The sequence below is a fragment of the Saimiri boliviensis genome, chromosome 20, assembly GCF_048565385.1.
Source record: "Saimiri boliviensis isolate mSaiBol1 chromosome 20, mSaiBol1.pri, whole genome shotgun sequence".
Taxonomy (NCBI): Eukaryota; Metazoa; Chordata; class Mammalia; order Primates; family Cebidae; genus Saimiri; species Saimiri boliviensis.
The window spans coordinates 3,699,355-3,771,443 of NC_133468.1; the positions used below are offsets into that span (position 1 = coordinate 3,699,355).

Genomic DNA, 72,089 nt, shown 5'->3' on the forward strand with positions numbered 1-72,089 from the left:
GAGGGGTGGCCTGGAGGAGCAGCGGGAGGAGGAACAGAGATGGGAGCCAGCCCTGGCCGCGGAGGTGCCACCATCCCTGCACACACAGGCACAGCCCTCGCTTCCTCCAGGCTCCTCCTCCAACACCCGGCCTGAGCCACCCACTGGGGACACGGACATCCCTCTCCCCATTCTGTGCTGGGAAACGAAGGCCCAGCACTCGCCTCTCACACTCACGGTGGAACAGTGACTAGGACCCAAGTCTCCTCACACCCCTAAAATGACATGAGCTGAGGTTACAGGGAAGGAGGTCTGAGAATGTTCTCAGAGTTCCCGAGGATGGTGGTGACCCTGTGCCCACAAGAGAAATCAGATGACCCCACACCTGCCTCAAAAGGGACCTGGGGCTCAGACGCTGATGGAGACGCCTCTGGACGAAGCTGTTGCTCAGCACCCCTGGGTGCAGATGGAACAGTGAAGTCAGCCACATGGCAGGATGGCCACCCAGGAGACACAGCCACTTCTCAGAAGCCCTGGGTGGAGACATACAGTCAAGTCAGCCACATGGCAGGACAGTCACCCAGGAGACACAGCCGCTTCTCAGAAGCCCTGGGTGGAGACATGACAGTGAAGTCAGCCACATACCAGGATGGCCGCCCTGGGGACAATGGGCAGAGGCCTGAAAGAGATGCCGCTCCAATGAGATGCAGCTGGCCAGCAAGCCCAGGAAAAGATGTGCCCGCACTGTCACCAGGGAAAGGCAAGCCGGAGCCACAGTGAGATGGCCCTGTGCACCCACTGGGTGGCCAGAGTTAGACACGCACCAGAGAATAACACGGGGAGGTGAGGACGTGATAAACACTGACCCCTGTGTGCTGCTGCTGAGAATAAAACATGATTCAGCCACTGTGGAAAACAGTGTGGCAGCTCCTCAAGAAACCAAACAATTACCCAGCAATTTCACACCTGGGGCCTAGGTACATACCCAAGAGAACTGAAAGCAGAGACTCAGATATTTGTAACAGGAATGTCCCCGACAGCACTTTTCATAACTGCCAAAGGGTGGAAGGCACCCACATGTCCGTCCCAAGATGAACGGGTGATAGAACACTATTCACCCCTCACAGGAGGGGGGCCTGGCGCACGCCACAGCCCGGAGGAACCCAGAAGACCTTCTGCTGAGTGACAGAAGCCAGACAAAGGTCCAAATGAAACTTCCAGAAGATGCCAAGCCAGAGACAGAACGCAGGCTGGGGTTAGCAGGGGCCATGGAGGCAGGCAGGGAGCAACTGCTTAAGGGGTACAGGGTTTCCTTTTGGGGTTGCGGAAACGTCCTGGAATCACACAGAGGTGACGCCTGTGCTAAATGCCACCAAACCACCCACATAAAAATGGTAAATTTTGGCCAGCGCAGTGGCTCACACCGGTAATCCCAGCCTTCAGCCTGGGCAATGAGACCCTGTTTCCAAAAAAAAAAAAGGTTATGAATTATATGCCACCTGTGTCCCCTCCCTGTCCCCAGCTGCTGGGCCCACCACCAGCCTTTGCTGTGCCAGCAGGATAAGGGCGGAAGCGCCGGTGGGCAGAAGCATGGGCAGCCGCGGGCGGGAGCGTGAGCAGGCGCAGCCCCGAGTGCCCAGCCCCGGGTCCTCTGTACTCCGAGCCTCCCTCTCAGTGAGAAGGGCCGTGTGACCAGATCCTGAGGAACCCAGGCAAAGTGACAGCGGCCCCTCCCAGGCCTCAGAGCTCTTTAAGCCTCAGGCTCCTCGAGGCTCTGTGCCCTCCTGCGCACATGGCCGGATACAAGGGCTGGAGGTGCGGCCACCAATCCCAGAGCCTGGGGGACATGCCAGGCTGTGCCACAAGCAGGACATGAGTGGACAGACAGCATTAGCTCCTGAGACTGAGGGCGTCCTGTCACCACGTACAGTCTCACCTGCCCTCACGGGCACCGGTGGTCAGTGGCTGGAGGAGCAAAGAAGATTAGAGTCCTTCCTGGGTCACAACCCTTCACAGGTCGGTGGGGCGCCCTGTGTGTGACCTGCCAGAGGAGTCTCCTGCAGAGACAACCTGCGCCTGCCCACTGGTGCTCGGTCCCACAGCCAGGCGGGCCCTCGCCATGGCAAAGCAACATCCCACGCCACCAAGCGCCTGTGAGCCCTGTTTCCCCAGGTGAGGAGAGCCAGGCCCAGAGCCCCGCCTCAGCTCAGTGTGGGCTGGAAGGGAGCCCAGGCTTCCTGGGGTGCAGCAGATGCCCCACAGGCCATGATGGACGAGCAGGAGGGGTGCAGACCAGGAAGACACCCCTGGCCCACCCAGGACCAGCCCCTGGCTGCCAGGTCTGTGCTGGCCTCAGTGGCAGTTACGGTGTGAGAAAGAAACCCAGGGAGCCCCGCCCGCCCCAGCTCATGCTGCACCCCCGGCTCGCCACCCTCAGGTCCCGGCACCAGGAGTGCACACTTCGCCCAGCGTCCCCTAGATCATTGCTTAAATTCTAGCAAATGACATTTTTTCTTTTTCTCTTTCAGGAATACAAGGGTGAGAATTTTCTAGAATCACAGAGACACAAGAGGGAACTGGAAGCGACTGGGATGGCCCCTGTCCTGCCTCCCCTGCCTGCTGCCCGGGGCCACACTGCTCCTCAGGTTCTTCCTTGGGACATTGGGCTTCTGCAGGACACAGACGTCAGCAGCCCAGGGCACCGAGGAGCCCAGGGCCAGGACCGGAAGCCCCGCTGCCAGCACCTGAATCTGGGAAGCGGCTCCGGTGCCCCAGGACCTGGGCCTGCAGGGCCCCCGACATCTCCCCCGAGCCGGCCCCAGCCCCTCTTGTATTGCTGATACCCGGGAGGAAAGCTTGTACCCACTGGCCCATCAGGTGAGTGCACACCTGTCCAGGTGCACAGGTGAACTTCCATGTGCTGACTGGGCTGCTGTAATTTGTGAAGCCACCCAGGAGACAAAAGCCAACAGAGATGTCTGCTCAGGACTCACCGCCGGTCCCCCCAGGACCCAGGTGCGCCTGAGCTGCCACCCTCCAGGCCCTGCCTGCCCCGTCTCCCTGCCCGGGCTCTCTAGGGGGCAGGAGCCAAGCAGCATGGCGCTGCGGGAATAAAGACACCTCGCTGCCTGCTCTCATCCAACCCCCGCTTTGCCTGGGCTCTCAGAGGGGACAGCTCAGGATCCACAGAATTCACAGCCTCTAGGCTTGGCGGCAGAGGGGAGTGGATCCCGGAGGCCCCCACGATCACACAACGGGGCATCCGCTGATGCCCAGAGCTCCATGGAGGCCCAGGATCATCTGCTCAGAGCCATCCACAGGCCTGGGCCTGACTCTAGAGCTCCAGGAGGGAGGCCAAGGCTGGGAGAAAAGGCAGGACCCCAGGGGCTGCCAAGTGTCCTCGAGCCTGGGTCAGGAGAGGGCCCGTCCTCCAAGGTCCCCTGGGGGAAGTGGAGCCTGCCTCTGGGGGCACAGCGTCACCCCCTTCAGCCCCAAGCCCGAGCCTCACTGCCACTTTGATGCAGGAGCCAGGCGGGGGAGACCTGGAACCTTCTCAGCCCTCCCAGCCCCTAGGGACACAGTGCCTGTGTCATGGCCCTCAGGGCCCCCCCACCGCAAGCTTGACCTCTCTGAGTCACACTGACCTGCAGCCTCCCAAGAGGCCCCATGGAGCATGGAAGATGGCCCTGGCAGGCCCAGGCGCAGACGGGCAGGGAGAGGCAGCCCTGCTGCTGTGGTCCCCTGCAGCTGGGACCGGGACACGCTCCCTGTCTGGCAGCCACCGCCTAGTCCCCCACACATTGCCACACACACGTGTGGAAGAAATCATGACTCGGGGTCTTGACTGGGGCCTCTTCCTGCCGTGCGACAGCTCCTGAGGTCCCTGCGGCGGTCTCCCTACGGCACCCCCAGCCCTAGAGCAGCAGGCAGGAGCTGAGGCTCCCCCTGGAGCGCTCCCGGGCTGCCCATGGCTGCTGTTCAGGATTCTCTGAAGTCACTCACAGGGAAACCGCTGTGGAAAGAACAGGAAGTGGGGTGCACAGAGAGGGCGCAGCTGGGGTGAGCAGCACAGCACCAGCCCAGAAAGCGGCCTTAACTGCTTTCCTCGTCCAGAAGAAGCCATCCACAATCAAAACGCAGCCACCTCCAGAGGCCAGAGGGAACTGACGGCCTGCGCTGCGCTCTACTCGGCCTTACTCTGGCTTCCTTCTCCCAGGTGGTGCCGGAGGACCCTGTCCTGAAGAAGAAAACACAGATGCACCCCTGCCCCCATGCCCGGCCCCTGCCCAGTAGGCCCTGTCCTCAATGCCACTGCACCCCCAACCCGACACCCAGCCCCCACCCTGCAGCCCCTGTCCCCAGCACACTGCACCCCTGCCCCGACACTCAGCCCCCCCATCCTGTACCCAATCCTCAGCACAGCTGCACCCCTGTGCCCTAACACCCAGCACCTCACCCGGCACCCCCTGTCCCCAGCACAGCTGCACCCCTGCCCCGATACTCAGCCCCCCATCCTGCACCCAGTCCTCAGCACAGCTGCACCCCTGTACCCTAATACCCAGCCCCTGCCTTGCATACCTGGTCCTCAGCACAGCTGCACCCCCACCCCCTGATGCCCAGCCAATTCCCTGCACATCCTATCCTCACACAGCTGCACCCCTGCCCCCTGATAGCCAAACCCCACCCTGTACCCCCTGGACTCAGCAGAGCAGCATCCCTGCCTTTTAATGCCCAGGATCCCTGCCCTGTACCGCCTCTGTCCTCAGCACTGTAGCAACCCTGCCCCCAACACCCAGCCCCCAGCACTGCTCCTTCTGTTAGCACAGCGGCTCCCCTGCCCCCTGACAACCAGACCCCCACCTTGGACCCCCTGTCCTGAGCATAGCAATAACTCTGCCCTCTGACACCCAACCCCCAACCCTGCTCCCCATTCTCACCATAGCCGAACCCCTGCTCCCTGACAATCAGGCCCCCACCTTGGACCCCCCGCCCCCCGCACAGCAGCACCCCTGACACCCAGCCCCCAAACCTGTACTCCCTATTCTCAGCACAGCAGCCCCCCTTGTAGGAGTTAAAGAAAGAGGAAGGAAACACAAAAGGTGCGTCGCCAGTCAGCACAGGGTTATTTTAGAGAAAACAAACCCAGAGGGCGTCTGGCTGAGTTAGGTCAGAGCCCACTCTCCTACAGATTAAAAGTTTTGGTAATTAAAAGATTACATGCTCAAGCCTGTAATCCCAGCACTTTGGGAGGCCGAGGCGGGTGGATCACGAGGTCGAGAGATCGAGACCATCCTGGTCAACATGGTGAAACCCCGTCTCTACTAAAAATCCAAAAAAAATTAGCTGGGCGTGGTGGCGCGTGCCTGTAATCCCAGCTACTCAGGAGGCTGAGGCAGGAGAATTGCCTGAACCCAGGAGGCGGAGGTTGCAGTGAGCCGAGATCGCGCCATTGCACTCCAGCCTGGGTAACAAGAGCGAAACTCTGTCTCAAAAAAAAAAAAAAAAAAAAAAAAAAAAAAGTTTTGGGGCTGGGGGCGTTGACTCACTCACACCTGTAGTCCCAGCACTTTGGGAGGCCGAGGTGGGTGGATCTCAAGGTCAGGTGATTGACACCATCCTGGCTAACAGAGTGAGTCTTTACTAAAAAGACAAAAATTAGCTGGGCAGAGTGGCGCGTGCCTGTAGTCCCGGCTACTCAGGAGGCTGAGGCAGGAGAATCACTTGAACACGGGAGGCGGAGGTTACAGTGAGCTAAGATCACGCCACTGAACTCCAGCCTGGAGACAGAGCCAGACTCCGTCTCCAAAACAAAACAAACAAACAAAAAAGTTGTTAAGAATTCAGGGTGGGAGAGTTTATCAGCGGCTTGCACTGCTTCTGCGTCTCTGTTGTGCTTACCTGGGAGGCAGATCGGGTGTCTGTTCCCACGCAGCTCTCTGCAGCTGCAGGCATGCCCTCAAGTCTGCTTTTAGCTGCCCTATCTTAGCGCACCTGAAGGAAAGGAACTGTGCTTATTAAGGCGCACCGTTTTACAGGGGTCCATTGTATAAGGGTGAAGTTTGGCAGTTACCCCAGAGACTTTCCCCCTACCTCCCTCTGCCCAAGCTGTCTCCTCTGTGTTTTACTGTCTGCTCCTTCTGGCTGCATGTAGTTAGAAGAGAAGTGATTTCCTTGAAATGTGTGAGGCTAGAAAGGGAGCTGGAATTTACAGTGGCGGTGTTTGCCTGAGATGGCGGTGCTCCTGCTCTGTCACCCCGACTTTTGATGCCCAGGACCCCCTGCCCCGCATCACCTCTGTCCTCTGCACTGCAGCAACCCTGCCCCGACACTCGGTGCCACACACTGCACCCCATCCTCAGTGCAGCAGTACCCCTGGCCCCTGACACCCAGCCCTAAAATATGCACCCGTAAGTGTTGGCCCTGAGCCCTCCCATGGCCCCAAAGCTACATCTTCAGATGCCCTGCCAGACAGCGGCACAGGATTCCCAGGCTGCAGGCTGGGTCTCGGCATGCTGTAGCCGCCCCTCCAAGTCTTCATAGACATACCCTCCACACTGCCTTTATGGTCAAGGGCAAATGAGATCCTATAGGCACACAAAATTATATCTGACAGTTCCCAGGAATGACTGACACACCTGTGGACTGCTTAGAAGACCATGCGACCTTTATACATTAACAGAAAGACTTGCTTTTATTTATTTATTTGAGACAGACACTTACTCTGTTTCCCAGGCTGGAGTGCAGTGACGCAATCTTGGCTCACTGCAAACTCTGCCTCCCAGATGCAGGCAATTCTTCTGCCTCAGCCTCCCAAATAGCTGGGACTACAGGTGCCCACCACCACACCCGGCTTATTTTTGTATTTTTAGTAGAGTTGGGATTTCACCATGTTGGTCAGGCTGGTCTCGAACTCCTGACCTCAAGCGATCTGCCCGCCTCAGCCTCCTAAAGTGCTGGGGTGACAGGCATGAGCCACCATATCCAGCAACACTTGCTTTCCTAATGCCGTTTCAAATTGGTTGCATTACTCCTTCCTGAGTCAAGCTTTAATTTGATATTTAACCATAATAATTCTAGAGTCTTTTTTTTTCCCTCAATAAATGCTGCCCTCATATAAAGCTGTTTTATTTTACTTTTATTTTTTATTTTTGAGATGGAGTCTGTCTGTCGCCCAGGCTGGAGTGCAATGGCACGACCTTGGCTCACTGCAATCTCTGCCTCCCAGGTTTAAGTGATTCTCCTGCTTCAGCCTCCCAGGTAGCTGAGACTACAGGTGTGTGCCATCACACTGGCTCATTTTTGTACTTTTAATAGAGACGGAGTTTCACCATGTTGGCCAGGTGAAACTCCTGACCTTAGGTGATCCCCCCACCTCAGCTTCCCAAAGGGCTGGGATTACAGGCCTGAGCCACTGCACCTGATCTCTATTTTTATTTTATTTTATTTTATTTTATTGAGATGGAGTCTCACTTTGTTGCCCAGGCTGGAGTGCAGTGGTGCAATCTCGGCTCACTGCAACCTCTGCCTCCCAGGTTCAAGAGATTCTCCTGCCTCAGCCTCCTGAGTAGCTGGGATTACAGGCACTTGCCACCATGCCTGGCTATTTATTATTATTATTTTTAATGGACTCTTCCTCTGTCACCAGGCTGGAGTGCAGTGACGTGATCTTAGTTCGCTGCAACCTCTGCCTCCTGGATTCAAGCTATTCTTCTGCCTCAGCCTCCTGAATAACTGGGACTACGGGCGCGGAGCCACCATGCCCAGCTAATTTTTGTCCCCTGGGGAGAATTAGAATTTTGTGGCTGAGCCAGGACAAAGAAGGCAAGTGTGGGCCCTGGCAGGCCAGTCTCATGTTTGGCCATGAGCCCCACACAGCACACAGGTGTGTGCTGTCACCTGTGCAGGTGGGAAGTCCAGACTATTTGGGTCTGGGGCCCCCTGACGTTCTGTGCCACCTAAGCACTGTACACTGGTCACTTGGGCCTTATGGCCTCAGCTCCTCCAGCTGACTGGATTGAGGCTGGTAACAGAGCAGAGCGGCATCAGGCAATCACACACTCCTACCCTTGCCCAGGCTCGCCCTGCTGCTACCGCGACGTGTTTCGACCCCTGCCAGCCGGTGCCCCGCTCCTGCCTGCGTCCTGCACCTGCTGCACCCTGCTCCCACCCCTACTCCACCCACGCCCCACTCCTACCCGTGCCCTGCCCCTAGCTAAGCCCAGGCCTTGCCCGGCTCCCACCCGCCGCCTTGTGCTGCCTCTTCCCGCTCCTCTGGAGCAGCCTGCACTGCCTGGCCCGACGGTGATCCGTGATCCGAGCAGAGCGCGCAGCTCCGGAGTCCCTGCCCCGAGGTGACGCACCCACGTCTGCCACACCCGGATGACAGCGGGCGGCCAGGCTTAGCACCGCACCCCGTCACCGAGACCTGCCGGCCAGAGCCACTGTCCCTCCAGCCGTGGCCCCAGCACGCACTGGGGATGGCAAAAGCGACATCCGGTGCTGCCGCAGCCGCAGCTGCTAGGTAAAGGTAAGTGTTGCTGGCTGCGGGTTCCCGGACAGGCCAGCGCAAAGGTGGCCTGGAGTGCCAAGCGATGGAACCGAGGCTTTGAGAAGCGCCTTTCTGCTTGCGCTGGGCAGCCGGCTGCATTCACTGGCCACCTGGCCTCAGCTGGGAGCGCACTGGCAGGCAGTGGGCGTGCAGGGCAGGTCTCCAGCGCCAAAGCGGCAACCTGAAGCAAACAGGATAGCCCTTTCCGGGCAGGCGTGGATGAAGAGCCAGGGATCCCAGAAAGCCCAAGCTGGCGCGGGACTTGCTGTTTATTTATTTATTTATTTTTAATTTTTTTTTTTTTAATTGCATTTTAGGTTTTGCCGGAGACGGCGGAGTCCTGGTTTCCTTTTTGAGCTCTACGTCCCTTATTTCTCTTCCAGCTCTGCAGCTTTGGATGGCAGAGGAGTCTGAGGCTCTTAGTGTGGACTTTGCAGCTGCCTGTTTCATGAACAATAGGCTTCATTTAAAGCAGATATAACAGACAGAATTTCCAGCAAACTAAGTTGAAAAAGCAAGAAATCAGCTAACATTAGCAAGCACAAAATGGCTATATAAAGGTGCTTTTTTGACAATTTGTTAACTGAGAGTAATGTCTTCTTGTTTATTTTTAAATGTTCATTAATTTCTAGAGAGAGTTAAAACAGTTCATTTTTATTGGCAATATACATTTTTTCTTTCCTGTATTGCTTCTGAGTTATTTGTTTATTTGTATATTGATATAGTCATTTTTTTTTTTTTTTTTTTTTGAGACGGAGTTTCGCTCTTGTTGCCCAGGCTGGAGTGCAATGGCGCGATCTCGGCTCACCGCAACCTCCGCCTCCTGGGTTCAGGCAATTCTCCTGCCTCAGCCTCCTGAGTAGCTGGGATTACAGGCACACGCCACCATGCCCAGCTACTTTTTTTTTGTATTTTTAGTGGAGACGGGGTTTCACCATGTTGACCAGGATGGCAGGTGGATCACAAGGTCGAGAGATATAGTCATTTTTTATTAGCATTTAAGAGCTCTGTAGATTAGGGATACGAATTCCTATTCATACCTGTTGCAATAGTCTTTTTTTTTTTTTTTTTTTTTTTTTTTTTGGCAATAGTCTTGCTCTGTCATCCAGGCTGAAGTGCAGTGGCACCATCTCGGCTCACCGCAACCTCCGCCTCCTTGGTTCAAGCAATTCTCCTGCTTCAATCTCCCTAATAGCTGGGGCTACAGATGCATGCCATCATGCCCCACTAATTTTGTATTTTTAGTAGACATGGGGTTTCGCTATGTGGGCCAGGCTGGTCTGGAACTTCTGAGCTCAAGCAATCCACCGGGCTTGGCCTCCCAAAGTGCTGGGACTACAGGCATGAGCACCGAGCCCAGCCACATGTTGCAACTATTTTTGACAGTTGGCTATTTGTCTTTTAGCCTTTCTCAATGAAGGTTTCCTGAGAGAATTAGCACGAATTCCCTACACCTGTTGTATGTAAGGAATTAACTTCTGTCTTAAACATCTAGAATGGTACCTGTTTTGTAGAACTGGTAGATGTCTTAGAAATTAATCACTCAAAAGGCCGGGCGCGGTGACTCAAGCCTGTAATCCCAGCACTTTGGGAGGCCGAGGCGGGTGGATCACGAGGTCAAGAGATCGAGACCATCCTGGTCAACATGGTGAAACCCCGTCTCTACTAAAAATACAAAAAATTAGCTGGGCATGGTGGCACGTGCCTGTAATCCCAGCTACTCAGGAGGCTGAGGCAGGAGAATTGCCTGAACCCAGGAGGCGGAGGTTGTGGTGAGCCGAGATTGCGCCATTGCACTCCAGCCTGGGTAACAAGAGCGAAACTCCGTCTCAAAAAAAAAAAAAAAAAAAGAAAAAAAGAAATTAGTCACTCAGTTCATTTTCTGTGTTGTTCGGTTCAGATGAGGACACCCAGGTGGGAAACCTGTTTTTAGTGGTTTCATCTATCCCACTTTATTATTTTATTTTCTTTATTATTTGGATCAAAATGTTATGCTTTGAATCACCTGAAATTTATTTTGCTATGTGCAGCAAAATAGTCATGGAATTTCCTTCAATCAGCTAAATAGTTATTCCAGTGTCATTTACTTAATAGTCAGATGTCACCTCACTGATTCATAAAATCATAATTTTTCATATACTGAGTTCTCATGTGTATGTATATATGGGACAGCCGAGGACTCCTCATTCCTTTTCATCAATCAGTTTCTCCTTTCCAGTTCCAGCACCACTGTGTTTTAATGATTGAAATGTAAGAATTATAGATATCTTTTAAATGTCTAATTTTCTTATCCAAACACAAAATGTGTCTTGTTGTTTCTTCCAGACTTCTCTTATGTCCTTCAGGAATTTAAAAAAAAAAAAAAAAGATATTTTTGAGATGGAATCTTACTGTGTTGTCCAGGCTTGAGGGCAGTGGCAAGGTCAAGGCTCACTGCAACCTCCACCTCCCAGTTGTCTCAGCCTCTAGAGTAGCTGGGTGCATGCCACCATACCTGGCTAATTTTTGTATATATATATATTTTTAGTAGAGATGGGTTTCACCATGTTGGCCAGGCTGATCTTGAACTCCTGACCTCAGGTGATCCACCCCCCTCAGTCTCCCAAAGTGCTAAGATTGCAGGCATGAGCCACCGTGCCTGGCCAAAAAAAAAAACAAAAAAACAAAAAAAACAAAAACCACATGTTAATAGGCATTTTATAAATTGCAAAAGTCATATACAATCTCTGTAAAAAGTCAACTCAGGAAAAAACAATCATACATACACACACCTGGATTAATCACAAAAACCTCATGTTGAGAAGAATTTTTCTTTTCTTTTTTTTTTGAGACAGGGTCTCACTCTGGTACAACCTTGGCTTACCGCAAACTCTGCCTCCCAGGCTCAAGCAATTCTTCTACCTCAGCCTCCTGAGTAGCTGGGATACAGGCGTGCGCCACCACATCCAGCTAATTTTTGTATTTTTAATAGAGACAGGTTTTCACCATGTTGGCCAGGCTGGTCGAAAATTCCTGAACTCAAATGATCCACCTGCCTCAGTCTCCCAAAGTGCTGGGATTACAGGTGTGAACCACGGTGCCTGGCCAGAATTTTTCTTTAAAAAGCAACTTCAATATATCATACCCTTTATACAAGGTGTTTAAATGTGCAAAATAAACATTATTTAAAGGTTTAAAAATGATTATATGTTAACTTTTGCATGGTTTTGTTAGAGTGCTGTTTTGAGGTGGGCAGGCCTATGCAAACCCACTCTAAAGTCCGAGGAAGCTGAGAGGCCAAAGAAAGAGGCTGACAAATCCAGTTTCTTAGAAAGAAACATTAAACAGGGCCTGACAGCAGAAGCCACATCTGTGCCCCGAGCTGTGGCCAGGCAAGACGGTGCCTGCTCCTCAAGACTCAGGAGTTCTATAGTGGAGGGGAGGGGTTCCCGTGTTTCAGAGGGAATGGGTAGGACTTTGCCCTAAGTGCATATTTACAGTAAGTACCCACTTACCTACTCTTGCACAAGGAACCAGCTCGGAGGCATTCCCAGAACGGGGTTAATCCAAAGTTCACTTGGTGGCTTAGCATCCGAAAGAGAACGTCTAGCCCCTCATCTGAGATAGAATTCCTTTAGCCTCCACCAATGCATGCGTAGGAAGTAAACTCACAAGGCACGCGCACAAACGACAGCACGTTTTAGCAGTGGAGAGCACAACGTGACACAGGAGCTGAGCCCAGGGGCACTCAGGGCTATCTGGGTGGCTTCATGTTTTTACACTAGCCTATGCTAATAGCTTTTTCCTTTTTAAAATTAAAAATGGGATCCTGCCGGGCGACGTGACTCATGCCTGTAATCCCAACACTTTGGGAGGCTGAAGCAGGCAGATCGCGAGGTCAGATGATGGAGACCATCCTGGCCAACATGGTGAAACCCCGTCTCTACTAAAAATACAAAAATTAGCCGGACGGGGTGGCGCTTGCCTGTGATCCCAGCTACTCGGGAGGCTGAGGCAGGAGAACTGCTTGAACCCGGGAGGTGGAGGTTGCAGTGGGCCAAGATTGAGCCACTGCACTCCAGCCTGGCCACAGCCTGAGACTCCGTCTCAAAAAATAAATAATAAATAAAAATGGGATCCGGCTATATATATTAACTCCTTAATGTCTTTTTAAAATAACAACCTATGGACATCTTGCAAGTGGATCACACAGATATTTCTGTTTTTGTTGCTAAGTGGCTGTTCCATGCGCTGCTCAGCCATTCCTCTGTCAATCGAGTCAGAGTTTGTTTGCTGTTTTGTTTTGTGCCTCTGCAGTTGTATTGGTAAAGGACTGTGTTTTTTTTTTTTTTTTTTTTCTTTTCTTTTCTTTTTTTTTTTTTTTGAGACAGAGTTTCACTCTTGTTACCCAGGCTGGAGTGCAATCCTGAGATCTTGGCTCACCACAACCTCCGCCTCCTGGGTTCAAGCAATTCTCCTGCCTCAGCCTCCTGAGTAGCTGGGATGACAGGCAAGCGCCACCATGCCCAGCTAATTTTTTGTATTTTTAGTAGAGACGGGGTTTCACCATGTTGACCAGGATGGTCTCGATCTCTCGACCTCGTGATCCACCCACCTCGGCCTCCCAAAGTGCTGGGATTACAGGCTTGAGCCACCGCTTTTCTGTCGAACTCCTCAGATAGCACAACTGGAATTCTGATTCTTACAGAATCCTGCAGATACTTATCAGGCACCTACCTAGTGCCAAGCAAGGAGCCAGAAGCTGGAGATTTGTCTTGGATGCGAGAAGTCCCTGCTGGACACTGGAACATGGCAGGGCAGGATCACGTGAGCCCAGGCCAGGCTTCTAGAGGAGATCCTCTGCCTCTCTCCCGCGTCGGAGACTTGGCTCCACTCCGTGGAGGTCCGCTTCTGAGCACACCTGCAGACACCGTGTTTTGTGCATTGCAGGGTGTTGGAGGGGAAGAGAATGTGAAGGCTGGACTTGGGCCTTCTTTGTATGATTGCAGTTTGCCTATGGAACAGAGAGTTGCTTGGCTGGCAGTGACTGTCCCAAGATTATCTATGGAGTTCCCTCACTGTCTGTACTTGCCCGTCGTTCTCTCTCTCTCTCTTTTTTTGTTTTTGGATCCTGTATACTAGATATACAGGAAATTTTCCTTTTTTTTTTTTTTGAGATGAAGCCTCACTCTGTTGCCCAAGCTGGAGTGCAGTGGCATGATCTCAGCTCACTCCACCTCTCAGATTCAAGCAATTCTCCTGCCTCAGCCCCCTGAGTGACTGGGACTACAGGCATGTGCCACTATGCCCAGCTACATTTTTTTTTTTTTTTTTTTTTTTTTTTTTTTTTTGAGACAGAGTTTCACTCTTATTGCTCAGGCTGGAGTGCGATGATGTGATCTCGGCTCACTGCAACCTCTGCCTCCCGGGTTCAAGCAATTCTCCTGCCTCAGCCTCCCAAGTACCTGGGATCACAGGTGTGTGCCACTATGCCTGGCTAATTTTGTATTTTTAGTAGAGACAGGGTTTCACCATGTTGCCCAGGCTGGTCTCCAACTCCCAACCTCAGTTGATCTGCCTGCCTTGGCCTCCCAAAGTGCTGGAATTAGAGGCGTGAACCACTTTGCCCAGATGGTTATTCACCTTATTTCTTAATAATGGTTTAAAAATGTTCACTTTGATAGGAGGAGTCCCTTGACTCTTCTGCCTTTCCCATCCTCATTAAGCTAATATTTTTATTGGCATCTGTAAGACGCATGAGGGGAAGCTGACCCAGCAAATTTGATAAGGCTTCTTGGACTGTTCCCCGACTTTGCAGCAGTAAGTTTATGTGGGAAATCCCACTAAAGGGGTGACCTTATTAACCACATTTACCATGACCTGGCTATGGGCATTTTCAGTGCGTGAATGTCCTGATTATCACAAAGCCAGTCCCATGTGTCCTGCATACAAAACATATCAGTTGCTTCATCTGGCCATTGACAGTGGGAGACAGGACCGTCCTTCTCAGAGTAAACAGATCCAGAGTAAACAGTAGCCTTCATCCAGTCCAGTCCTGTATTATGTCCAGTACCATGGAATCTGTCCATTGAAATGGATGCTTAACATTAAAGGTCCAATTAAAGTATTTCCAGAACTTAAAAAAGAAAACAAATATTTTTTCTTGCAGTTAAGTTCTATAGTAGAAAAAAAGACAAATACAGTTAAATTTTAATGTATATAATGAAATAATGTGTCTATAGTATTATTTCAAACATACCATTGTCTAATAAAATGTTAATAATTGTGTAAGAGATTTTAGCTATGCTTGCACCTAGTCTCAGATTATTAAAATAAGCACTTTTTAGGTTTAATAAATAACATTAAGGAATGTCTGTAAGAACTTATTTTCAGAATTAATATAAATGATTTATATCACTTCCATGCTCATAAAATTAAGAAACTCAAATGTCAATTCTAATTAAATATCAAAAATTACTCATAGAAATGCCATAATTTGGAAACTGGGAAGTTACTGGATTTTATAACAAAAAAAGTATAAGCTCCTCTTTAAAAATCAAAATAAAATATACTATACTTATTCCAGGGTATACTTAAAGAGCAATAAACTGAAGCAATATAATAGCAAATAAATTAGGAAGTCAAAACAAGACTAATCTGGACATTATATGGAATTATGTGTCTATTATTTTAGCTCATTCAGAATACAGTGGTGCAGGCATTTTCTAGAAGCTGTATATAATACAACAATACGTTTCTGTTATTTTTCTGGACTAAATGGGATTTGCTAGTAGATGAACAATATTGACTTACTTTATATGATGGCTCAAATATAATTTAATATTTTATATTTTAAAGTATAATTTTATATATAATTTTAACTTTACTATGTCTGAACACAGTGTACAAAATCTGCATGGGTAAAAATGATGCAGCTTAATTTTAAGTAGTGAAGCAAAGCTAACTGTATTCTGCTCAGAACAAAGTTGTTTTTCTTTAAATACGTTAAACATAAAGGAAATATTAGTAGGACTTGGTGAACAACAGTTGATAGTGATACTTGAAACCATCCAATCACCTACCCATATACTATATTACAGTATATGCCATTTATCATTAGGAAATGTCATCAAAGTGCTACACTGTGTAAAATAAAACATGCTGCCTGATTTTTTTAGGGCCCTTAATCTTTATGGAAGAATTTCAACCTAAACCAAAGTTTAGAAAATGAATTCTGTTGAAACTTGAAAAATTGTGAAACATTTAGATCTCCCTAACCAGGAAGCAGGGATAGACACTTAGTTACCAACCGGCTTCCTACGGGCCAGGGCTGACAGGAAAGGCAAAGCCCTTTCTATATAATGGAGCTGATTTTACAACTCAGATTGTTACCCATCTTTCAGTAAGCTGGGAAGAAAGGCAAGGAAATATTCCTTTCTTTTTTAATGTTAAAAAAGATTAAAATGGTATGTATTTACCATGTAGGACGTGATGCTTTGAAGTACACATACATTGTGGAGTGACTACATCTAGCTAATTAGCATATGTGCTACTGCACGTTTGCATCATTTTTGTGGTTGAAACACTTAACATCTCTTAGCGTTTCTCCAAAGTACAACATGTTATTAAGTATAATTCACCGTGTAAGGTAGATCCACTGAACTTATTCCTTCTATCCACCTGAAATTTTATATCCTTTGATTAACGCATATGCAGCCCTCCCCTATCTCAACCACCCCAGCCTCGGGTCACCATGATTCTACTCTCTGTTTCTTTAAGTTCCGTCATTTTAGCTTCCACATGTAAGTGAGAATTGCGGTATTTGATTTTGTGCACCTGGCTTATTTCACTTATTATAACGTCCTGCAGGTTCATCCACGATGACAGGATTTCCTTCATTTTATGGCTGGATGGTTCTCCATTGTGTATATTTGCCACATTTTTTTTAATAAACAAAAGAGGTTTAATTGAATCACAGTTCTTCATGGCTGGGAAGGCCTCAGGAAACTTATAATCATGGTGGGAGGTGAAGGGGAAGCAAGGTACATCTTACATGGCAGCAGGTGAGAGAGAGCGCACTGGGACGGAGGGGAACTGCCAAACACTTTTAAAAACCGCGAGATCTTATTCAAACTCACTGTCATGAGAACAGCATGGGGGAAACCATAATCCAGTCACCTCCCACCAAGTCCTTCCCTTAACATGTGGGGATTGCAATTCAAGGTGATATTTGGATGGGAACACAGAGTCTCACCATATCAACCCAGGGTTCATATGGGAATTATGTTTTTTGGGTTTTTGAGAAACATTCATATGATTTTCCATAATGGCTGTACTAATTTACATTCCTACCAACAGTATGCTAGTGTTCTTTTTTTTTTATATCCTCGCCAACTATTTACCACATTTTTAATCCATTCATCTGTGGATGGGCACTTAGCTTGATTCCATATCTTGCTATTGTGAATAATGCTGAAATGAATATGGGAGTGAAAAATACTGATTTCACTTATTTCGGATATAGATCCAGTAAGAAAATTGCTGGATCACATGGTAGTTCTATGTTTAATTGTCTGAGGAACCTCCGTACTGTATTCCATGATGGCAGTACACATTACGTTCCCAAAACGCACAAGGGTCCCCTTTACTCCACATCCTCACCAACACGTATCTTTTGTGTTTTTGATAACAGCCATTCTAACAGGTGTGAGGAGATACCTTGTGGTTTTGATTTGCATTCTCCTGATTAGTGATGTTGAGCATTTTTCCAGACATCCGTTGGTTATTTGCATGTTGTCTTTTGAGGAATGTCTATTCAAGTCCTTGCCCATTTTCTTTTTTTTTTTTTCCTTTTTTTATGAGGCAGAGTCTCACTCTGTTGCCAGGCTGGTGTACAGTGGCGCAATCTCGGCTCACTGTAACCTCCACCTTAAGCAATTCTCCTGCCTCAGCCTCCCGAGTAGCTGGGACTGCAGGTGCACGCCACCATGCCCAGCTAATTTTTATATATTTAGTAGGGATGGGGTTTTGCCATGTTGGCCAGGCTGATCTCGATCTCTTGACCTCATGATCCACCCACCTTGGCCTCCCAAAGTGCTGTGATTGTAAGTGTGAGGCACTGTGTCTAGCCTCAAATTTCTTTGTTTCTTGCTAGTGAGTTGTTTGAATTCTCTGTGTATTTTGGATAGTAGCCCTTTGTCAGATGTGTGGTTTGCGAATATTTCCTCCCATTCTGTAGGTTGTGTCTCCACTCTGTTCACTGTATCCTTTGCTGTGCAGAAGCTTCTCAGTTTGCTGTAATATCGTTTGTTTATTTTTGCTTTTGTTTTCTGTGCTTTTGGGGTAAAATTCAAAATGTCATTGCCCAGATCAATGTCATGGAGCTTGAGCTCAGGAGTTTGAGACCAGCCTGGGCAACACAGACCACGTCTCTACACACACCCAAAATTTTAAAGCCATCTGTGGTGGCATATGCCTGTAGTTCTAGCTACTCAGGAGGCTGAGGCAGGAGGATCACTTGAGGCAGGGAGGTGGAGGCTGCAATAAGCCATGATCATGCCACTGTACTCCAGACTGGGTGACAGAGACTGTCTCAAGGGAAAAAAAACATGTCACCTGCAAATGGACAATTCAATGTTTTTCTTTCCAATTTGGATGCCTTTTGTTTCTGTTGCCTGATTGTTCTAAGACCTCCAGTACTATACTGAATAGAAGTGGTGAGAGTGGGCATCTTTGTCTTGTTCTGGATCTTTATTTGCTGGTTATGATGCTAGCTGTGGCTCTGTCATATGCGGCCTTTAATGTGTAGTTGCACATTCTTTACATACCTAATTAGTTGCCAGTTTTTTATTATTAAAAGATGTTGAATTTGTCAAATGCTTTTTTCTGCATATATTTGAAGGCTCACAGAGTCATGTGGTTTGATCTCTGTCCCTACCCAAACCTCACGTTCAATTGTAATCCCCAGTGCTGGAGGTGGGGCCTCCTGGAAGGTGATTGGGTCATGGGGGCAGTTTCTCATGGTTTAATGCCATCATGGCAATAGCAAGATATCGTGAGATCATGTTTAAAAGTGTGAGCACCTCCCCTCCCTCCTGCTCCAGCCATGTGAAGTGCCAGTTTTCCCTTCGCTGTCCACCGTCACTGAAGCTGAGCGGATGCTGCCATGCTTACTGTACACCCTACGGAACCATAAGCCAGTTAAACCTCCTTATTTTCTTTCTTTCTTTTTTGTTTTTGAGACAGAGTCTCACTCTGTCACCCAGGCTGGAGCGCAGTGGCATCCTGGGAGTTCACTGCAACCTCTGTCTCCTGGGTCCAAGCAATTCTCCTGCCTCGGCCTCCTGAGTGGTGGGATTACAGGTGCCTACCACCATGCCTTCCTGATTTTTAAAATTGTTTGGTAGAGGTGGGGTATTCCCATGTTGGTCAGGCTGGTCTCAAACGCCTGATCTCAGGTGATCTGCCCACCTCAGCCTCCCAAAGTGCTGGGATTACAGGCGTGAGTCACCATGCCCAGCCTAAACCTCTTTTCTTTGTAAATTAACGAGTCACAAGCATTTTTTTTTTTTTTTTGGTTGCTTCGAAATTTATTTGAGAACAACAGAAGATAAACGTATCAAAAGAACACACAGGTGGGTGGGTGGGGGCACGGCCAGCGGCGGCGGCAGGGGTGGGCATCCGGACTAAGGCGTTTACGTGGCTGCAGACTGGCCGGATTTCGCAGCTTCTGGGCCCCCGAGCTGGGCCCGCGACTCGAAGGTGACGGGGATGCTGACCTCGTGGGGCTGCGTGGCCGGCTTGGGCGTGGGGGCCTCCACGGTCAGTGTGCCCTCAGGGGACAGGGAGGAGGAGACCTGGGTGGGGTCCACGCCGGGGGGCAGCGCGTATTTCCGGGTGAAGCGCCGGGAGGTGAACCCGTGCTCATCCTGCCGCTCCTCGTGCTTGCCGGTGATCTCCGCCGCGCCGTCCTTGGTCTAGACCGTCAGCTCCTGGGGGCGAAGTGGTTGACGTCCGGGGACACGCGCCAGCGGCCCGCCGTGTGCCGGATCTCCGAGCCCCCGCTGCTGAGCGCGCGGCTGTAGGCGGGCGCGGCCACCGCGGGGCCCCGGACGGCGGCGGGGGCAGGGGGCGCACGGAGCCCGGCCAGCTGCTGGTGCCGAACCGCTGCGACCACTCCTCCGGCAGCCGGGGCGTCCCGAAGGCCCGGTGGAAGAGCCGGCTGTGCGGGGACCAGTCGCGGAAGGGGTCCCAGCTGGGGCTCCGCAGGAGCGAGAAGGGGACGCGGCGCTCGGTCATGCTGGCCGGCTCTGCTCGGGACGTCTGCTCGGAGAAGTGCCGGCATTTCTTTATAACAATGCAAGAATGAACTAGTACCAAAAATTGGTACTGGGAGTGGGACATTGCTATGAAGATACTTTAAATATGGAAGCAGCTTTGGGACTGGGTAGTGGTCAGAGGCTGTAACAGTTTGGAAGGCTCAGGAGACAGGAAGATGAGGAAACAATTCAAACTTCCTAGATGTTCCTTAAACTGTGATAGGTAAGTCATGTGGACAATCAAGCCGGGCTGATAGATAGGCATGTGAACTAAACATGCAGACAGTCACGTGGACAATGAAGTCCAGGCTGAGCAGGTTTCATATGGAAATAAAAACCTTATTGGGAACCGCACTAAAGGTCACTCTTGTATGCGTCAGCAAAGAGACTGGTGGCATTGTGCTCCTGCTCTAAGAATCGGTGGAACTTTGAACTTGAGACAGTTTAGGGTATCTTGTGGAAGAAATTTCTAAGCAGCATAGCATTCAAAACTTGACCTAGTTGCTTCTAAAAATCTATGCTCATATGCCTGAGTAAAGAAATGGCCTGAAACTGGAACTGATATTTAAAAGAGAAGCAGAGCTTAAACATTTGAAAATTTTGCAGCCTGGCCATGCAGTAGGTAAGAAAAATCCGTTTTCAGGGGAGGTATTACAAGCAGGTTGCCGAAATTTGCCCCAGTAAAGAGGAGTCAATTGCTAATAGACAAGACAATGGGAAAAAGGCCTCAGAAGCGTTTCAGAGCCCACTGTGAGAGTCCCTCTCATCATGGGCCTGGAGGCCTGGGAAGACGGAAAGGCTTTATGGGCCAGGCTCAGGGCCCTGCTGCTCTGTGCAGCCTCAAGACAGGATGCCCTGCATTTTGGCCACTCCAGCTCCAGCCATGGCTAACAGTGGTGAAGGTATAACTTGGGCTGCTGCTTGTGAAGGTGCCAACTGTAAGCCCTGGCAACTCCCACCTGGTGTTAAGCCCGCAGGTGCACAAGGAGGCTTAGGAACCTCCACGTAGATTTCAGAAAATGTCTACAAAATCCAGAGAACCGGTAACTGGGATGGTGTGGAGGGGAGAAGGGGGGTTTGAGCCTCCATATAGAGTCCCCACTAGGGCACTGCTGTGAGAGGAGAGCTACCATCCTCCAGACCCCAGAATGGTAGAGCCACCTGATACCAGAAAGGAGTCCAAATCCAGAGCCCAAGAGAGGGTTCTTGGATCTCGTGCAAGGAAGAATTTGAAGCAAGTCCACAGTGCAAAATGGATGCAACTTTATTAAAGGGGTGCAAGAATAGCGACCCCATAGACAGGGTGGGGCATTTCCAAAAGTAAGAGGAGACAAGCATCCATCCTAGGTACAAAGCATATTTAAAGCTAGAAATGCTTTTGTTCTCAAGGTACCAGGAGATTCTGGGTCTGTCAAGGCCAGAGTCTGTTTAGGAAACATCATTAATCTGTTCCCTGAATGTTGACATCTGGAGGCTAGGAATGCTTGACCTCCTGGGAATGCAGCCCAACAGGACCCAGCTTCATTTTTCTTGGCCCATATTCGAAACAGAGTCACTCTGGTTTGAATGCTTCTAACCTATCCCCCCCACCCTTTTACAAGAGGACCCTTAATTCTAAGGGTTGCAGAAGGATGAAGGTCCGTCTTCTGTAACTTCTTCATGCTGAACAGGGGCGATGATATTTCCACGTATCTATTAGGGTCTCTTGTATTCAGGGTAGAGAGGAGTCAGTCAGAAAGCGTTGGTACATTAAGCGTCATTTGTACCTCTGTGTTCCAGCAAAAGGTGAAACCTGGAAGATTAAGAGGTGTCCAATTTAAGAAAGTATTGAGTAAGCTTACCCTGTGTTTCTACACAAAGAGTACAACCACAATATATTCAACAACAGCAAAGCAAAATAAGAAAGATGATCCCAGGTAAGCTAACAGGAAGGCTTTCCGAACACTGGGCAGTTGTTGGAGCCAAGCCACCATGGAGGTGCCTGCCAGTGCGGCGATGGCAGAGACAGGAGTGCCTCCAGCTTTCTCAGCTTGGGTAATGCTGTGTCAGTAGTCTGGAGCATGCAACATTTGGTTTTGATCAAAGCACAAGTTTCCCCTTGAGCTGCTGTTAAAATGGCTTTGCCATACAGTTTGTTAAGGCCACCTGCCTAATCTGAGAGGCGTCCTCAGGAGGGTAAGGGCATGGTGCGTGCTATTCAAAGCTGCAGCCGTGTGTGTGGCCAAGGCTTCAACACTGATTGTGGCTGCCTGTGAAGAAAGTATAGCCATCTGGTAGAAGCAGATGGCTTCTAGAGTGAGCCCTTACAGTTTCCCAGTTAGATGAAGACAGTCCAATTTGGTGAGGATACATCCCAGAGGATAAAGATGACCCCACGTACACCTTCCAGTCCACTTATAAGATACATATGACCAGCTGAGTTCCACAAGGCTCTAACAACCTTGAAAAAGAAGAGACACTGTTTTTCTGTGAATTACATTGCCATCTCATCCACATTTTGTTCTTCTTTTAGAAGGGTCTTACTCGAATTTTGGGAAAATCAGCAGCTAATAAATTATTTAAGCTGTGTGTCCATGCCTCCTCTGCCTTGTATTAAAAGAGAAAGCTGAGACCCTTTGCTACTGGCATCTCTGGCAAAGCCTTCCACAGGTACAATGACTGGAAAAGACTTAACCTGAAAGAAACATTACTCACAGTTTTCATTTTTTTTTTTTTTTTGAGATGGAGTTTTGCTCTTGTTACCCAGGCTGGAGTGCAATGGCGCGATCTCGGCTCACCGCAACCTCTGCCTCCTGGGTTCAGGCAATTCTCCTGCCTCAAGCCTCCTGAGTAGCTGGGACTACAGGCACGCGCCACCATGCCCAGCTAATTTTTTGTATTTTTAGTAGAGACAGGGTTTCACCACGTTGACCAGGATGGTCTCGATCTCTTGACCTCGTGATCCACCCGCCTCGGCCTCTCAAAGTGCTGGGATTACAGGCGTGAGCCACCGCGCCCGGCCCACAGTTTTCATTTTTATTTATTTACTTTTTACCAAGTAAAAAACTATGGTCATTATTTTAAAGTAGTAGCACTACCAAGTGGTAATGGGAGAGGCTGGGCTTCCGTAGAGTCAGATAACCAGTTAAACGCCCTCAGAGGTTAAGAACTAACTAGCTGCTGCTTGAGGGAAGGGGAACTATTCCTGCCACAGGCTTCTGAGAGCTGTTCCTTCCAGAGGTCCTTTTAAAGATGAATTTGTCTAATACGGGGAGTCTCAAAAGCCCAATTTTACAGTAAATACTAAATCCCATTTCCTAGGGTCTGCTCCTTTGAGGTGCTCCATCTGGTATGGTCAGGAAGTGTGACTCCTAAGGCTGGTGCCTCAAATTCACTTCTGTGGGTTTTGCTAACTCATGGGGTGACCGATTGAAAAATGTAGCTCACCGAGAGGCTGAATGGGCTGCATGTTTTCTGCACAGCTCTCTGCAAATCTTTCTCTTGGCTGGCTTTTGAAAATACCAAGTGGCCATGAGTTTGAGGTGATAAAACTCCCTCTTCAGCAGGCCCCGTGCTGTGGTCGTGTGTCAGGTGCTCTTTGCAGCTGGTGAAGGCAGAATCAGGATTGGAATATATGTTAAACAAAGGCCGAATCTAGACACGTGCACATCTAGAAGGCTTTCCCAGTTCTTTACAATGGAGCTTCATCAGTGTCTGTTACAACAAAATTGTCCTCCAAACATTAATCTGGGATCTTCTCCAGTACCTGTACAGAGTGGACTGTTCGTCTGTCCGACACTTACTGTGTTCCACCAGGAAGGACACCTTCCAAAGCAAGAAGCTGTTGGACAAAATCAACAGACTGTCTGGGCGTGATCCACGTGGCAGAGGTTTACTTCCCGAAGAACGGACTTCACCTTTTATCACCACTTCACGCTGAGGTCCAAATGGCTGCACAGACATTTTTTAGATCCTAATAGAGAAAGAAAGTCTGAGTTGAAGATTCTAAATTCAATTCTTTTGTCAACTATTTCCTGTATTTCCTTTGTCCAAAAGACTAAGCTAGGGAATACAATGGTATCCCACCCTTAGAGCTTATGCTCCAGAGAAGAACGTAGGGAAGGAGAGAGACGATCACAATACCATCTGCACAGCGGGCGTGAGCAGCCCCGGTGCTACAGCATGCTGCTCATGAGAAACCTGGGAAGAGGAGAGCAAAGCTTCCCAGAAGGAGCCAGCCCAGGGAAGTTGAGGACCAGCAGTCCAGGCACAGGTTTTCACTCACGCTGGGGCAGGCAGGACTCTTGCCTCCTTCTGTTAGGTCCTAATAGCAGCCTGAGCACACAAGAGAGTTCTGTAACCCAGGCAGGAGGATTAGCCACGTGTGACTCAGAGGAGAGTGCCCTTTAAGCAAGGGTCACACAAGCAAGACTGATACTCTTGACAGGGGAACTCTGGCTGTCAAGTTGATATTCACTTAGGACTTGGAAGCCCAGAATTCATGGGCCCATAGAAGACATGAAGGAATATAGTTCAGCAGCTGACAAAATCCACTAGTAGCTTCTGGAAGAATAAGAAAAGTGAATGAAAACCCAGGCATGGTGGTTCGTGCCTGTAATCCCAGCACTTTGGTAGGCCAAGGCGGGTGGATTACGAGGTCAGGAGTTTGAGACCAGCCTGGCCAATACGTAAAACACCGCGTCTCTACTAAAAATACGGAAATTAGCTGGGTGTCGTGGCGCGCGCCTTTAGTCTCAGCTACTTGGGAGGCTGAGGCAGAAGAATTTTTGAACCCAGGAGGTGGAGGTTACCGTGAGCCGAGATCATGCCACTGCACTCAGCCTGGGCAGCGGAGTGAGACTCTGTCTCAAAAAAAAGAAAGAAAATGAAAAATGAATGAGAAAAATCAATATTGTTGTTTCATTATTTACTTTTGTCAGAATATACTTAAAAATAATGATTTCTTAATATATACTCAGCTGGTTTCAAAGGAGATTATCAGTCACAAAAAGAAGAAAATCTGAAGCTAAATTAGAGTTTACACTGATTCACAGCATCTATTCGCGAAAGTAAGATGTGGACTTCGTCATTCAAATTGTGGATCTTGAAGCACATCCCAGCGAGTGGCTGTTTTGAGAGATGAGTAAAACCTTGTCATAATAAACGTATTTATGTTACCCTTCCTCCCAAACTTTGGATCCTTTGGAGAAAAAGAAAACTATAACCTCATGTTCCTCTCCAGGTTTCACAGATAGATTCTCTAGATCCACTGAGAGGGACGTCCTCATCCCGGAACCTAAACAGTCACGGAATCATAATGAAATGCTGACTTACAACATGCAGCTCTCGCTCAGCGACTCCTGCCTTTGGTTCCTTCCTCGTTTACTAGGAGAGGTGACTTTTCGTGTCTCCTAGTCCCTCACAGTCTCAACTCATCCTGTTCCCTTGGAAAGCGCCTCTTTTCCGTCTTTTTCTTCCATAACAAACCTGACCTCCCACAAACTGCACCCCCAATTTCATGTCACTAACACCCTCTCATGCACCTTCACGTCACAGAAAGAGGTCAAAGTGTGTGGGTCACTCTTTTTCAACTCCAACCGCAGGCTGACACGCACATTTTTCAGAAATCAATTCAGCACTTGGTTTTCCTATTCAAGACATTGGGCTCTACACTGAGAGCACCACAGCACACATACACTTCAGGCTAGAGAAACAGCCAGCTTTTCAAACTCTCAGCAATGCCACCAGCTGCTCCTCAGGGCACCCTGAAGGGACAGGCAGCACCAGGGCCCTGAGAAGGCAGGGAACTCTCACAGTCTCAGGAAAGATGAGTTGATGGTGCTCTGACAGAAGTTCATAAAATCCATATGTTGATTATCTAAACTTCGATGTTCCCAGCATTTCTCGGAGGTAAGGGCAGCTTTATGGATGAGGCCACGATGGCCACCAAATGCATCATCCAGAAGCTGGAGCGAGACAGACTTTCAACAATCTGTCACCATTAAAGTGACATCAGTCTGAATACAAGACACTGACGGCAGAGGACAGGACTGAGGCGACCTGTAAGTGCCTGGGAGCACGAATTTTAACTCTTTCTGCGCGTTCTTGGATATCAACACTTCTCAGAACTGGCGTAGGCTTTGGGCCGTCAACTTCTATGTCAACTCTTGCCACGAAGTCTCCTCCTGAGTCTTGAACCTCTAAAATTAAAAAAGGCCATTCCTTCTGCCAATTTTTTTCTAGAAGAAAAAAAAAAAAGGTTATTCTTTTAGTTCAGAGACCAGAGCATCAGCACTCCATCACAATGCCCTTGGGGCCACACAAAAATGTAGGCAAGAAGATTTTTTAAAGACTTAAAAGAGGACTGGAAATGAGTGCAGAAGCAGAAAAAGCAAGAGCACAGTCAGCTGGTAAGTGAGATGAGATCAGTGTAGAGAAAGTATCCCCATAGGCCCTCGGAGGTACTTGCTGTGGTCATGACCCAAAACAGTAAGCCCTCTACCTCACTGTCAGACCATTAGATACTTGACAGATGACTGGGAGTGTTCACACTCACTGACAGAGGAAATCAGTCTCAAATTTGTCGTGTATTCAGATATAGAGAAAAGCAATTTCCAGAAAATATTAACATGATATCTAAAGAGCCAAGCGGCTTCTGGAAAAGAACTGAAATTTTCAGAAATTCTGGACCTTATGAGAAAAAAAATTAATATGTACTAGTATTGTTTCCAATACGAATGAAAGAAAAGCAGTTTGGAAAACCTTATCTTTTTTTTTGTTGTTTTTTAATGGAAAGCCCACGCTATCCTACCTGTCTCTCATAAATGGCAGGTATCACGTGGTTGACCACAAAGCAGCCTGCCAGCCAAGGGACCACTCAGTGCAGGGAGCAGCTCCCACAGGAGCTCAGCCGGGTTCCTTGGAAAACGTCAGACTCTGCCAGACCACGGTGTTCTGTTCAGAAAGAGAAGACTCAGTTTCAGTAAAGCCAATAGCAGTAAGAATGTGAACTGTGTTAACAAATCTTTAACAAAAGCATTTCTGTTCATAGAAATGACATATTCTGGGAAGAGTATTTTTCACTGTACATTTGTATTCACAACACTGAGAATCAGCTTGACTGGTACAGTGGTGTATGTCTGGTTCATTGATTTTTTTTGGCAGGGACTTTCCAGCCTTCACAACTTCAGTCACCAAAATCAAGAATGTCTTTCTGTTCTGTTTCTACCTAATTACAAAAAAGGAAGTGATTTATGAAAAGCAATATATTAATAAATAGCATTACTTATGTTCACATTACTGCCATTTCTAGCCACAAATTAAGAGTCAGGATTCAGGAGTTTAAGAGCAACCTGGCCAACCTGGTGAAACACAGTCTCTAATAAAAATATAAAAATTAGGTGGGCCTGGTGGTGTGTGCCTGTAACCCCAGCTACTCAGGAGGCTGATGCAGGAGAATCACTTAAACCCAGGAGGCGGAGGTTGCAGTGAGCTGAGGTCACAGCATTGCACTCCAGCCTGGGCAACAGAATGAAGACTCCATCTCAAAAAAAAAAAAAAAAAAGGCAGGATTAAGGAGAACTTTTCAATTGCTTTTCTACAAAGATAAATGTTAAATTCTTTTTGTGAGGTCATCTCTATACCTAAATAGGCCAGAGAATTAAGCTGCTGCAGCCTGGAAGAGACTAATCTTCAGATGAAGTGACAATCACATAAATTATACAGACCTCCTTTCTATTGTCAGGAAGTTTTAACAATAAGTTCTGCTATTAGAATAACGACTTCTCCATTCCCTTCAAAAAGTCACTAATATCTTGGCATTTTCAGATTTTATTTTAAAATGTTAAAAATTATATAAAGTTCACAACAAGTGTCTATGATCATGATGAACTGAGTTCCTTCATCAGAGGCGACCAATATAACTGAGACCGCTGAGGCCCCCCCGTGTGGAAATACTTGAAGCTATGGGAGCCCCACTGGACATCACCATCCGTGCAGGTCCCTGACATGACATGGCGCCGTGCTTGCGTGCAGCCGAGGCACATCCTCCTTCATACTTCGAATCACTCCTAGATTACTCATAATACCAAACAGGGTATAAATGCTACGTAAATAGTTGTACATTATCAGGTAGAGAATAAGAACAAGGAAGAAATGCCTGCACACGTTCAGTACAAACGCAGCCGTCTTTTTTATGGGAGGGGCGTGGATATTTTTGATCCAAGCTTGGTAGAGCGTGAGGATGCAGGACGCACAGATACAGAGGGCTGCAGAGATTCCACACACACACACATTTTCCTTTGCCCTATTCAACCATAAAATGAAGGGAACTCAAAGGCCGCCTGGCAGGAAGGAGCTGACTTGCATGGCGGCCAGAAGAGTCTGGGGTCCAGATTCACCCTCAAGGTGGTAAAGCTTTAATGCCTTCCAGAGAACAACTGATGTGACTTCAAGTTTGTTGTGGACGGGTCGAGGCTAAAATAAAATCTGAATTCTACACAAAGTCCAGAAATTCAAAGAAGTGCCCTTTCTAGAAATAAAAAGAAAACTGAAAAAAGTCTGACGGCATGTCTGTGAGGGTAACAACGAGCCTGTCCAGAGGTGGGTGGCATCGAAGACTGTTAATAGGAGCGGAAAGCCTGGGCCTAGGTCCCAGCAGGCGTGAGAGCCCCAGGCTGAAAATCACCGAGGCTTTCAGTGCCTCCAACATTTCTGCAAAAGGCTCTCTAGGGACATTTCCAAAGACAAGGACACATGGGATTCCTAGAGCAAAAAAGCCTCAGTCAATGTGCGCTTGCATGAAACAATTTTAAATATATATTTTAAAAAATGGAAACCACTCAAAGAAAGTCAGGACGAATCAACAAAAGTAACTGGTGGAAACATTAGTATCTCAAGAAACAGAAATCTGAAATAAACCACACAATGAGTTGGTTTTAAATACAGACCATGAAGTCTATAAACAGAGGAAAAGGCAAAATATTCATGAAGCAATGGTGAGCACCAAGAAGTATCAATAGCTTGATCAATCTCTAAAACCTTTTTAATGTTGGGGTTTCAAAAAATGTTTACAACTAAAATATCGGTCAAAGGTAATATGGAAGGAAAAGATGAGCATTTAAATGAAGAAAGCGACTGTGTTGCTTGAGAATCGAACAGAGCTCCTGATTCACTTTAGATTTGGGTAAGCAATATGCGACGAGTGGAAATGGAAACACAGGCGGGTGCAGTGGTTCAGGCCCGAAATCCCAGCATTTTGGGAGGCCGAGGCAGGTGGATCACCTGAGGTCAGGAGTTCGAGACCAGCCTGGCCAACATGGCAAAACCCAGTCTCTACTAAAAACACAAAAATTAGCCAGGCGTGGTGGTGAGTACTTGTAATGCCAGCTATTCAGGGGGCTGAGGCAGAAGAATCACTTGAAACCGGGAGGCAGAAGTTGCAGCGAGCCGAGATCGCACCACTTCACTCCAGCCTGGGTGACAGACTAAGACTCAAAAAAAAAAAGTAATAAAATAAATAAAAAATAATTCTTTTTCTCTCTTTTGTCTTAGAGTCAATTTTGTCTGGTGTTAATATTGTGCATCATGTTTCTTTTGCTTTCTTTCTTTTTTTGGGGGGAGGGATGGAGCCTTACTCTGTCACCCAGGCTGGAGTGCAGTGGCACAATCCCAACTCTCTGCAACCTCTACCTCCTGGGTTCAAGTGATTCTCGTGCCACCAAACCTGACTAATTTTTTATATTTTTAGTAGGGACGGGGTTTCACCATATTGGCAAGGCTGATCTTCAGCTCCTGACCTAGTGATCTGCTCACCTCAGCCTCCCAAAGTGCTGGGATTGCAGGCATGAGCCACCGCACTCAACCCTATTTTATGAGTTTTAAACTTTTTTAGGGTCAGAGTCTTGTTCCGTCACCATTCCTGGAGTGCAGCAGCACAATCATAGCTCACTCCAGCCTGGACCTCCTGGGCCACCACAACTGGCTGATTTTCCAAAACTTTTTTAGAGACAGAGTCTCACTGGGTTGCCCAGGCTGATCTAAAGCTCCTGGCCTGAATGAAGTGGTCCTCCCTACCAGGCCTCCCTAAGTGCTGGAATTACAGGCGTGAGCCGCCAAGTCTGGCTAAGAATTCTTAAAACGAACCATTGCACATAGAAGACAAAACAATCCTAAGCCTAAACACATGTAACAATATAGCTGCGTAATACCCAAGAAAAAAGTGATAGGATGTATAATTCCCCTTGTAAGAGAAATTTCAGATCTACAACCATCTCTCAGAAGCTGAAAGGTTAAGCAAAGAAAAATATGAGGAATGATTTCGAAGATTTGAACTACAGAGAAATAAACCAGAGCCGAGTACACGTAAGAGCGCTGCACCTGAGAGACAGTCCTTCTGAGCTCACAGGAGACGCCGACATCAGCTGAACACACCCTAGGCTACGGAATCAACCCACCTGCCTCCATCCCACACTCTGGCCGTGAAGGGGGACGTGGGTGCTGGGGAGAAAGCGGCCAAGTATGACAAAGACTCATTTACAAGTTCTCACCTTCATAACAGGACTCCCCACAGTAACAGAGTGACACTAAATGCTGGCTAGACCGGATTTAACCTTTTAACACCACTTCACACTGAGGTCCAAATGGCACAAATATTTTCCAGATCCTAACAGAGAAAGAAATCCCAATGGAAGGTCCTTGTATCTAATTATTTTGGCAAGTATTTTCTACATATTTCCTTTGTGCAAAAGACTGAGCCAGGTGCTGAGGATATGAAAGATATTCCCACCTTTAGAGCTTATGCTCCAAAGAATATAGACAAGGAGAGAGACGATCACAATGCCACGTGCACAGGGGGTGTGAGCAGCCATGGTGCTACCGGAACGCGGTTTATAGGAAGTCTGGGAAGAATGGAGGAAAGTGTCCCAGAAGGAGCCAGCCCAGGGAAGCTGAGGACAAGCAGTCCAGGCAGAGGCACTCACACTGGTGCGGGCAGGACTCGTCTTCTTCTGTACGGTCCTACGAGCAGACTGAGCACACAAGAGAGTTCTATAACCCAGGCGCGGGGAGAAGCCACGTGTGTCTCAGAGCAGACTGTGCTTCAAGCGAGGGTAATACAAGCAAACTCAACACCTTGGCAAGGGAGCTCTGGCTGTAAGTTGATATTCATTTATGGTTTGAGGGCCCAGAATTCACGGGGCTGGAGAAGAAATGAAGAAATATATCTTAACAGCTGACAAAGTCAACTAGTAGTTTCTGGGAGAAAAAGAAAAGGTGAATGAGAAACATCAATACACGGTGCGGTGGGAACAAAGAGCCAGGCTCATCACTGAGGTCCCGCAGCCCCACGCCACCCCGCCTGTGACGGCAACTCTGGCCACCCGTCCCTTGTCACTCTCAGTGGGGATCTTCTCTTCTGCTCCCAACTTCCAAAGACATCACTGCTCCATTCACAGACTCCTGGATACCCCTAAAAAGTCTTCCCAGCCCACCTTTCACCTCAACCCTTTCCTTCAATCACCGGCTTTTCATCCAAGCTGAGGATCTGAAAGTAGAGGGGAAAAGCCAGGACAGGGGAGGTGGGGAGGGCAATCTGATTTTACCAGGTAAACAAGGGCCACTAAGAGGCACGGGCGAGGACTAAACCTCTCCACCAATGCTGGTTTGCAAGTAGCGGTCACGAAACTGGGACACTGAAAACCAGCAGCTGCTGACCCTGTTCCCTGCCCCACTCCCTGCCGTTCGGATGGTCGTCGTAACCAGGAAAGATGTGGAGTCTGGAATCACAGCAGCTGCAGTTGAGCATGTGGGAGACTCTTGCCTTCAGAGCTCATGTTAAAACTGCATTTCCAGGTATTTCAAAAGCTTATGTAAGGCAACTGTCAGATAAATGAGTAAAAAGGACTCCCCTTACCAAGTGAAGGCAGAGCCCCAAGATTGACTTGTTTCTCTCCTTCTTTCTTTTGATAAATGACAATAAGTTACATTCAGTCCCATTTTACAAAATTAACAGTAGAGGGACCAGGATCTCTGAGCTTTCAGTGATTGTAATAATAGGGCTACAAACAAATGTTTATGATTTTATAAATAAACAACAATGACATATAAATAATGACACAAAAAGTAAAATATTCAGATTTCAGTGTACATTGGAACATGTACTACGACAAAATGAGGAGAAGCTCCATGGCGGTGCCGGTGTGAGGTGGAAAGGGGCAGGGAGAGCCGGGCCCCGAGAAAGGAGAAATCACGCGCTGACGCCGAGTGCAACTGTTACATCAAAGGAGGGCACCCGGGAAGGCTGCCTTCTCCCCACGGGCGTGGAGCTGAGGACCCCGAGGCCAGCTGCACTGAGCACAGGAAGGCGGGTCTGGGAAGCTGTCCCAACACAACAGCCATGGGGAAGCGTCCCCTCCTCAGGCACTCGGACACTCCCTGGGTGAGAATAAGGCACAAAGATGCAAGTGACAGCAGACCTGACCAGAGCTCAATCGGTTCAATGACAACGAGTCTATGAGACGGCCTGTGTGTTGCTCAGAGCTACAGCTCAAAGTGCTCCAGAGGCAGGAGTCCTTGTCCCTGCCTGAGCCTCAGCAGAGGCCTACCGACAATTTTTTCCTGCCTCCATCCAGCCCGGGAAAAACAAGTAAGATTACATCGAACTCACCATTATAGCTACTGAATTCTTCGGTGTCACTGCCAGTCATGTCTTCCTGTTTTCTCTCACAAATCCTAAGCCACTGCTTAACCTAAAAGAAAACCACAGAGGCTCTAACTTTCCAGATGTGGAGCCTATCCGACTCCAATACTACCACCCGTCTCTGCCCCGTCCTCACGCAGTTGCTCCGGAGGGCAGAGAAGACAGCACCCCAGTAGCATGTGTGCCATGTCAGGAAAAGCACCACTCCCAGCTATGGGGGTGCGGTGACCACCAGCAAGAGAGCAGCTGCCCCACAGCTGCGCCCGAGGGGGCTGCCTCTCCACCGCGACAGCCACCCGGAGACTCACAGGGGGAAGCGCTCGCTCGCTCTGGGATTCAACTCTAAACGCGACGTCTCCTAGGTGAAATCATCACAAACCTGCAACAACAGAGCAAAAGAGAGGTAAGGAAGACAAAGCCACAGGCAGCCTGTCACCTGCACGGATGCTTGGGGTGTTCTAAGCCATCTTCAAGAACGCTTGCACAAAAATATGTTGTGGTGCTCTCAGCTGAAGACAAAGCACAAAGCTTACAAGAAGTGAAGGCCAACCAGGAACTCCATGAAACAAACTAGCTTTGTGGGGTCATTTGAAAAAAATCCAACTATTAAATAACAACAACAACAGAGCAAAAGCATCTCACCCCATCCTGATGTCACTCTTGAATCCCGTGGTGCATTTCCGCAGTTTGAACCAACAGACTGCACAGGAAAGGGTTTCGCTGCGCTCAGCGGGTTCCCATATAAGGCATTAGAATCTGGGTTGCAGATGGAAGAGGAACCCGTCCATCCGGAGCCAGTATTTGGTCCCAGATTCCCAGCCACAGAGTTCTGCACATGTTCCCCCAGGACAGCTGGACGGGGACAGCCTCCTGAGAAGCCACAGACTGTGGCACTGCCAGCCTGGCACTGAGACAAGGCGACACTTTCAGCTGAAGGGAGTGTTCTTAAATTCCTCTGAGTGAAGGAAGCTGTGCCGGGAGGGGTCACATCAAGAGTGCAGGCACCGCAGCGGGCACGTTCCGCATCTCAGCTGCAGAGCCGTGAATGGTGCCGCTGGGAACAGGTCCTGGTCTCCGAGCTCACTACTTGAGCTGACAGAGCTGTAAAGATGATTCCTTGATCTTCATCCACCGTCCCCCGGTAGGACACAGGGAGGTGTGAGTGGCTGGTCCCGTCTGATGACTCAGACCTGACTTGCTCAGGAGAGCCAGCCTGACTGGGTCCACTTCCTTGAGGCTGGAGGTCAAGTCCACCTCACTGGGTTCCAACAGATGTCCACTTTTGGAGGAGGGATCTTCACATGATCGAAGGTTGGGCTCTCCATCTTTAGGCTGGCTACTCAGAGAAGCGGTTTCAGTCATTATTTCATAACAGAGTTGTTTGGATCATAGATGGCAATGTTCCTTTTCCTGTGTTCTGAAATCAAATCTTTTCTCTCAGTTTCTCCACAGCCTGTTCCTCTGATGGGGCTGGGCTGGCTGGAACAATTGTGCTCGTCTCACTGGTGATATCACTCTGACTGTGACAACATTTTAAAGAATAATCAAGATAAACGGAATATCACAAATTCAAGTCATGCTGGTATAAACTCAGATAATGTAATAAAGAAATCTACATGGGTTATCTTTCTGAAATAGATGTGGTCTACACAAAAGAGTTATCTTGCAACTGGGCAAGCAGGCTATTAGAAAGTTTACATTTGTTTCTTTGTAAAAATATAATATGAGGAAAATAAACAGGACATATACACCAGTTGTATCTGAAATTTACATAGATAAAGGATGAGAGGCAAGTAAGTTTTTGAAAATTTAAGAAACTTGTGTAAACTTTATAATGAAAATCTAAATACATTAGTCATGGGGGGAGTGGGGATCAGAGGGGCAGCCGGCTTGCGGCTTGCGGGGCCCACCCCCACAATCTGTCCCTGCTGCTGCCTGTGCTTGAGGAGTCAAAGACGTTGGCTCTTACGGGCACGCATCCCTCTCCTGTGTCTAAACGTGTGTGGCTCTATTAATGCTTGACTTATCGCTGTAATTCCACACCACTGGACATTTGGGAGAAGCTTAGTACAAGCAGTGGATAGAATAATGTCTCCTCTGGCTCCTTCTAAGCCTGTCCGCATTAAGGCTGGGCTTGGCATGAGCACCATGGCTCCTTCCAGTTATGGAGGAGCCCAGGCCCTGGGGGTGGCAGCACAGCATCTTCACAGGCTGAAGCTCCAAACGCCGTGACCTGCCGCTCTGCAGACCGAAGCCAGGCTATACTTTCCCCGTCAGAGGCTATGCTGATCAGCAAGCTCACTGCTTCCTTTAAATGCTCTTATTCCTTCAGATTTCATTTCTCTTTTTTGTCACTTTACTTCCATCATTTCTATCCCGCTTCTTAGTCTTTACTCCCAAACAGGTTGGTATTTATAATGACTCATTTATCAGAACATTTCTTTTTTTTTTTTTTTTTTTGAGACGGAGTTTCGCTCTTGTTACCCAGGCTGGAGTGCAATGGCACGATCTCGGCTCACCGCAACCTCCGCCTCCTGGATTCAGGCAATTCTCCTGCCTCAGCTTCTTGAGTAGCTGGGATTACAGGCACGCCCCACCATGCCCAACCGATTTTTTGTATTTTTAGTAGAGACGGTGTTTCACCACATTGACCAGGATGGTCTCGATCTGTTGACCTTGTGATCCACCCACCTCGGCCTCCCAAAGTGCTGGGATTACAGGCGTGAGCCACCGCGCCCGGCCCTATCCGAACATTTCTTTTGCTCAGGACAGAATTTTTTTTTTTTTTTGAGACGGAGTTTCGCTCTTGTTACCCAGGCTGGAGTGCAATGGCGCGATCTTGGCTCACCGCAACCTCCGCCTCCTGGGTTCAGGCAATTCTCCTGCCTCAGCCTCCGGAGTAGCTGGGATTACAGGCACGCGCCACCATGCTCAGCTAATTTTTTGCACCATTAGTAGAGACGGGGTTTCACCATGTTGACCAGGATGGTCTCGATCTCTTGACCTCGTGATCCACCTGCCTCGGCCTCCCAAAGTGCTGGGATTACAGGCTTGAGCCACCGCGCCCGGCCCCAGGACAGAATTTTTAAAGTGGACAAGCAAAGCCTAACGTCCCTTCCAGCCCTGCAATACTATGCAGTCTACACGGAAGTAGAAGAGTGCTCTTCTCACTCATTGGCTTTGCTTCAAGAAATGGGCCGGCTTCTGCAATGATGAAGACCAGCTCACTCAAACCTTGGTTCCCATGAAAATAACTGAAGAGCTTTCAGAATACAATGATAGTCCCAAAGGGATCTGATGTGACTGACCAACATACACAAGGCAACCTCAGAAACACCATTAGGAACAATGAAAATGGTACAATCAATGTGCTCATCCATATACGTACAGCCAGATCTCAAGTTTCAGTCATCTCTTCACATTTTGTTTGCACGTAAAAGATGTGTAACAGGCAAGGTCCATGACCCCTCTGCCCTCCTCATTTTCATAAGCCACATTCCGTGTGAGATTCATTTCTAAAAAACAAAATTCCAAAACTATCCATTGACACATACAACGACTCAAATGATAAGACATTCTCACATAATTGTTTTATCTTAGTTATCAACAGTACTGAAGTCTGCTCAATATTTGTTGGAAAAAGAAAAATCCATTTCCCCGAATAAAACCTCTCTTTGATGGCAGAGAAGCCAACCGTGCTCATAAAAACAAGTCAATAATTGAGAATGAGAAAGAAAGAAAAAGAATGCTAAGACACAGAAAGGTACATTTCTGCTAGAACTCTGATGAAAGATACTATTTCTGAGGAATTCTCCTTACACTAGTATGTTTGAAATTTTGTTTGAACTATGGAACACATATTTTAACCTAAAAGATTGACACAGGCCACATGAATATATATCCTATTCAAAATGTACAAATACTTCTTTTTTTTAATAGTTATAATGACAGTTTATTATAAAGGATACAAGTGACCCGCCAGATGAAGATACGCAGAGCAGCAAGGTGTGGAGGGGTGCTGGGTACAGAGCTTTCGTGCCCTCGCAAACTGGCCTTTCTAGCATTTCAATACATTCACCAAGCAGGAAGCTCTCCAAGCCTTATTGCTGAGAGATTTTATTTACGTTTCATTTTATAGGTATAATTGGTTAAATCAGTGGTCATGTAATTGGGCTCAATTCTAACTGCCTTCATCTCCCCAGAGATTGAGAGGGCAAAAGTTCCTACCCTCTAATTACATGATTGGTTTTTCTGGCAAACCTCCTTTATCCTGAAGCCATCCAGCCAGTCTTCCAGCCCCACATCCATGAACCGTCTTGCTGGCATAAATTCAGGTGTGGTCCAAAAGGGGTTGTATGAACAACAAAAGACACTCTCATTCAGGAAATGCCTAGGGTTTGTGAAGCTCAGTGCCAGGAACTCGAGACAAAACCCAAATGTACTTTTAAATTATACCACAAACTTGGAATGTGAGAATGGTTAGTACCCATTGGAAGTGGTTGGTACCTATCTAAAAGCCTCAGTCCAAAGTGAGAGGTGAAGAATATTATTTTAACATCCTATTACAGAGTGAAGGTGCAGCAGAACTACTGCAACGTCACACGAGTTCAGATAGGACAAACATGGTCTTTAAATTGGGGTGTGATTAGTTTTAAATGTTCTTAGATTTTTTTTCACCAAGTTAGGTCATTGTAAGTGAAAGAAAATGATGGAGATCAAAGAAATTGTCAAAAAATTGCCTCCCTGATAATTAGTGACACAGTTTTAATATTTGTTATAAACACCCCGTAGCGACTGCCTTTAGTGAACCAATTTAGATGAGATTCCCTGCGTTATCGAAGCCATGAGAACAATGGCATATAATGAGAAGGATATTTTCCTATTTTGAAAGGTTTGTGCTTAGAATCTATGTGCTTATAAATCTTAACAGAGGTTTGGAAAGGAATGATTTATCAGTTAAAAGGAATACTTGAGTCATCAGCGCTTCTGGTGGGGGAAAGGAAGTGACCAGAGAACCACTTAATAAAAGTGAAAAAACTAATACTGTTCCTCTGAGACACATTTTTACTAAAATTATATTTTCTTTTCATTTGAAGATCAGAATCAAAGGCAAATTTAACTACAGTGAAAATAGCTGTTTTTAATAATTGAGTCTATCAAATATGATGTTATGCATGTAGATAACATAATACGGTTTCTTTAAAGTAATATAAACCTAACCATATTCACATAGTTACAGATGAGCAAAGGTGTTTTAGCATCTAGTGACACATTTAGGTAGAAGGTACCTATTCTTTAACTGTATTACTTTAATTATGATCTAAATAAAAACGTTTCCTTTATTCTGTTTTTCAAGCCCACTTACCGTCTTTTTTCAATGGACTCAGGACATTCACATGCTCTGTTTTCATAAGTTGGTGATGAAAGCGTATTAGGTGAAATTAATTCTGTGGTCACTAATGGGATTCAGAGATGCTGTGTCCACAGTTTCTCAAAGGGACACTGTAGGAGTCTCAGTTTGTAAACATCCATCCGTGTAAAAAACTGTCTCTGCATCTGATGCCACATGCTCATGCTGATGAGGAGACTGTGCCTCCTCATACAGGGTCAGTCAGGTCAAAACCACTTTTGTGGGCATTTGCATCATGAAAATTACAGAGATGAGTGTCACACTAGCAGCCTGAGGGTCTTCACTGGAACATCTTCTCTTTCATTTTCCTTTAAAAAAAAAATCAGTAACAGATTCAATAGTAAATTTTATGTTTCATAACTCATTGTAACATTTATGGGAAAACTCAGTTGATATAAAAGGTTTCTTATATGAAGAAACAATATACAGTACTTACCGCATTCCAGACTACCTGCGAACCAAAGATAAGCAGTTGACCAAAACCAAAAGCTGTGATGTGGTCAGGAGAAATACACAAATCAACAGATTCAGATACTCCTGGGCCCCAGACACCAACAGATTCAGAGATCAAAAGTGGGTCCTGTGTATCCATTACACGAGAGAATGATAGAAATGTCAGCTTAACTTTTGTCATTACCAATCCATGTCTCCACAAGGGTGGCCAGCCCATTAGTGTGACCAGCTTCCTAAAATTAATATGGATAGCAGCCCCTGAAAACACAGATATCAGCACCTTTTAATAGGAGTAAAATAGTGGATACTACAAATGCCCCTGAAAAGTCCAGTAAAATTTGTATCAGACACAGCAAATTTAGCCAGTGCCTTAACCTTATGGTCCCTGTCACATTTTTCAAAGTGGCACATCTTATTCTCTCCTAAAATTGTAACTGCTGAAAAGGGGCTCAGATGTCTTCAATACTGCTTGTGGACATTGGGCTGCCACCATGGTGTCGAGGACAATAAAACCCCAAAACAGCAGTTTCTTCTGCTGTAAGATGAGCAGCAAGGAGAGTAACCTGATGAGGCCCCGCTTTCTAAAGTTACAACACCAAATTTTTGAATAAAATATGCTGAAAGACTTAGATGGGAGGCTACTTGAGGTGGCTCACACCGGTAATCCCAGCACTTTGGGAGGCTGAGGCAGGCGGATCATGAGGTCAGGCGATCGAGACCAGCCTGGCCAACATGGTGAAACCCCGTCTCTACTAAAAACACAAAAATTAGCTGGGCATGGTGGTGTGTGCCTGTAATCCCAGCTACTCAGGAGGCTGAGGCAGGAGAATTGCCTGAACCCAGGAGGCGGAGGTTGCGGTGAGCCGAGATCGCTCCATTGCACTCCAGCCTGGGTAACAAGAGCAAAACTCCATCTCAAAAAAAAAAAAAAAAAAATTGCAAACCTTGGAGGAAAGTAAGGATCTGACTTCCTGAGTTGCCACATTTTAACTTTAAAATGTCCAGTTTCCAACCAAAACCAATCCAAGGCATGCAAAGTAACCAGAAAGCACAACCTGTCAAAAAGAACTAAGTAAGTGAATACAAAATGTGCCTGAGGGCGGGGCGCGGTGGCCCTGCCTACAGTCCCAGCACTTTGGAGGCCCTGCCCAGCGGATCACAAGGCCAGGAGATCAAGACCATCCTGCTAACATGGTGAAACCCCATCTCTACTAAAAATATAAAAAATTAGCTGGGCGTGGTGGGATGTGCCTGTTGTCCCAGCTACTCAGGAGGCTGAGGCAGGAGAATCGCTTGAACCTGGGAGGCAGAGGTTGCAGTGAGCCGAGATCACGCCACTGCACTCTCCAGCCTGGTGACAGAGTGAGACTCTGCCTCAAAAAAAAAAAAAAAAAAAAAAAAAAGCCTGAGGATGCCCAAACATGAGACTCACTAGACAAAACTCTGTAAAATGTGCAAAGAGCTAAAGGAAGAAACGGACAAAGATGGGAAAACGATCCTCGTCCAAAATGAGAATGTCAATGAAGAGGTAATAGTTAAAAGGAATCCCAAAGAAATTCTGCAACTGAAAAGTAGAATAACTGAAATCAAAATTTGCTAGAGAGATTTAAAAGCAAATTTGACTACATAGAGAAAAAAACTAGCAAATTTGAAGACAGAACACTTGAAATGATCGAATGTCCAGAAGAGAAAGAAAATGGCTAAAGAAAAATCAACAGATCCTAAGGGACCCGTGGGACACCATGAAGTGGACCAACGACAGTTTGTGAGAATCATGGAAGAACAGACAAACAATGAATATTTCAAGAAATAATGAAAATTTCCCCAATTTTATTTAAAACATTAATATAAATATCCAAGCTGGGCACAGTGGCTCATGACTATAATCTCTGCACATTGAGAGGCTGATATAGGAGGTTTGCTTGAGGCCAAGGAATTTGAGATCAGCCTGAGTAACATAGAAAGACCCTGTCTAGACACACACACACACACACACACACACACACACACAAACACACAAACTAAAATTAAAAATTAGTGGCCAGGAGCGGTGGCTCACACCTGTAATCCCAGCACTTTGGGAGGCTGAGGCAGGCAGATCACCTGAGGTCAAGTGTTCTATACCAGCCTGGCCAACATGGTGAAACCCAGTCTCTATTGAAAATGCAAAAATTAGCTGGGCATGGTAGTGTGCACCTGTAATCCCAGCTACTCAGGAGGCTGAGTCAGATGAATCACTTGAACCAGGGAAGGGGAGGCTGCAGTGAGCCGAGATTGCTCCACTGCACTCCAGCCTGGGCAACAAGAGTGAAACTCCATCTCAAAAAAAAAAAAAAAAAAAAAAAATTCTTGAAGCTGCTGAATAGGCAACTTCTAGATAAGTCATGCATTTCTGTCCACAATAAAGTACTATACTGTAGAATACAATTATTACAATAGGAGTCAGATATAGTCTAATATTAATAAAAAGTAACTCAGGACATGACCTAAGACTGGCAAGATGGTTATATTTTGGATAAGGAACAGAAGGGAAAAAATGTAGAAAGTAAATGAGACAGATAACATGGGCCAGATGATACGGTACCTTAAGAAGTATTAATTTGAAACATAGGAAGATAGAGAATATTACACACAAAGAAAGCCACTGTAACAAGATTAATCTGGTGGTTTCAGGCTTGACAGAAGTGAGATACTGTAGATGGGGCAATGAATCAGATGCAGTCATTAGCACCTTGAACTCGAATTGGTGTAAAAGAAATAAACAGGAAAGAAGAAATCTAAGATCCAGGCTTGGTGCTGGACGGCCAGGACTCAGGTCTCTGAACCTCATCTCCCCTAAGACGACAATCTCATCTCTTGCTGCTTTAGTACACTCGCAAAATTTTTGTGAGGATGGAATGACTGTTTCCATAGCACACACACCCCTCCAAATAGTACCATTCCACAATCCTGAGTCATACGTTATTTACAAAGGGCATAATGAATAGGTAAGGGTCAGAAATGACAGCCACGTTTCAAACACAGAAAAAATGAGGTCCTACTAACAAACAGAAAAAAATAGAAACAACGAAAAACAAAGATGCTTGAGTGAGGTAAAAGGTCTGTTTGCTTTTTCTTTAATGACTTGACATTGAGCAAAACAACTTTCCACATGAATAACCTAAATGCAAGTCATTAAATATTCAAAGGCAAGAAAATGTATACAATTATATGAAAGATACTTACAAACATACAGAAGCACTATTGGTAGTAATTTTTATACATTTCTATATTTTTCAGATGTCACCAGTAATTGCTTCTATGGAAAAAAAACCCTGATATACAAACACAAAAGACTCCTTATTCCCTTTCATAGGACATCTAAGGAAAACACATAACGTACTCTGCTAAGATCTGGAAATACCCTTCACATTTTTCTGCCATTTCTTTCTCAATTCTCCAAGTACTAGAGGAAAATGGCATGATCTGTGTGCCTCCAGTACCTACAGAATTATCTGGAAATACAGTTAATGGAGCAGTATCTAATCTCGGCAATCTAATAACTGTATCTTGCTCATCAAATTATTATTTTATGTAAACCTAATACTTAGCATTTGCATGACAAATTTCACAATTTGCATAGAGAAAAAATGAGCAACAGTAAGTGACAATAATAAACATAAGAAGCTGCTACCAAATGAGAGCGTTCACATCTCATTTCCGATGTCTGGGTAGAATACAATCATTCATAATATTTAACCCAAGAAGTACATACTATGGGTTTTCTAATAACACCAATTTACTCAGGTATTATTAAAAGTTCTTTTGAAAAGCTTTAGACTTAAGGGACTGGAAAAGTTAATAGACACTAAATCATATCAAAGAAATAATTTTTTAAAGGTAAAGTCAAACTTAGAATTTAAGAACAAAAGAAACATTTCAGCACTTACTAGTCCCAGGGAGACGAATAACCTGGCCCCCATTTGAGTGAGAACCGCTTCCTCAGGCTCTCCGAGTTGTTTCAGAAGAGTGTGAGCCACAGAAAGCCGAGGGCTGTTGGCTTCTGATCGAAACTTAGTTGAAACTGTGGTTTTCATTTGCCTGTTGAAAGAGTATCTTGGCTGTATTAATCTTTCAAGTTAAAATCAAACATTTTGAAGAGGAAAATGGAGGGAACGGTCAATGTCTGCTTCAGTGAAAAACGCAGGCAAAGTCGAAGGAATCAGAGGAATCACCACTGCTACCGTGAATGTCATCAGTGCTCCCCAGGGGCTTCAGCGATGGCACTGAAAGCAGCTCTGAAGGGTCTTCAGGGAACAGGATGTTCACAGGGCCTAGACGTCTCATCCCACAGACGCCTGACCGATGACAAAGGGGAAAGGCCACCTTCACAAGGAGACGCCTCGCCGGCTCCACCTTAGCCAAAGTCACCAAATAGAGCATCACAAATCACAAGACAGACGGACTCGAACGTGTCCTGGTGTGAGGTCATGAGACACACATCACGCTGCCAGTGTGCAAACTGAATCCACTCATGAGAAAACAGTTTAATCTGTATTCTTGCAAAAACACTTAATCTAATCTAGTCACCCGGGGAGCAATCAGATGTATCTAGATTATGAGTCACTCTTAAAAAAACACAAAAAGCCTGGATTTTACAAAAGGATTCATGTCATGAAAGGAAGACTCCAAATTAAAAGAGCATGCAGAGCTATGACAACCCAAGGCAGGGCTGATCTTTAGACGGTGGCTCTAAAACAATAAAAACGAAGGACACTGGGGAGAGAACTGGGCCAATTTGAATGCGGATGTGCATTAATTCATTGTATCGAAGTTAGAGAGTAGAATTGGGATTATGTAGAAAACTGTCCTTACTCACAAGCAATAGATGCTGAAGCGTTGAGTAAAATGTCATGTTTCTGCAACGTACTTTCAAATGATTCAGGGAAGAATGTCTGAAGACAGAAAAAATGCAAAGATGGCAAACACCAGCAACCGGTTAACCTGGGTGAAGAATACGTGGTTCTCCATTGAGTTAGCCTTTTAATTTTCCGTAGGTGAGGGAGAGTTAGGAAGAAGGAAGGCGCTCCTCATCAATTCTTACCTGGCAACAATGGAGTCCAGAGAAAACCAGAGGCTTAAATTTCATGTGAATATCCAATGACAACAATAGTAATTTTGTAATGTCAAATTTTGGAAAAGCCATGAAGACTGGAACATTGCTGACTAGGAGCACTTGCAGGTGACTTCCTATCCTTTTCTGGAGGCTCCAGTCCTTCTAGATCTTCATAGGTTTAGTTTCATCATTCTCGGAATTGTCAGTTGTTCAAAGTAAGCCTTCAAAGGATCACCATCAAACATTTCATCATCAATATCATGTATTGATAAAATTTAGGAAAAAATAGTCACATTTTAAAGTTGTGACTAAAACATGAATAATTTGTAATAAAAAAGTTGGAGACATAAATGAGTCAATGAACTATAAGATTTTGCTGTTATATTTGACATGAAAAACTTGTCAGTTATAACTCAATATGAAAAAAATATTTCTCTCCCTTTGAGAGAACAGTAAAAATTGATCCTGGCATGTTGTCAAAAGTTACGATGCAACTGGGCAGAGTGGATCACATCTGTATTCCCAGTGCTTTGAAAGGCCGAGGAGAGTGGGTCACCTGAGGTCAGGAGTTTGAGACCAGCCTGGCCAACATGGAGAAACCCCGTCTCTACGAAAAATACAAAAATTAGCCAAGCATGGTAGCAAATGCCTATAATCCCAGCTACTCGGGAGAATTGTTTGAATCCAGGATGCGGAAGTGGCAGTGAGCAGAGATCGTGCTACTGCACTCCAGACATGGCAAACAGAGTCAAATTCTGTTAAAAAAAAAAAAAGTTAGGATGCAATACATGTGGCATCACAGATAAATGGGAAGAGAGTAGGAGGCTCTTTAAAAAATGATATATAAATATATACATAAATTTATATTTTTTATTTGTTTATATTTATATATTTTTAATATGTACTTTTAATTTTTATATATATTTTATTTTTATATATTTTTAAAAAATATATGAAAATATTTTTTAAATGATTTTTTGAAAATAAAATATATATTTTATTTATATATTTTACATATATAAATATATAAAAATATATGTAAAATATATCATATATAAATATATTTCACTTATAAAATCTGTAATATATGATATATTTTACATATATCATGTATATGTAAAATATATCATATATAAACATTTTATATATAAAATATATTTTTTATTTTCATATATACTTTATTTTTAAATATTTTTTAAAAATATATGCAAATATTTTTAAAATATTTTTTAAAATAAAATGTACATTATATTTATATATTTTACATATATATTCATATATATGTAAAATATATATGTATATATAAAATATATACATAAAATATACGTGTATATATAAAATATATACATAAAATATACGTGTATATATAAAATATATACATAAAATATACGTGTATATATAAAATATATACATAAAATATACGTGCATATTCTATATATATAAAATATACGTGCATATTCTATATATATAAAATATACGTGCATATTCTATATATATAAAATATACGTGCATATTCTATATATATAAAATATACGTGCATATTCTATATATATAAAATATACGTGCATATTCTATATATATAAAATATATGTGCATATTTATATATAAATATATAACAATATACACATTTATATTATATATATTATATATAAAAATATATATTTATGTATTTATATATTATATAAGCATATATTATAAAAACATATTATAATATAAGCATATATATAAATATATATTATGTAATACATATAATATATATTTATATATCATATATTACATATAATATAAATTATATATAATTATATATAATATCTCTATATAATATATATTATATATAATATACAATATATAATATATCTTATATAATATATAATATATAATTATATATTATATATTACATATTTATTATATATTATATAATTATATAATTATATTACTATTATAATTATATATTATATATAATATAATATACAATATATAATATTATATTATGTAATATTATATATAATATAATATATTATATTATATATAATAATTACATAATATAATATATATACAAGATATAATTATATAATATATATAATATATATAATATATAATATTATATATATAATTATATAATATAATATATATAATATATATACAATATATTATATATAATAATATTATATATATAATATTATATAATATATAATATATCATATATATTATTATATATAATTATATTATATATAACAATATATATAATATATATAATATTATATATGTAATATAATATAATATAATATATATATTATATTATATTATATTATATAACATAATATATATACAATATATATACAATATATATTATAATATATATACACTAATATATATACTATATATATACACAATATATATACAATATATATACTATATATACAATAATATATATACAATATATATACAATAATATATATATACACTATATATACAATATATGTACAATATATATATTATATATATTATATAATATTATATAACATAATATATATACAATATATAATATTATGATATATAATATAATATATATTATATATTGTATATATATTAGATTATATTATATAATATTATATTATATATTGTATATTATATAATATATAATATATAATTATAATAATATAATTATATAATATATAATAAATATATAATATATAATATATCTTATATAATATATATTATATAATATATAATATATAATTATATAATATATAATATATGATATATTATATATTATTACATAATATATAATCATATATAATAATAATATATAATATATAACATAGAGATATTATATATGATATATTATATAATGTATAATATATAATGTACTATATATAATATATCATATATTATGATATATTACCTATAATATATATCATATACATAATATATAATACTATATATGATATTATGTATAATATATATAAAATATATATCATATAATATAATATGTAATATTATATATCATATATTATTATATATGATATATCATATACAATATCTATATATTATATGTCATATATGGTATATATAATATATATTTATATATATTATACATTATATATTAGATATAATAGATTATATAATATATAATAAATATATCAAATATCTATATATTATATATTATATATCATATCTGATATATATAATATATATATATCAGATATGATATATATCTGATATATATAATGTATATTGTATAGATATTATATATAATTATATATTATATGTTATAGGTTATATATTATATATAAATATACATTATATTATATTACATATATTACATAATGTATATTTATATTATATGCTTATATTATAATATATATTTATAACATAAGCTTACCAAATATATTATTATATTTTATATATGATATATGATATATAATATATATATATAATATATATTTATAATATATGCTTATCTAATATATATTATATATTATATATGATGTATATGAAATATATAATATATAATATGAGTAATATATTATATTATATATATAACATATATTATATATTACTCATATTATATTACTCATATTATATATATGAGTAATATATTATACATTATATATGTATTATACATAATATATGATATATATGATACATATATGATATATATGATATATATTATTACATATGTATATATGTATGTATATATCATATATGTATATATTTATATATTATACATTATATATTATAAATAATATATATTAAAATATATAATATGTATGATATATAATATATATTATACATAATTATATATATAATTTTTATATTTATATATAGTTTTTATTTATTTTATATAAAACACAAAGTATATATTATATAAAATACATATAAAAATAAAGTATACATTATATATATTTCATATATTATATATAACAACATAAAATATATGTAAATATATAAAATATATTTAAAAATATATAAAGTACATGTATTATATATTTTATACATTTTTATATATAGTATGTATTAATTTTTATATATAATGTAGAAATATATAAACTATTGGTATTATATATATTTTATATATAGGTCATAGATTTTGATATATATTTTATATGTATTAATATTTATAGTATGTAAAATCGATATACATACTTATGTATTTTTATATAAAATACATATAAAATACATAAAGTATATAATATATATTATATATTATATTACATACATTAAATAAAATATATATTTTTCATATGTAAAATACATAAAGTATATATATTATATATTATATTATATATATGAAAAATATATATTTTATAAAAAATATATATGACATAATATATAATAGATATACTTTATGTATTTTATATGTATGTTATATAAAAATACATAAGTATATATCATAAGTATTTTACATATTATATGTAAATATTAATACACATAAAATATACATCAAAATTTATAACACATATAAAAAATACTACATATAGTTTATATATTTCTACCTTATATATAAAAATTAATATGTACAATATGTTAAAAATGTATAAAATATATATGTACTTTATATATTTTTAATATATTTTATATATTTATATATATTTTATAAGTTTTTATATATAATATATGAAACATATAATATATACTTTATTTTTATATGTATTTTATGTACTTTGTTTTTTATATAAAATAAACATATAAAATTATATATAAAATAAACATAAAAATTATATATATTATATATGCTTTATGTATTTTATTAAAAATACATAAAACATATAATGTATATATATTATATATGGTTTTTATATTATATGTAAAATATATAAAAATATATAATACATATTTATATGTATTATATATATTTATATATTTTATATATATTAATTTTAATATACAATATATAAAGTATGTATTAAAATTTATAAAGTATATATTATATATACTATATGTTTTTATTTATATATTGAGATATAATTATATATATTAATATATACTATATATACTTTAAATATGTATAATTATGTATATTAAGATATAATATATAGTTTACATAAATATATATGATTATATATACTTATATAATATATACTTATATAAATATATAATTATATAATATTAAATTATATAATATATATCTTATATAAATATATATAATATATAAATATACTTCATATATTTTTTGTATTTTTATATAAAATGCATTTAAACATATGTATAAAGTATATATAATATATATTTTATTTTTATATGTATTTTATATATATACTTTAGATTTTTTAATATATATTATATGTAAAAATACATTTAAAAATATACATGTTATATGTATTTTTATATATAATATATTTATTATATATACATTAAAATCCATAAAGTATATGTTATATATATAATATGTATGCTTTATGGATTTTTTATGAAATACATATAAAAATATACACAGTATATATGTTATACATGTTTTATATATTATACATAAAAATTATATCTAAAATATATATAAATGTATAAAAAATATATAAAACTAATCCATATACTTTACTTTTTATATATTTTGTATATTTATATATATTTTAGATACATTAATTTTTATATATAATGTGTGTAAATATGTAATATATATTCTAAGTATTTTTTTATATTTATGCTATATATAATATATACTTTATGTATTTTACATAAAATAAACATATATGTTATACATATACTTTATATATTTTTATATAAAATACATAGATTATATATATTTTATATAAAAACATATGTATATATAATAAATATACTTTATATATTGTACATATTTTTATATATTTCATATATTAATTTTTATATATAATATATAAAAATATATAATATATATACTTTATATTTTATTGCATTTTAGGTTTTGGGGTACATGTAAATAACATGTCAGATTGTTGCATAGCTACACACACGGTAGTGTGGTTTGCTGCCTTCTTCCCCGTCACCTATGTCTGTCATTTCTCCCCATGTTATTCCTCCAATTCCCCACTCCCCGCTGTCCCTCCCCTAGTTCTTCCCCATAGACCCCAGTGTTTGAATGATGGTTTCCAGGTTCATCCATGTCCCTTCAAGGAACATGAACTCATCATTTTTTATGGCTGCATAATATTCCCTGGTGTATATGTGCCACATTTTCCCTGTCCAGTCTATCATCGACGGGCATTTGGGTTCCTTCCAAGTCTTTGCTATTGTAAACTGTGCAGCAAGGAACATTCATGTGCATGTGTCCTTAGAACGATTTTTATTCCTTTGGATGTATACGCAGTAATGGGACTGCTGGGCCAAATGGAATTTCTATTTCCAGGTCCTCGAGGAATTGCTACACTGTCTTCTGTAATGATTGAACTGATTTACCCTGCCACCAACAGTGTAAAAGTGTTTCTATTTCTCCACATCCTCTCCAGCATCTGTTGTCTCCAGTTTTTTTAATGATGGCCATTCTAACTGGTGTGAGATGGTATCTCAATGTAGTCTTGATTTACATTTCTCTCTCTCTTTTTTTTAATAACTGCATTTCAGGGCATATGATGTGGTGCTCTAACAGATACAGATATAGCATTAGAGTTCAAAAGTAGGAATGGAGTTCTGGCTAGTGACAAGTGGGAGACTTCCTCTGCCTTCATACTTGATTCATTTCCAGGCAGTCATCTAGAAGGTTCCTAGTCATACTGGAGATGGCATACATTCTTCTAACAAGCAGATTGAAAATCTACATTTCTCTAATGACCAGTAATGATGAGCATTTTTTCATATGTTTGTTGGCCTCATGTATGTCTTCTTTTGAAAAGTGTCTGTTCATCTCCTTTGCCCACTTTTGAATGGGCTTGTTTTTTTTTTTTTTTTTTCTTGTAAATCTGTTTCAGTTCTTTGCAGATTCTGGATATCAGCCGTTTGTCAGATGGGTAGTTTGTAAAGATTTTTTCCCATTCTGTTGGTTGCCGATTCACTCCAAAGACTGTTTCTTTTGCTGTGCAGAAGTTGTGGAGTTTGATTGGGTCTCATTTGTCTATTTTGGCTTTTGTTTCCAATACTTCTGGTGTTTTGGTGATGAAGTCCTTGCCTATGCCTATATCCTGAATGGTTTTGCCTAGATTTTCTTCTAGGGTTTTTATGGTGTTAGGTCTTATGTTTAAGTCTTTAATCCATCTGGAGTTAATTTTAGTGTAAGGTGTCAGGAAGGGGTCCAGTTTCTGCTTTCTGTACATGGCTAGCCAGTTTCCCCAACACCATTTATTAAACAGGGAATCCTTTCCCCATTGCTTGTTTTTGTCAGATTTGTCAAAGATCAGATGGTTATAGATGTGTGGCATTGCCTCTCAGGCCTCTGTTCTGTTCCATTGGTCTATAGCTCTGTTTTGGTACCAGTATCATGCTGTTTTGATTACTGTAGCCTTGTAGTATAGTTTGAAGTCAGGTAGCGTGATGCCTCCAGCTTTGTTCTTTTTGCTTAGAATTGACTTGGTGATGCAGGTGCTCTTTCGGTTCCATATGAAGTTTAAGGTGTTTTTTTCCAGTTCTGTGAAGAAAATTGTTGGTAGCTTGATGGGGATAGCGTTGAATCTGTAAATTGCTTTGGGCAGTATGGCCATTTTCACGATATTGATTCTTCCTAACCATGAGCATGGAATGTTTCTCCATCTGTTTGTGTCCTCTCTTATTTCGTCGAGCAGTGTCTTGTAGTTCTCCTTGAAGAGGTCCTTTACGTTCTTTGTTAGTTGTATTCCTTATTTTATCCTCTTTGTAGCAATTGCGAATGGCAGTTCATTCTTGATTTGGCTCTCTTTAAGTCTGTTATTGGTGTACAGGAATGCTTGTGATTTTTGCACGTTGATTTTGTATCCTGAGACTTTGCTGAAGTTGCTTATCAGTTTCAGAAGATTTTGGGCTGATACGGTGGGGTCTTCCAGATATACAATCATGTCGTCTGCAAATAGAGACCATTTGATTTCCTCATTTCCTAATTGAATGCCCTTTATTTCTTTTTCTTGCCTGATTGCTCTGGCTGGAACTTCCAATACTATATTGAATAGGAGTGGTGAGAGAGGGCATCCTTGTCTAGTGTCAGATTTCAAAGGGAATGCTTCCAGTTTTTGCCCATTCAGTATGATATTGGCTGTTGGTTTGTTGTTAATAGTTTTTATTATTTTGAGACACGTTCCATCAATACCTAGTTTATTGAGGGTTTTTAGCATAAAGGGCCGTTGAATTTTGTCAAAGGCCTTCTCTGCATCAATTGAGATGATCACGTGGTTTTTGTCTTTGGTTCTGTTTATGTAGTGAATTACGTTTATGGACTTGCGTATGTTGAACCAGCCTTGCATCCCCGGGATGAATCCTACTTGATCATGGTGGATGAGCTTTTTGATACGCTGTTGCAATCGGCTTTATGTATCTGGGTGCTCCTGTATCGGGTGCGTATATATTTAGGATCATTAGCTCTTCTTGTTGCATTGATCCTTTTACCATTATGTAATGTCCTTCTTTGTCTCTTTTGATCTCTGTTGGTTTAAAGTCTATTTTATCAGAGATGAGAATTGCAACTCCTGTTTCTTGTTTTGTTTTGTTTCTCTCCATTTGCTTGGTAAATCTTCCTCCATCCCTTTACTTTGAGCCTTTGTTTATCTTTGCGTGTGAGATGGATTTCCTGGATACAGCACACTGTGTTTTGGCTTTTTATCCAATTTGCCAGTCTGTGTCTTTTCATTGGGGCATTTAGCCCATTTACATTTAGGGTTAATATTGTTGTGTAAATCTGAGCCTGCCATTTTGATGCTAGCTGGGTTTTTTTTTTTGCCTGTTTGTTGATGAAGTTTCTTCACTGTGTCGATGCACTTTACCATTTGGTATGATATTGGCTGATTTCCAATTCTTGGGCTCAAGTGATCCTCCTGTCTTGGCCTCCCAAAGGGCTGGGATTACAGGTGTGAGCCACCACGCTTGGCCACTGACACTTACATATGTGAAAATATGTACAAAATATAAACTACTAAAAAACATAAAAATACTGTGTCTTACTATAACTTACTGTACCATGGATTTGTTAAAAACTAAAGTAAAAGTCATTTAAGAAAATAATACAAAGTATAAAACATCTATCAAAATTACAAAAATTCCAGAAGAACTGGACAAAAATCCAAAAACACTAATAAAACAATTGAACAATTTCTTAAGCAATAAAATGTAAGCTACAATGACATAGTGACAGCTTGTGTCTTACAAAAAGCATATTAAAGTAGATTTTTTTTTGTTTTTTTCGAGATGAGAGTCTGGCTCTGTCATCAGGCTGGACAGCAATGATACCATCTGGGCTCACTGCAACCTCCATCACCAGGGTTCAAGTAATTCTCCAGTTTCAGTTCACCGAATACTGGGATAACAGGTGCCTGCCACCACACCCAGTTAATTTTTGTATTTTTAGTACAGATGTGGTTTCACCATGTTGGCCAGAATGATCTCAATCTCTTGACTAGTAATATGCCTGCCTCAGCCTCCCAAAGTGCTGGGATTACAGGCATGAGCCACCATGCCCAGGTATGAGCCACTATGTCCGGCCTAAAGTAAGAATATTTTTTTTTCTTTTTTTTTTTTTTTTGAATATTTTAAACAAAAATTAAATGGGAGAATATAGAAGTCCAAAGAGTGTAGCGCAATCCCCCAAACTCTCACGATCCAGATGGTCACTGGGCCATGGTGAGGTCTTGTGTCTTGGCCCTTCCAGATGTCCAAAACCCCTGCAACACAGACAGAGGTGTGAGGGTCACTGGGGGGCGCAGAGGAGGAGGGAGGAGGGGCTCCCTGGGGTGGGTGTGCAGGTCTCAGAGGGCTCCTCTGGCCCTGGAAGGTGACCTTGGGCCCCCGGTCTCCCCAGAGTCCGTCCACAGGGCTCTGAGGCCTGCGTGCTGCTCTCTGTGAGGGGGTTACCTGTGCACAGAGAGTGTCTATAAATGTCCTGCAGGAGGCACTGAGCCCAGGCACACACACAGGCACCTTCAGGGGGCTGGACCCCTGATACTGAAACAGATGCAGAGGGAGGGGGAGGCTCAAGGATCCACAGGCAGAGTCCCATGTCTCATGACACAGGGCGGGGTGGTGACCTGCCCCTCCCCCTGGACCCTCCGTGCCGTCCAGATGGAAGAACTGCATGTTAAATGCGTGCAGCTTCCTGGAGCACGTCACTGTTACTGCCTAAGAAGACTTGGTCCTTCCAACACCCCACCATCCCTGTCTGTGCATTTTCGTTTAGGAAATCATTAGGCTTTGGCAAACACACATTTCCCACTTAATACATTCCCGCATAAAAGGATTACAGAAAACACTACTATTTAAAGAATAAAAAACGGTGTGTGTGTATAATGTATAATATTATATATATATATATGTAAAAAACACACATTCATATGTATATGTTAATTTGGAATAGGAAAATACATTTAAAACAGTGGCTCCCTGAATCGTGCCCCTCAACTCCTCCCAACTGACCACAGCCCTGACTTGTCTTCAGGGGTTTCTTTGGTTGGCATCTGACAGACACAGAACTATCGATGCCCAAGCCAGTGCTCTCTACACATAGAAGCCTCCAACCTCATCTTGAGAAATGGGGCCAGGAGGCCACCCCAGGCCCCAGGGCTGCATGGAGGCTGAGGGGCCGCTGGGACTGGGCACACCCCAGGGGGTCCTGGATCCTGGTTTTTCCCCTGCTTGACGTGAGGACCTACTGAGTGCCTGTGGGTGCCCAGTGCTGGGCTGGGTGGGCTGCCTGCTGGCATGGCAAAGCCGGGGGGTGCCTCCCTCCCTCTCACACCTTTCCCAGGAGGCGTGAAACGTGGGGGTTCATGGTCAACCCCAATGTCTGCTCATGACAAACTGGTGATGCTCCCTATTGGCTTCAGGGGGCTGGGAGGGCAGGGCTGGGTCCCCTCAAATGAGCTTCAGTGGCACTGCAGACAAGAACACGGTGTGTGGCCTGCACGTGGGAGCCTGACCAGCGCCTCAGCCTCTCCCTCGTGACAGCAGCCTGTGGAGGGCTCAGCCCGGCAGGCTCACGGGCTGCTGTGGACAGGGTGTGCTCCCTGGAGGATGTTCTCTGGGCATCCTTCACTTGCCTGCAGGGATTTCCAGCATGACACACAAAGGTCACAACAGGGCAGGCAAGCCTCTTCAGCATCCTCGTCCTCCTTGAACTCGTCGGATGTCCTGATGGGACAGCAAGAGAGTGGGGCAGACACGGGGACACAGGCACCGTCTGCCTTCCCCTGGTCACGCCGCCCCGGCACACTCACATTTCTTCTGCCTGTTCCGGCTTTGTCTCTATTGCTTTTTCCACAGGTGCCTGGAGAGGACTTGCTGGCATCTGAGAGAAAGAAAACAACTGTGCATGTCCAGAGTCCCCAGTGCAGCTTCGGGGGGTGGTCCCCAGAGCAGACCCAGATGTCACTGGGAACCCCTCCAGTAGGGTGGGGCCCCAGCCCGGCTTCCTGCCTGGACCCTGTGGGGTCGCTCAACAGGATTCAGCGCTGCAGCCTGGGGGCCAGGAGTCGGGGCAAGGGCGAGACCGTGGGCGGGAGGGCTGCAGACGGACTTTACAGGCACTGAAGACCCAGAACATGGACTGCCACGATGAGACCAGGTCCCTCAGGAGGATGATAAGAGAGGAGAAGGGGGAGAGGGCCGGAGCAAGAGGAGCTCAGGAGTCAGGGGTGAGAGGGGAGGAAGGAGACAATTACATGCTGATGGCCGTCTGCACTCCTGGACTCTTCCACATCTGCTCCAGAAGCTTCAGGGTGTTGGGAGCAGCAGCCGTGATGGGGCGGCCATGGGAAGAAAAGGGGAGAGTGAGAGTCGAGCAGGCACTGGGGCCCTGCCGTCCTGAGGCTGCGGAGCCAACCCCACAGGCTCCAGTGTGCTCATCTCCAGAGCTTCTCCGCAGCCCGGGTCACTTCCTACAGCGAGGGAGGAGCCCCCGTCTCCCACACACTTCCCCAGCCCCCACATCCTGTAACTGTGCCCAGACAGGGAAGGCCAAGGCCGTGGCATCTCATTCCTCCAAGAGGCGGCCACCATCTCCAGGACGTCGTGCACAGCATGTGATTCCCTCCCTCCCTCCTCCTCCAGGGCCTGCCTCCGCTCTTCTGATGAATCCCGTGTCTTTTCTCCCTGTTGATCACCAATCCCGCTGCTCTCCAACAAAAAACACAGGAGGGAAGGGCAGGGCTGCACCGCCAGGCCCTCCATAAACCCGTGGGTCGCACCCTCGGTCGGCGGCACCTGCCGCAGGCCTGGGGCTGAGCGGGGCCTGTGGGACAGGTTGACAACCGATGTCACAGATTGAGTGACTGCTGTATGCCTGGGATGACCTTAGGGACCTGGAAAATACTGAACCCTCACAAGAATCCCACAAGCTTCTGAAAGCTTAGAAACGCTGTCACGGGACTCTAGGGAAAGCCCCTTGTCCCACTGCCTTAATCCTCAAGTGAGGCTGCGGTTGTCAGCACGTGAATGAACGGGCCCTGCCAGGTTTTGCCTGAGCTGTGGGAGGACTGGGCGGGAGGGCATCTGGCAGGCCTGAGACAGGGAGCAAGCTGGGCCTGACTGCAGCGTGGGGTGCAGGACAAGGCTGTCAGGCCACAGCGGAGAGTGTGACAAGACAAGTGACCCCGATGCCAGCTGCCCAGCAGCTCTGTCCTGGGCCCAGTGGATTCCAGGAACCAGGTTATAAGGAGAGTAAGAGCCACTGCCCACAGCAACACAGCAGCCACTTCACACACACACCCTAGGATTCCTGTTGGACACCAAGAGTCTTGGTGACAACTGGATACTGAATTCTCAAAACCAATTCAGCTTCCATTCCTAGCTCAAGGATTTGGGACTGGGTGAGAAGTGGAGGCCAGAGCCGTGCTCGAGCATGAGATTCCCACTTGGGTCTCTAGGACGGGGGCACACAGTAATCCCAGAGGAGGATTCTCTGCCTCAGGAGACCCAGGGAGTGCCCTGTGACCAGGAGCAGATGCTGGACAGGAAGGTGCTGCTGCAGGTCCCCAGAGTGCAGAGGGAGAGGGTGGACTCCTGCCACCTTCTGGCACACGCATGAAGGACTCTGTGTCCAGGGTCACAGAGCAGCTGTGAGGGGCTGTGTCCCACCTCACTCCCCGTACAGCACTCAATGCCACACCTGCATACTCATCTCTTGTTCTCCATTCACAAAGGACACTACTCGCTCCCCTCAACACACACACAAAACCCAGGGCTTTGGTGTTCACTGTGGCGGCACAGGCAGGAGAGATCTGGTCTTCTGGAAAAGGTCATCTTGCCCATGGAAACAAAACTCCTTCCATTTCTCATTAACATGCAGAAAGAACAAACCACACCCCTACACCTATTTCCTTTTATATTTACTGACTTTGCAGCTCCCAGCTGAGGTGCAAAAACCACAGGTGTAACCCAACTGTCCCCAAGAACCCTGTGCCCCAGCCCCACCTGGAGTGTCTCCGCTGCTGGCAGAGTCTTTGTCATCACTGGTTTCAGGACTGCTGTCCTCAGAGCTACCTACAGAGACACAAACATCAGAGAAGGGTGACTTCAGAGTGACTGGAACAGCACTCCTGCTCCACGCACAGCCACACTGGGTGACACCAGGTGCCCTGCTCCACCCTCTGTGATCTCAGACTCTCCCTGCGCTCTGTGGACTCAGCTGGGAGCCTTCAGATGAGACAGAAAACCTGAAAAAAATCCCCCTTCACCCATTCACCTCAACTGGCCCATTATGGCTGTCAGCTCCCCTCTGAGAACCCTGAATTTCCAACACAGATGCACGCGTGTTGAGTTAGGTGAGTGCAGTGGACAGAACGTGGGACAGGCTCATGACGGCTGGCCCGGAGAACGTTCTGACAGGACGGCACTGCTCTCTGCAGTGTGAGCATTGAAATACTGGGTACTTGAAGCATGGCTCTTGAGAGGAGGTTCTGAATTGTTTACTTTTATTTCTTGAAATTAATTTAAATTAAATATAAATAAGCACAGATGCCTGCCAGGTGCCTTTCCACCCAATTGTGCCACAGCTCAGGCAAAACCTGGCAGGGCCCCTTCATTCACGTGCTGACAACCGCAGCCTCACCTGCGGATTAAGGCAGTGGGGCAAGGGGCTTTCCCTAGGGTCCCGTTACAGGGCACATAGATGGGTCGTGGAGGGTCAGTTCTGAAGGCTTTAGTAAGAAAGGCTTGTGGAGGAGGGAACTGAAAACACTGAGGTGTCAGGACCACTCCAATGGCAGGAGGAAAGAGGCAGGCCTGCTACCAGATGAGACTTATTAGAAAAACGAGGTTTAGAAGCGGATTCCCAGTGAAAACAAATGAGTTCGGAGAGATAATGGAAACAGTTTTGTTCTGTTACTACCCAGTGAACGTTTGCCCAGGCGTTGGCAGGATTTCCTTTAGGTTAACCAAAGTGTCCTTAGCGTGGAATCAACTGCATTCTTTGGTAAGATTATGCTTTCCTTTTTTTTTTTTTTTTTTTTTTTTTTGAGACCCAGTCTGGGACTGCCGGCCAGCCTGGAGTGCAGTGGCCCAATCTTGGCTCACTACAACCTCCACCTCCCAGGTTCAAGCTATTCTCTTGCCTCAGCCTCCCAAGTAGTTGAGATTACAGGCACTCACCACCATGTGCAGCTAATTTTTGGTATTTTTTAGCGGAGACAGGTTTCACTATGTTAACCAGGATGCTCTCAAACCCCTAACCTCGTGATCCATCCGCCTGGTGCTCCCAATGTGCTGGGATTACAGGCATAAGCCACCATGCCGAGCCAAGATTGCACTTTCAGTGACAACTACCCCACACACACCCAGGCACACTGAGCACCACAGCATATGCATTTACACAGATGCACGCCAGCCCTGTGCACACAACTCCATCCCAACTACAGAACACAGAGCTGCTCCCAGGGACTGAAGAATGTGGCCATCGTCCCTTATCTCAAAACAATATTTCTCTCATTGACAAAAGGAAGCTCAATTCAGGCTTTCTGTCTACAAAAAAGCAAGTGAGACAGTACCACGTTCCTCATCATGTAAAATACTCATCCACACTGAGGAGGGTCCCCAATACGTACCGTTCTCCAAGACTCCTGAGGCCAACTGTAAGAAATGGAAACATATTGCTGTTAGCAACAGACCATGCTGGATCCTGTGTACACAGATGTCTTGTTCACTTACTGACATTAGAAAAGCAAATTGGAAAAAGGCAAAGTAACTCATAATGGAAACAGGACAAAAAACATCATGTGAAAAGCATAAGTCTTTCTTGGAGGATGTTTCCTCCAAGTTTATGTGGCTTGGCAGTTAAGTAATTTTGCTCCAAAAAGACAATCAAGCAACTGAGGAATAAAACAAGTGCCCCTCAGTGCATGGCTGGTGCTGCCATTTTCTCCTCCTGCCTTAAATCAAACCTCAGTGGAGAACAGACGCTCACTCAGAATTCTCCCCACCAAGGACACTGTATAAATCACCTATGATACATGGGGTCAGAGTCTCCTACCTTACTGAAATTCGAAAGGAGAAAGTTAAGAAACGTTTTCTCCAACCAAACCAGGTGGACTGACCTTCCATTGCGGTGGCTCCTCCTCCTCATCAAAGGAATGGTGCGGGCTGACTTCCACCACCGCATATTCTGCAGAAAGTAGGGGAACACAGAGTGACCGTCAGCAGGTGCAGGGGAGCAGCAGGGAAGAGGGGTTTTCTAGCCCCAGGTCACCTCATCAACGTGAAATAGCCCATCTCAAACAGGGCACCGCACCCAGGGCCGGCTGTGTGTCCCGGCAGCCTCCTCAGGGCTCCTGCCTCCTCATCTGACCTGAGCTCACTTGCCCTCCCTTCCTGAGTCCTTCCAAGCTCATTTCCTCCCTAGAATCCACGTCTGGTGCTTCTGTGTGTGTCAGTCATTCTGCGATATGTTATACTCGGTAAAAAGCAACCTTTCTTCTGAGATATCTCGTTCTAGCCAAAATATATGGAATATTCACTAATCTTTTGTGTTGAGGACAACACATTTTTGAAAATACTTAGTTATCCTCTCCTTTCAAGGTAGCCCCTATGCAGCAAGTGCGATCTGTCCTTGCACTCGACCTTCCCAACGCAATGTCTGCGTGTGTCGGGAGTCCTTGCTGCTCACACTGACACTGGCTCTGACACTGGAACAGCCCGTCATGGGGGCAGCAGGCGGGCACTGACCCTCTCCATCCCAGATGTGCCGGAGGTTCCCGCAGGGAAAGTGGGTGGCGGCCCAAAACCCAAGTGGTTCTTTGAGATCATAGTCAGTGCTGTGTCTTGACTGTGTTCACTACTAAACTAAAGCATTTTCCACTTATTCCTTTTATTTCTTCATTTGGCAGATAGCCAGTGTTACCGAAGCTGGAGTGGTGTGACATGATCTCTGCTCACTGGAACCTGCACCTCCAGGGATCAAGTGATCTTCCCCACTCTGTCATCCAGGTAGCTTGCACAACAGGTGTGCCACCACACCCAGGTACTTTTTGTATTTTTAATCGATATGAACTTTTACCACGTTGCCTAGGCTGATCTCCAACTCCTGGACTCAAGCAATGCACTGGCCTTGGCCTCTCAGAGTGCTAGGATTAGAGGCATGAGCCACGCACCCAGCGCACCTCAGCACGTCAAATGCTGGTGAAAATCCGGTTATAAAACACAATAGAGTACGTGCCTGATTATCTCTCTGCTTTAGACCACGAGCTGAGAAATGATGCCACCACTACCGCCAACCACCCGTGAGCTCGCTTCTCTGTGTTTCACATTAATAAATACACATAGAAAAGTCCAGTGTAAAATGAACCTCCTCATACTCTGCGTCAGGCAGCCCTTGAGACCTCCCTAAAATGACAGACAGTGTTTGAGACCTGTCAAGACTCTTATCCTTCCACATGCACAGATGCCAGAACTGCCTGGCATAATGACGAGTTATACCAGGGCCACCTGGTGAATGCACAATAGTAACCCACTGCATCAGTCCTCCTCCTGTTCCTGAGTTCAAATTTCTCTCTTCCATTTAGGAGATTGAGAGCCTGGGAAATCCATCTCTGCACCATCTCTATGTGAGGAGTGAGGATATTACATTTACCTTCAGGTACAGCTGAGGTGGAGGATGAATGGGTTAATTTACATGAAATGTGCAGTAGCGATTCAATGTTTTAGAAAGTTTTTCTGAATTTCTAGTTAAATGCACATACACTCCCAAAGACATTCCCAATCACTCCACACGGCCGTCTCCTCCATACCTCATGGCCCTCATGCACACCGCCCTATTCCATCTACATGGCGACTCTTCCTCCAGGGACCCCAGGGGATGGTCACAGTTCTTTACTGGATGGACTGAGGGTTTTTTAAACGAAACTGCCCCTATCTGCTTTCGGTCAAGAAGCTAAAACCAAAACAGCTGTCCAGCAAAAGCAGGAGAGTAAGTGCCACCTGTTGCCACACTGAAGATCTTTCCTTAGCCAAGGGGCGCTTCCAGAATACACACCTTTTTCCTTGGTGGGTTCCTCTGCCTGCATGGAGAGAAAGAAAAACACCGTGAGCTTCAGCCCATCCTGAGGCTTGAGTGTACAGGGCTTTTCTTCACTTGTTGACATTACAAGACCAGATGGGAAAGAGAGTTCAAGTCAAAGGAACGCAGAAGAACAGGACAGCTGACTCATGCTAAAGTCGGTCTTGCAGGATATTCCCTCTGAAGGTCCTGGGGCTTGGCAATGAAGTGATTTTGCCCCAAGCACAGAATCAAGCTGCTGGGGAGGAAGCTCACTGCCCCTCAGTGCGTGGCTGGTGCTGCCATTTTCTCCTCCTGCCTTAAATCAAGCCTCAGTGGGGAACAGACGCTCACTCAGAATTCTCCCGACCAAGAACACTGTATAAACCACCTATGATACATACAGTCAGATTCTCCTACCTTACTGAAATTCAAACGGATAAAGTTAAGAAACATTTTCTCCAAGCAAACCAGGTGGACTGACCTTCCACAGTGGTGGCTCCTCCTCTTCTGAGGATTCGTACGAGAACGGTTCCACCAGGGTATATTCTGTGGGAAGTAGGAGGACACAAAGTGACCGTCAGCAGGTGCAGGGGAGGAACAGGGAAAAGAGGTTTTCTAGCCCCAGGTCACCTCATCAACGTGAAATAGCCCATCTCAGACGGGGCACCGCACCCAGGGCCGGCTGTGTGTCCCGGCAGCCTCCTCAGGGCTCCTGCCTCCTCATCTGACCTGAGCTCACTTGCCCTCCCTTCCTGAGTCCTTCCAAGCTCATTTCCTCCCTAGAATCCACTTCTGGTGCTTCTGTGTGTATCAGTCATTCTGCGATATGTTATACTCGGTAAAAAACAACCTTTCTTCTGAGACATCTCATTCTAGCCAAAATATATGGTATATTCACTAATCTTTGGTGTTGAAGACAATAAAGCTTTGAAAATACTTAGTTATCCTCTCCTTTAAACGCAGCCCCTATTTAGCAAGTGCTGTCTGTCCTTGCACTCGACCTTCTCAACACAATGTCTGCGGGTGTCGGGAGTCCTTGCTGCTCACACTGACACTGGCTCTGACCCTGGAACAGCCCGTCATGGGGACAGCAGGCGGGCGCTGACCCTCTCCATCCCAGATGTGTGGGAGGTTCCCACAGGGAAGGTGGGTGGGAGCCCAACACCCAAGTGGTTTCTTGAGATCATAGTCAGTGCTGTGTCTCGACTGTGTTTACTACTAAACTAAAGTACTTTTCCACTTATACCTTTTTTTCTCTTTCGGCACATGGTCTCTGTTACCGAAGCTGCGGTGGTGTGACATGATCTCTGCTCACTGGAACCTGCACCTCCAGGGATCAAGTGATCTTCCCCACTCTGCCATCCAGGTAGCTGGCACAACAAGTGTGCCACCACACCCAGGTAACTTCTTGTATTTTTAGTCCATATGAACTTTCACCACATTGCCTAGGCTGATCTCCAACTTTTGGACTCAAGCAGTCCACTGTCTTCGGCCACTCAACATGATAGGATTATGGGCTTGAGCCATGCACCCGGCCCACCTGCGCATGTCGAATGCTTGTGAAAATCCGGTTATTAAACACAATAGAGTATGTGCCTGATTATTTCTCTACTTTGGACCAAGAGCTGAGAAATGCGGTCACCATGACCGGCAACCACCCGTGAGCTGGCTTCTCTGTGTTTCGCATTAACAAATGCACATAAAAAAATTCCAGCATAAAATGTACCTATTGATTCTCTGCGTCAGGCAGCCCTTGAGACCTCCCTAAAACGACAGACAGTGTCTGGGACCTCTCAAGACTCTTATCCTTCCACATGCACAAACATATGTCAGAACTGCCTGGCATAATGATGAGTTATACCAGGGCCGCCTGGTGAATGCACAATAGTAACCCACTGCATCAGTCCTCCTCCCGTTCCCAAGTTCACATTTTCCTCTTCCGTTTAGGAGATTGAGTGCCTGGGAAATCCCATCTCTGCACCATCTCTATGTGAGGAGTGAGGATATTACATTTACCTTCAGATTCAGCTGCGGTGGAGGATGAATGGGTTAATTTATGTGAAATGTGCAGTAGCGATCCAATGTTTTAGAAAGTTTTTCTGAATTTTCTGGGTAAATGCACATACATTCCCAAGGAAATTCCGAATCACTCCGCACGGCCATCTCCTCCACAACTCATCGCCCTCATGCACACCGCCCTATTCCATCTACATTGCAATGCTGCCTCCAGGGACTCCAGGGGATGGTCACGGTTCTTTACTGGATGAACTGAGCCTTTTTAAAACCAAACTGCCCGTATCTGCTTTCAGTCAAAAAGCTAAAACCAAAACGGCTGTCCAGCAAAAGCAGGAGAGTAAGTGCCACCTGTTGCCACACTGAAGATCTTTCCTTAGCCAAGGAGCCCTTCCACAATACACACCTTTTTCCTTGGTGGGTTCCTCTGCCTGCATGGAGAGAAAGAAAAACACCGTGAGCTTCAGCCCATTCTGAGGCTTGAGTGTACAGGGCTTTTCTTCACTTGTTGACATTACAAAACCAGATGGGAAAGAGTGTTCAAGTCAAAGGAACGCAGAAGAATAGGACAGTTGACTCATGCTAAAGTCGGTCTTGCAGGATATTCCCTCTGAAGGTCCTGGGGCTTGGCAATGAAGTGACTTTGCCCCAAGCACAAAATCAAGCTGCTGGGGAGGAAGCTCACTGCCCCTCAGTGCGTGGCTGGTGCTGCCATTTTCTCCTCCTGCCTTAAATCAAGCCTCAGTAGGGAACAGACGCTCACTCAGAATTCCCCCCACCAAGGACACTGGATAAACCACCTATGATACATACGGTCAGATTCTCTTACTTTACTAAAATTCAAAAGGAGAAAGTTAAGAAAGCTTTTCTCCAAGCAAACCAGGTGGACTGACCTTCGGCTGTGGTGGCTTCTCCTCTTCTGAGGATTCGTACGAGAACGGTTCCACCAGGGTACATTCTGTGGGAAGTAGGAGGACACAGAGTGACCGTCAGCAGGTGCAGGGGAGGAACAGGGAGAAGAGGTTTTCTAGCCCCAGGTCACCTCATCAACGTTAAATAGCCCATATAAAACAGGGCACCCCACCCAGGGCCGGCTGTGTGTCCCGGCAGCCTCCTCAGGGCTCCTGCCTCCTCATCTGACCTGAGCTCACTTGCCCTCCCTTCCTGAGTCCTTCCAAGCTCATTTCCTCCCTAGAATCCACGTCGGGTGCTTCTGTGTGTATCAGTCATTCTGCGATATGTTATACTTGGTAAAAAACAACCTTTCTTCTGAGACATCTCATTCTAGCCAAAATATACGGAATATTCACTAATCTTTGGTGTTGAAGACAATAAAGCTTTGAAAATACTTAGTCATCCTCTCCTTTAAACGCAGCCCCTATTTAGCAAGTGCTGTCTGTCCTTGCACTCGACCTTCTCAACACAATGTCTGCGTGTGTCGGGAGTCCTTGCTGCTCACACTGACACTGGTTCTGACCCTGGAACAGCCCGTCATGGGGGCAGCAGGCGGGCACTGACCCTCTCCATCCCAGATGTGCCGGAGGTTCCCACAAGGAAGGTGGGTGGGAGCCCAACACCCAAGTGGTTCCTTGAGATCATAGTCAGCGCTGTGTTTGACTGTGTTTACTACTCAACTAAAGCATTTTTCCACTTATTCCTTTTTTTCTCTTTTGGCACATGGTCTCTGTTACCGAAGCTGCGGTGGTGTGACATGATCTCTGCTCACTGGAACCTGCACCTCCAGGGATCAAGTGATCTTCCCCACTCTGCCATCCAGGCAGCTGGCACAACAGGTGTGCCACCACACCCAGGTACCTTCTTGTATTTTTAGTCCATATGAACTTTTACCACATTGCCTAGGCTGATCTCCAACTTTTGGACTCAAGCAGTCCACTGTCTTCGGCCACTCAACATGATAGGATTACGGGCATGAGCCATGCACCCAGCCCACCTGTGCATGTCAAATGCTAGTGAAAATAAGGTTAGTAAACACAATAGAGTATGTCCCTGATTATTTCTCTACTTTAGACCAAGAACTGAGAAATGAGGTCACCATGACCGGCAACCACCCGTGAGCTCGCTTCTCTGGGTTTCGCATTAATAAATGCACATAAAAAAATTCCAGCGTAAAATGTACCTATTGATTCTCTGCGTCAGGCAGCCCTTAAGACCTCCCTAAAATGACAGAGAGTGTTTGGGACATCTCAAGACTCTTATCCTTCCACATGCAAAAACAGATGCCAGAACTGCCTGGCATAATGACGAGTTATACCAGGGCCGCCTGGTGAATGCACAATAGTAACCCACTGCATCAGTCCTCCTCCCGTTCCTGAGTTCACATTTCCCTCTTCCGTTTAGGAGATTGAGAGCCTGGGAAATCTCATCTCTGTACCATCTCTATGTGAGGAGTGAGGATATTACATTTACCTTCAGATTCAGCTGCAGTGGAGGATGAATGGGTTAATTTATGTGAAATGTGCAGTAGTGATTCAATGTTTTAGAAAGTTTTTCTGAATTTTCTAGTTAAATGCACATACATTCCCAAAGACATTCCCAATCACTCCACATGGCCGTCTCCTCCATACCTCATCGCCCTCATGCACACCACCCTATTCCATCTACCTGGCAATTCTGCCTCCAGGGACCCCAGGGGATGGTCACGGTTCTTTACTGGATGGACTGAGCCTTTTTAAAACCAAACTGCCCCTATCTGCTTTCGGTCAAAAAGCTAAAACCAAAACAGCTGTCCAGCAAAAGCAGGAGAGTAAGTACCACCTGTTGCCACACTGAAGATCTTTCCTTAGCCAAGGGGCGCTTCCAGAATACACACCTTTTTCCTTGGTGGGTTCCTCTGCCTGCATGGAGAGAAAGAAAAACACCGTGAGCTTCAGCCCATCCTGAGGCTTGAGTGTACAGGGCTTTTCTTCACTTGTTGACATTACAAGACCAGATGGGAAAGAGAGTTCAAGTCAAAGGAATGCAGAAGAACAGGACAGCTGACTCATGCTAAAGTCGGTCTTGCAGGATATTCCCTCTGAAGGTCCTGGGGCTTGGCAGTGACGTGATTTTGCCCGAAACACAGAATCAAGCTGCTGGGGAGGAAGCTCACTGCCCCTCAGTGCGTGGCTGGTGCTGCCATTTTCTCCTTCTGCCTTAAATCAAGCCTCAGTGAGGAACAGACGCTCACTCAGAATTCTCCCCACCAAGGACACTGTATAAACCACCTATGATACATACAGTCAGATTCTCCTACCTTACTGAAATTCAAAAGGATAAAGTTAAGAAACATTTCCTCCAAGCAAACCAGGTGGACTGACCTTCCGCTGTGGTGGCTTCTCGTCATCTGAGGATTCGTATGAGAACGGTTCCACCAGGGTATATTCTGTGGGAAGTAGGAGGACACGGAGTGACCGTCAGCAGGTGCAGGGGAGGAGCAGGGAAGAGACATTTTCTAACCCCAGGTCACCTCATCAACGTGAAATAATCCATCACAAAGTGGGTACAACTTAGGGCCGGCTGTGTGTCCCGGCAGCCTCCTCAGGGCTCCTGCCTCCTCATCTGACCTGAGCTCACTTGCCCTCCCTTCCTGAGTCCCTCCAAGCTCATTTCCTCCCTAGAATCCACGTCGGGTGCTTCTGTGTGCATCAGTCATTCTGCGATATGTTATACTTGGTAAAAAAAAAAAAAACCTTTCTTCTGCGACGTCTCATTCTAGCCAAAATATATGGTATATTTACTGATCTTTGGTGTTGAAGACAATAAAGCTTTGAAAATACTTAGTTATCCTCTCCTTTAAACGCAGCCCCTATTTAGCAAGTGCTGTCTGTCCTTGCACTCGACCTTCTCAACACAATGTCTGCGGGTGTCGGGAGTCCTTGCTGCTCACAGTGACACTGGCTGACACTGGAACAGCCCGTCATGGGGGCAGCAGGCGGGCACTGACCCTCTCCATCCCCGATGTGCCGGAGGTTCCCACAAGGAAGGTGGGTGGGAGCCCAACACCCAAGTGGTTCCTTGAGATCATAGTCAGCGCTGTGTTTGACTGTGTTTACTACTCAACTAAAGCATTTTTCCACTTATTCCTTTTTTTCTCTTTTGGCACATGGTCTCTGTTACCGAAGCTGCGGTGGTGTGACATGATCTCTGCTCACTGGAACCTGCACCTCCAGGGATCAAGTGATCTTCCCCACTCTGCCATCCAGGCAGCTGGCACAACAGGTGTGCCACCACACCCAGGTACCTTCTTGTATTTTTAGTCCATATGAACTTTCACCACATTGCCTAGGCTGATCTCCAACTTTTGGACTCAAGCAGTCCACTGTCTTGGGCCACTCAACATGATAGGATTACGGGCATGAGCCATGCACCCAGCCCACCTGCGCATGTCGAATGCTTTTGGAAATCAGGTTAGTAAACACAAGAGAGTATGTCCCTGATTATTTCTCTACTTTAGACCAAGAGCTGAGAAATGAGGCCACCATGACCGGCAACCACCCGTGAGCTGGCTTCTCTGTGTTTCGCATTAATAAATGCACATAGAAAATTCCAGCGTAAAATGTACCTATTGATTCTCTGCGTCAGGCAGCCCTTAAGAGCTCTCTAAAGTAACAGACAGTGTTTGGGAACTCTCAAGACTCTTATCCTTCCACATGCACATACAGATGCCAGAACTGCCTGGCATAATGACGAGTTATACCAGGGCCACCTGGTGAATGCACAATAGTAACCCACTGCATCAGTCCTCCTCCTGTTCCTGAGTTCACATTTCCCTCTTCCGTTTGGGTGATTGAGAGCCTGGGAAATCCATCTCTGCACCATTTCTATCTGAGGAGTGAGGATATAACATTTACCTTCAGGTACAGCTGAGGTGGAGGATGAATGGGTTAATTTATGTGAAATGTGCAGTAGGGATCCAATGTTTTAGAAAGTTTTTCTGAATTTTCTAGTTAAATGCACATACACTCCGAAAGACATTGCCAATCACTCTGCACGGCCGTCTCCTCCACAACTCATCGCCCTCATGCACACCACCCTATTCCATCTACATGGCAATTCTGCCTCCACGGACCCCAGGGTATGGCCACAGTTCTTTAATGGATGGACTGAGCCTTTTTAAAACCAAACGGCCCCTATCTGCTTTAGGTCAAGAAGCAAAAACCAAAACAGCTGTCCAGCAAAAGCAGGAGAGTAAGTACCACCTGTTGCCACACTGAAGATCTTTCCTTAGCCAAGGGGCGCTTCCACAATACACACCTTTTTCCTTGGTGGGTTCCTCTGCCTGCATGGAGAGAAAGAAAAACACCGTGAGCTTCAGCCCATCCTGAGGCTTGAGTGTACAGGGCTTTTCTTCACTTGTTGACATTACAAGACCAGATAGGAAAGAGAGTTCAAGTCAAAGGAACGCAGAAGAACAGGACAGCTGACTCATGCTAAAGTCGGTCTTGCAGGATATTCCCTCTGAAGGTCCTGGGGCTTGGCAGTGAAGTGATTTTGCCCCAATCACAGAATCAAGCTGCTGGGGAGGAAGCTCACTGCCCCTCAGTGCGTGGCTGGTGCTGCCATTTTCTCCTCCTGCCTTAAATCAAGCCTCAGTGGGGAACAGACGCTCACTCAGAATTCTCCCCACCAAGGACACTGTATAAACCACCTATGATACATACGGTCAGATTCTCCTACCTTACTGAAATTCAAAAGGAGAAAGTTAAGAAACATTTTCTCCAAGCAAACCAGGTGGACTGACCTTCCGCTGTGGTGGCTTCTCGTCATCTGAGGATTCGTATGAGAACGGTTCCACCAGGGTACATTCTGTGGGAAGTAGGAGGACACAGAGTGACCGTCAGCAGGTGCAGGGGAGGAGCAGGGAAGAGACATTTTCTAACCCCAGGTCACCTTATCAACGTGAAATAATCCATCACAAAGTGGGTACAACTCAGGGCCGGCTGTGTGTCCCGGCAGCCTCCTCAGGGCTCCTGCCTCCTCATCTGACCTGAGCTCACTTGCCCTCCCTTCCTGAGTCCTTCCAAGCTCATTTCCTCCCTAGAATCCACGTCGGGTGCTTCTGTGTGCATCAGTCATTCTGCGATATGTTATACTTGGTAAAAAGCAAACTTTCCTCTGAGACATCTCATTCTAGCCAAAATATACGGAATATTCAGCAATCTTTTGTGTTGAAGACAATACATGTTTAAAAATACTTAGCTATCCTCTTTCTAAAATGCAGCCCCTATGTAGAAAGGGCGATCTTGCTAAATATCTTTGCATGTCCTTGCACTTGATCTTCTCAACGCAATGTCTGCGGGTGTCAGGAGTCCTTGCTGCTCACACACACACTGGCTCTGACACTGGAACAGCCCGTCATGGGGGCAGCAGGCGGGCGCTGACCCTCTCCTTCCCAGCTGTGCGGGAGGTTCCTGCAGGGAAGGTGGGTGGGAACCCAACACCCGAATGGTTCCTTCAGATCGTAGTCAGCGCTGTGTTTGACTGTGTTTACTACTAAACTAAAGCACTTTCCCACTTATTCCTTTTTTTTTTTCATTTGGCAGATGGCCTTTGTTATCCAAGCTGGAGTGGCGTGACATGATCTCTGCTCACTGGAACCTGCACCTCCAGGATCCAGTGATCTTCCCCACTCTGCCATCCAGGTGCCCCAACAGGTGTGCCACCACACCCAGGTACTTTTTGTATTTTTAGTCGATATGAACTTTCACCACGTTGCCTAGGCTGATCTCCAACTCCTGGACTCAAGCAATCCACTGGCCTTGGCCTCTCAAAGTGCTAGGATTAGAAGCATGAGCCACGCACCCAGCCCACCTGAGCATGTTGAATGCTTGTAAAAATCCAGTTATTAAACAAAATAGAGTATGTCCCTGATTATTTCTCTGCTTTAGAAGAGCGGAAAAATGATGCCACCACTACCGCCAACCACCCGTGAGCTCGCTTCTCTGTGTTTCCCATTAATAAATGCACGTAGAAAAGTCCAGCGTATAATGAACCTCCTCATACTCTGCGTCAGGCAGCCCTTGAGACCTCCCTAAAATGACAGACAGTGTTTGGGAACTCTCAAGACTCTTATCCTTCCACATGCACAAACAGATGCCAGAACTGCCTGGCATAATATGGAGTTATACCAGGGCCACCTGGTGAATGCACAATAGTAACCCACTGCATCAGTCCTCCTCCCGTTCCCGAGTTCACATTTCCCTCTTCCGTTTAGGAGATTGAGAGCCTGGGAAATCCATCTCTGCACCATCTCTATGTGAGGAGTGAGGATATAACATTTACCTTCAGGTTCAGCTGTGGTGGAGGATGAATGGGTTAATTTAGGTGAAATGTGCAGTAGCGATTCAATGTCTTAGAAAGTTTTCGGCATTTTCTGGGTCAATGCACATACACTACCAAGGACATTCCCAATCACTCCACATGGCCGTCTCCTCCATACCTCATGGCCCTGATGCACACCACCCTACTCCATCTACATGGAAATTCTGCCTCCAGGGAGTCGAGGGGATGTTCACGGTTCTTTACCGGTTGGACTGAAGGTTTTTTATACCAAACTGCCCCTATCTGCTTTCTGTCAGGAAGCTCAAACCGGAGCGGCCCTCCAGCCATAGCAGAAGAGTAAGTGGCACCTGTTGCCACACTGAAGATCTTTCCCTAGCCATAGAGCACTTCCAAATACACACCTTTTTCCTTGGTGGGTTTCTCTGCCTGCATCGAGAGAAAGAAAAACACCGTGAGCTTCAGACCATCCTGAGGCCTGAGTTTACAAGTCTTTTTTTCACTTGTTGACATTAGAAGAGCAGATGGGAAAGAGAGTTCAAGTCAAAGGAACACAGAAGAGCAGGACAGCTGACTCATGCAGGATATTCCCTCTGAAGGTCCTGGGGCTTGGCAATGAAGTGATTTTGCCCCAAGCACAGAATCAAGCTGCTGGGGAGGAAGCTCACTGCCCCTCAGTGCGTGGCTGGTGCTGCCATTTTCTCCTCCTGCCTTAAGTCAAGCCTCAGTGGGGAACAGACGCTCCCTCAGAATTTTCCCCACCAAGGACACTGTATAAATCACCCATGATACATGGGGTCAGATTCTCCTACCTTCCTGAATTCAAAATGAGAAAGTTAACAAATCTTTTCACCAACCAAACCAGGTGGACTGACCTTCCGCTGTGGTGGCTTCTCATCATCTGTGGATTGGTACGAGAACGGTTCCACCAGCGTATATTCTGTGGGAAGTAGGAGGACACAGAGTGACCGTCAGCAGGTGCAGGGGAGGAGCAGGGAAGAGAGGTTTTCTAGCCCCAGGTCACCTCACAACGTGAAATAGCCCATCTCAAACAGGGCACCCCACCCAGGGCCGGCTGTGTGTCCCGGCAGCCTCCTCAGGGCTCCTGCCTCCTCACCTGACCTGAGCTCACTTGCCCTCCCTTCCTGAGTCCTTCCAAGCTCATTTCCTCCCTAGAATCCACGTCTGGTGCTTCTGTGTGTATCAGTCATTCTGCGATATGTTATACTTGGTAAAAAGCAACCTTTCTTCTGAGACATCACATTCTAGCCAAAATATACGGTATATTCACTAATGTTTTGTGTTGAGGACAACACATTTTTGAAAATACTTAGTTATCCTTTTTTTTAAACGTAGCTTCTGTGTAGCAAGTGCTGTCTGTCCTTGCACTCCACCTTCTCGATGCAATGTCTGCGGGTGTCGGGAGTCCTTGCTGCTCACACGCACACTGGCTCTGACCCTGGAACAGCCCGTCATGGGGACAGCAGGCGGGGCGCTGACCCTCTCCATCCCAGATGTGCTGGAGGTTCCCACAGAGAAGGTGGGTGGGAGCCCAACACACGAGTGGTTCCTTGGGATCATTGTCAGCGCTGTGTTTGACTGTGTTTACTACTAAACTAAAGCATTTTCCCACTTATTCCATTTTTTTTTTTTTTTCATTTGGCAGATGGCCTGTATTACCCAAGCTGGAGAGGTGTGATATGATCTCTGCTGAGTGGAACCCGCACCTACCATGATCAAGTGTTCTTCCCTACTCTGCCATCCAGGTACCTGGCACAACAGGTGAGCC

The 72,089-nt window shown here is 44.7% G+C and overlaps 3 long non-coding RNA genes and 1 pseudogene across 4 annotated transcripts; all 4 read right to left on the reverse strand.

Annotated features, from left to right (window-relative positions):
* Positions 1-19,200: 19,200 nt before the first annotated feature.
* On the reverse strand, positions 19,201-19,842 carry LOC120360418 (heat shock protein beta-1 pseudogene; annotated as a pseudogene).
* Positions 19,843-21,084: 1,242 nt separating this feature from the next.
* Positions 21,085-26,033, reverse strand: LOC120360387 (uncharacterized). Of its 2 annotated transcripts, XR_005576899.2 has the most exons (4): positions 25,138-26,033; positions 23,607-23,776; positions 23,251-23,407; positions 21,085-21,616 (listed from the first exon to the last, which is right to left on the reverse strand). It is a non-coding gene; the product is annotated as an uncharacterized LOC120360387 (long non-coding RNA). The 2 variants fall into 2 exon arrangements; XR_005576898.2 differs by having other exon boundaries at positions 23,251-23,776.
* Positions 26,034-32,467: 6,434 nt separating this feature from the next.
* LOC120360352 (uncharacterized) lies at positions 32,468-33,235 on the reverse strand. Its single transcript, XR_005576866.2, has 3 exons — positions 33,143-33,235; positions 32,809-32,879; positions 32,468-32,549 (listed from the first exon to the last, which is right to left on the reverse strand). It is a non-coding gene; the product is annotated as an uncharacterized LOC120360352 (long non-coding RNA).
* Positions 33,236-33,922: 687 nt separating this feature from the next.
* Positions 33,923-38,207, reverse strand: LOC141582489 (uncharacterized). Its single transcript, XR_012515343.1, has 3 exons — positions 37,866-38,207; positions 35,889-36,015; positions 33,923-34,020 (listed from the first exon to the last, which is right to left on the reverse strand). It is a non-coding gene; the product is annotated as an uncharacterized LOC141582489 (long non-coding RNA).
* Positions 38,208-72,089: the final 33,882 nt, after the last annotated feature.